Below are 72089 nucleotides of genomic sequence, written 5' to 3' on the forward strand. Positions count from 1 at the left end.
TGAATCCGTACGTTCTGGCTCTTTGTCTCCACACTCTTTCTTTTCGTATAAGCCATAGTTGCAGCAGACTATTGACAGCCTTCAGTCTGGCCCTCTCCATGTCATTGAGGGCTCTGTCATCGCTTAATTAACCTTTCGAGACCATGTATAACTGATTCTAGGTCAGCTATTTTATTATCCATGAGATCAAAATTTTTCGTTCTCCAGGTTTTGAGGGGGCCTTAAGGATCTTCAACTTGTTGTGCAGAGATTCATTGGGGATATTTCGCCATTCGTTGATGAGAAAACCTTTAAATTTCGGATTAGGAACCAAGCATTATAGCATCGAAATGGTTTAGGACCCTAATTGTTGTCAGCATCCAACTTCCGGAGTAAGGGATTGTGATCGGAGAAACTTCTTTACCCACCATATTCAAATTCGGGAATCTCCTCAGCCAAGCCTGACAGCATAGGCCTCTATCTAACTTACTTTTCAATTTATTCCTTCTCCACGTAAACTTCACACCATGTAAAGGTATATCGATCTAACCCAATTCTACTATCCATTCCGAGAATTCTCTCATGCTCCGATCGCATCTAAAGGTGCCGATTCTTTCCCCAGAGTGTAATATAACATTGAAGTCACCCAACATAAGAGTTGGTTTATTAATATGTACCACCATTTGTTTAAGCTCCTCAAATAAAGCATATCTTTCAACTCTATCGTTGTATCATATATATATATATATATATATATATATATATATATATATATATATATATATATATATATATATATATATATATATATATATATATATATATATATATATGTATATATATATATATATATATATACACACACACACACACACACACACACATAGACATATATACATATATACATATATACATATATACATATATATATATATATATATACATATATATATATATATATATATATATATATATATATATATATATATATATATATATATATATATATATATATATATATATATATATATATATATATATATATATATATACATATAACAAAAAAGACGAAGGAGTATTATAATTGGTTAAGTTATATATGTATATATATATATATATATATATATATATATATATATATATATATATATATATATATATATATATATATATATATATATATATATATATATATATATATATATATATATATATATATATATATATATATATATATATATATATATATATATATATATATATATATATATATATATATATACACACACACACAATAACGTATATATAGAGAGATATTGAAACTCTAAAATTACTTTGAAAATTGTGTATAAAATAATTGAGAATAACAAAAAAGTCGAAGGAGTATTATAATTGGTTAAGTTATATGTTGGTTGTAGACTTGTAGTGGTTGGTTGGGTTAACGATCTTTGAAATATAGGCAAAAACTTTTATTTTTGTGTTGTTTTGTATATAATTGTTAGATGAAGTTGTTGGATGATCGGACATATATTAAGGGAATGATGGGTAGGACGGAACAAACTATAATTCGAATATCCGATTCGAATTTTAATATTGGATAGGATTCATATATCAATTTTGTGATTAGAATATCCAACTGTCTGACAGTTTTGAATAGTTGAATATCCGACATTATTTCGAATATCGGATATCCGCATATTATAAGTAATTCGGATATCCGATAATCATGAGAAAAGAGTTATATTTTAATAAAATCATTTTGATTATATTCGATATCGGCTATTTTGGATATCCGATTTTTTCAATTAATCCTAATTGACATCGAATATCGGATATTCCAGATATCCGTTTTGAATATCTAATTTGGATATTCGAATCGAAACGGATTAGATATGAAATATCAAATACAACATTTTATGATATCGGATTTACGATCCAACGACATGTTTCGGATCAGATATTTGATTATGCTCGCCCCTAATAATGGAGACATAAAATTTTTATAGAAGATATTACAAAAGAAAAATTGTGTAAATGAAAAATTAAAAACATGGTAAAGATATTTTCATAAAAAGAAATATCATAAAGTGAAACGATGGGTAAAAATAAAAAGTGTTGGTAAAAATAAAAACATGGTAGAGATATTTCCATATACTTCTATATTTGATGATTTAAATTTTTAATTTTAAAATTTGGTTTATTTGTTAGTAGAAAATTAGGATAAAATGAGTAATATATACTATAGACATATTTGGATTAAAAAGAAAAGTCAGTCCATTTGTGGACAAGATTAGAAAAGATAACATAAGGTCATTGGTAAAAAGAATTGTAGTAAAATCGTTAGAATTAAATTATAAGTTGAGCATAATAAAAAAAATAACTATAATATTTGTAATCTTCAATAAAACTCAATAAGATTAGCAAAGAGAATGTAAACTCTTTAATAAATTTGTAAATATATCAAAGTTAGACATCAAAAATATAATTGAAAGTCACTTCAATAAAAATTATATATAAAATTTCATATATATATATATATATTAATTTGAATAGTACGCTTATTATTATTTTTTTTCCTTTAAATACGCATTTCTCTCCAAACACGTTTAAAGACTCAAATGAAATACAAGAAAATCTACATTGTGATCCTACATGCTCCTATAAGATGTGGAAAATTGGGAAAACAAATAATTCATTCGCTAAGTAATTTATAAATATATTTATTTTTTGTGAGTTTTATCCTACTACTTATTCCCTTTTTTTTCTTTTTATTTATTTTTACAAGGTATATAAAGTAATTTTAAGCCTTAATATCTTTAATTGTGCATCATAAAAAATTGTAAAAAAATATATGACGATAAAGTATATTTAAGACAAATTTAATGAGATCTCATATGGATATATTATACTCCCTTCTATCCACTTTAAGTGTCGTCTACTTTTGGGATACTATTCATATGTCACTTTTAAATTGTATTTTATTGTTATTCTATAAGTTAAAACTTTAGTCATATGAGATCTTATTTGATTCGTCTTAATGTAAAGTTTATTAATATTAACTGTTTATAATTTTTAATTATACATAATTAGATATATTAATGATTGAATAAATGCATAAATAGAGTGCATAAAAAAGTACATGAGACACTTTAGAAGAATAGGAGGAAGTATATTCTATAGACCTCTAAAAAAATCTAGTCAAATTTCTCTCTTCTTAAAGTGAAATATTATAAATAAGAAAAACATTAGAGAATAAAGTAAAATTTTTCAATATTTATAATATCGGGTAGTTTACTCGATGGATAAACATAAAAACCCGAAAAACAGGTGTAAAAGTTGCCGTGAGATTTTAAGTTTTGACCATTATAAAATATTCCATTAAAAAAAAAAAAAGGTGAACCAGTCTTGGGAGTAATTATATTTTATTTTCTTGTTCCATTTCAATAATTCCATAATTCCATAATTCCATTCCATTCAGTATAAAGACTACAAAAAGTGTACTTTTCTATTTGTGGTTAACAAAAACAAATCTCTCGATTGTTACAACTCGTTTTCCTCTCCTTACTGCTTCTCCCTCACATCCCTAACCCCATCATCCTTATCAATCTAGTTCTACTTCTACTCAATTATTATTCTTTATCACCTCATTTTTTTAATTTTTTTTTCTGGTTTATCGTTAAATTTCATAATAAAGGTGTATAGTTTATCGTCTAGGATCTGTTCAATTTTAATCTCTTTTTTCTGTGTGTCTTCCTTGAATAATTCATTGGGTTTCTATAATTTTTTCAAAGTTTTTGAAGTTAAAGAGTAAGGGGGAAGAAACTCAAGAAAAAAGAAAGATGGGTTTTGGTGAAGGAGGGAATTTGGGAGGAGTAGATGCTGGTAATTATGTCGATTTTAGAAGCTTTGTGAGGAGAAAACGGGTGGATTCTGAACATACCACTTCCTCAACTGGTCATCAATTAGCAAAAGCCTTAACTGTTCCTCATCTAGTTGCTATTGGTAATTTTATTTATTTTTTAATTTTTTTTTGGTATCTCAATTTATTTTTAATGAATTTTCCGTGAAATATTTTTGGATTATATATTCTGACTGTATCTTATAATTGGCTATGAGTTGTACACAGAATGATTGTTGATGGCATACTTTTCAAGTGATTTTTGTGGATTGCTTGCATAAAGTTATCATAATTTATAATCATGTAATCAGCCTGAGATTCTTGCTTTTGATACTACTATTTTATTTTGATTTGACCTTTATCTATTAGAAGATCTTCCTTGAGCTCAATTATTGGATACAACATTTTTTCGATTCGTTTAAAAACAGTATGTATTGTTTCTGTTGCTAAAACAGTTGAATTTCCTTAAGTAGGATTTATTGTAATCTCTTGTGAAATGTCTGATTGAGCCTACTTTCTGAGTGATGGGAACTGTTCTTCAAAAGGAACAGATGTGACTTGGTTTGGTGTTTAAGTCAGATGTGTAAAGAGAGAAAGTAATGGTTATTTGATTGCTGTTAGAGAGGGAATACTTAATGATTTAAAGTAAATTTTTTGGATATTGGATAGGCGGGAGAATCCGTGAAGGGGGAAGTGAACGAATTAATTTTTCATGTAGGTGGTGTGAATTGATCAATTGAACCCCTATTATGACTTAAGTTAATACTCGATCAATACTTAGAAAGGGATTTTTTTATAGTGGTTTTGTACCTGATGTCACCATGTATATTATACCATATTAGGACAGATGTAGTATCCTATTGTATTGAGAGGTGAACTCCATTATTTCGTCTAGATTTGCTACATTTGTAAAAAGCTGTTTTAATAGGGAACGTGCAATGATATGTATGGGTCCATGGTTAAGTTTGGGCTTCAGATGTTTTAGCTAGTCTTTATAATGTCTGGTATGGATAATTGAGGTTGTGTGAGTCTCAGTGGATTTTGAAGACTTGAAGTTGGTTCACTTGAGAAGAGCACAGAAAAAACAGGCCAAGGCTCCGCGTGAAGGTTTAAGATTTGCGTTTTGTGGTGGTAGCCGGTATGTGAGTGGAGAACGAGAGTAGGTACTTATCAAATTATTTATTGTTCTCAAATATAGATGATCATGTATTAAAATTGTAGACCAAATACGATAGGATGTTTAATGATATTGAGTCGTTCACATCCAAGATGAGGTTGAAGATTAGTATATCTTAGAGGAGCTTGAGAGCTTGTCACTAACGACATGGTAGAACTTATGGAAGATGTACTGGACAAGTGTGTTTTGATTTCAGATCAACAAATGTAGTTAAAAACATATAGCATGTTACAAATAAATCTATAGTAAGATTTTCAAAGTTCATACCTATTTTTCTACTCGTTGACAATGAGGTTAGTGTTGAAACTACTATGTTAGAGTCTTAGAGAGGTCTAAGAGCAATGTTGAAGGTTTAGAAATTTCTGCAGATGTTACAAGAATTGAGGTGATTGATCATGCCATAGAGAAAAGGTTTGTCTAATGACTTAATTGGTTAGGGTTTTTCTTAACAAAATTCGAGGTCAAACTTTTTCTAAAGGGGTATACGTCGATATAAATGGGTGTAGATTATAGGTTAGAGTTGGATGATTTAGGCGGTCTAGTGTCTAGGTATACAACTGACGAAAGTGGTTACACATGGGTTTTGTACAAGTGCACGGGTTTTACTTGTGCATGAATTGTACTTTGCACAGGAAGAGTTGACATTAATGAGAACAACAACGACACAAGGGCTACGTGTCTTAGCGCCTATGCTAGAGAATCCTGATGATTTTGTAATTTGGACAAATGCAGTCGAAATTAGTTTAGGAGTCTCAGTATTGCAATGAAAGTATTCCTAAATGGGTTTTTCCTTCCTTTGTGATAGCTCAAGCTTATCTAGATTTAGTGTTGCTATTCAATAGGTGGATTAGTTAATATACTAAAATATGGAATTTCATCAAAATCATGGGTACAACATATTATTAAAAAGTACAATAAATAAATACCATGTGCGACGCTGAAAACTGTAACTCTATGCATCTCAATCTTTGAGTTCACATTCAAATGTACTGAGACTGAATTATTGGTCCCTTATGCTAGGTGTTGGTTCTACTATTGGAGCTGGTGTTTATATACTTATTGGCACAGTAGCAAGAGAGCACTCTGGACCATCACTTGCTATTTCATTCCTTATAGCTGGAATAGCAGCTGGCCTTTCGGCCTTCTGTTATGCAGAGCTTGCAAGCCGATGTCCTTCAGCTGGAAGTGCATATCATTATTCATACATTTGTCTTGGAGAAAGGTGATGATTTGAAATTTCTCCTGGTTCAAAGTCTGTTATTTCAGTTTTCTATACTGCTGACATGATACTGCAAGTGCTTCTCGTAAGAGTTGCAAAAAAACTTAATATGCTAATCTTTTTTTTTTTCACGATTCAGTGTTGCTTGGCTAATTGGTTGGGCAGTGATTTTGGAATATACTGTTGGCGGTTCTGCTGTTGCTCGGGGTATATCGCCAAATCTGGTGTGTTTCATTCTGTTTTTCTGTGGCTTGTTAGCTAGTACTACTTTGATTTACTGTACAATACTTTGATTTGATGTATCTATTCTAGAGCTGTACTATGACTTTTTAATCTTCTGCATCATACTATCTATGAATTAAGTCTTGAGATGCAACTCCTGTCAGATCTACATTGTTCATTCTCTTTTCCTTTCCCTTCTGTAGATTTCTTGATGTTCTAAAATCTAAACTACATCATTTTGGGTTATCAATGGCATTGTCTGACGGTCACTTATTAGCAGCTGTTAGATATATTATATGTGATAGTGTGTTGGTGGAACTTTGTGGAGCTAACCCCAATTTTAAATTTTATTCTGATTCGCTAGGTGTTGCTCTTTGGTGATGAGAGTAGCTTGCCCTTTTTCCTTGCCCGTCAATATATTCCTTTTCTTGACATCACAGTGGACCCTTGTGCCGCAATACTTGTTTTAGTGGTCACTGGGCTTTTATGTGTTGGCATCAAGGAGGTATAGTGTTCTACGCTTCAGTTATATGCTTTCTACTTTTAAACTTAATCACTGTGCAGCTGTAAAAGCTAATACCTTCCAACCTTGCAGAGTACATTTGCACAAGGCATTATTACATCTGCAAATGTATGCGCCATGATTTTCGTTATAATTGCTGGTGGGTATCTTGGGTTCCAAAATGGATGGCCTGGATATGAACAATCTTCTGGGTAGGTATCTGAGCTATATATTGTAGACCAGTAGTCTTTGGTTATAAATGATTATAACTTTCCTATACATTTTCCCTCTTCTTTTAGATACTTCCCATATGGAGTGGATGGGATGCTTGCTGGCTCTGCTACAGTGTTTTTTGCATTCATTGGCTTTGATTCAGTGGCAAGCACTGCTGAGGAGGTAGTAAATCTTATTGGTACTATTGCGTACAAATGAATGGTGGCAAAAAAGCTTCCTTGCTCAAGAGCGCAGAAAACCTAACATTTATGACTTAATTTCCTTGTTAGGTGAAAAATCCACAAAGGGATTTGCCACTAGGAATAGCTACTGCACTTTCTATATGCTGTGCATTGTACATGCTTGTTTCCATTGTTGTTGTTGGTCTGGTACCCTATTATGCTTTGGATCCTGATACTCCTATATCCTCTGCATTCACGAGTCATGGGTTATACTGGGCAGCGTAAGTTTTTATTAGATGTGCGTTTAACATATTCATATGTGATGCCTGATTAGTTATAAGAATTTTTGCTCGTTGCAGATATATCATTACTGTTGGAGCAGTTACAGCCCTCTGCTCGACATTGATGGGCTCACTTCTTCCCCAGGCAAGTCTCTGTCTTTTGTGTTTTTTCTACATGAAGCCTGAATGATAGCAGTAGTTTCACAAGTTGAATGTTAGATATTATAAATCATTGAAACTGATTATATATGTTACTAATAGAGTATGTTTTGTTCAGCCACGAATTCTTATGGCGATGGCTAGAGATGGTTTGCTGCCATCCTTCTTCTCTGATGTCAGCAAAAAATCTCAGGTTCCTGTGAACAGCACTGTGACAACTGGAATTGTTGCTGCACTGATGGCGTTCTTTTTGGATGTTTCACAATTGGCAGGAATGGTTAGTGTTTTGTAATGCTTATAAAGATGAATGATCTGTAAAGATTTTTTGTGGACGATGGTCTTTTAAAGCTTTTGAAGTGGTTAGAAATAGGATGCATTACTGAGCCTGACTTATATTCTTTCTCTTTTGTTCTTTTTAAAGGGGAGGGAGGACATAAGTAACTTGATTAGCATTTTTTGTCCAATGATGTTAATATACAGAAGACTAGTGTTGGGTCACATTTTTACTTTGAATTATCATATATGTAAGGAAGACACGTACTGTTGATTGCTCTTTGACCTTGGTAATTTATTCAAGTACGATTAGTTTTGCAATTTTGAATTTTTTATCATCTGTGGTGGTGAATTTTGAATTAAAGATCTCTACTTGTTTTGTCTGTATAGTTGCTGAATCAATATATAGTATCTTAGGTTAGTGAGGTCGTCTTACTCCATTCGTTTTTTCTCTACTGTATGCTTCCTAAGTCCTAACCAATGTGTAAGAGTTATTGTACCCCTGACATCCTGCTTTTTTTTCTGGAGTACAAATGGAGGATTTTTAATTCCCTTTCTTTTTTCTGTATTATAAAGGGAATAATAATGGAAATGTTAATGTTTCTCAGCTCCAACTTTTTCTTTGTAATCAGTATCCCACACACCCTGTATTGGTAATGTTTGTGATAAAATTATGAAGGAATGTTATGGGAGTGAATTTGCATTGCCTAGTACCAATTACCTTTCACAGTGATATGGGAAATCTAATAGAAATTGGCATTGTTATTACTGTCATTAATTAGTATTTACCAAATGTGGCTGTAATAGTCATAGTGTAAAAAGTTAGATGGGTTTTGTCATATCCTAGAGATGTATCGTAATAGCTTAGTTTTTTGGTACAGGTCAGTGTTGGTACACTACTGGCATTTACTACGGTGGCAATCTCACTCCTAATAATAAGATATGTTCCGCCAACCGAGGTGCCACTTCCATCGTCAATTCAGGATTCTATAGATGCTGTTACTTTGCGCTACAGTGGATTTACAGAGGATGTTGGCACTTCTAAGGATATTGCTGAACCTCTACTGGACAAAGTAACTATTAAAGATTTTCCTGTGCTTTTGAAGCAAGTAGCTGATGGAAGTTGTAAGTTTATTTATTCAACATTGCACTCTCATCTATTCAGTAAATTGAGACTTCGATCACATACCTTGCCAATTTGGAGGTTTCTCTTACCTGTATGGCCTTGTTAAGGGAATAGGATCGTGAGCTAAGTTGTTAAGAAGCTCGATATTTGTCAGGTAGTGTTTAAAATATGTTATTAGAGCCTTGCTCTTTCTAATAAAAACAATGAAGTTCTCTAAATGAACTGGATAAAACGAAATAACTTTTGTCAAGTTGTGACTTTATCATGAGTGGCACCCCAAAAGAGTTGGGTCTTCTATTAGACAGTTTCAGGAACGTCTTTGAATCGTTTTGTTCCTTTGACAGACACACTAAGCGATGAAAAGAGAAGGAAAATTGCTGGTTGGACTATCATGCTTACTCTTGTTGGAGTGCTGCTCCTTACCTCTGCTGCTTCCTATGTTGGTCTTCCCAGGTATGTAATCAGATGACAGCTTCCTACAATTAATACGAGAAAATATGTATAAACACAACTTATTCTGCCTACCAAATTCTGTTGGATACATGCAGGTTATCTTATTACTTAGATTCTTTTACTTTACCCGTGTTATCTAGAGTCACCTCAAGTATATGATGTTCTTTTGAAAAAGTTATTGTTAACACTTGTATCAGTCTTCATATTGATGAATGTTAGACTTACTGAAGTTAGAGCTAGAAAACAGATGAGAGTAATGTCTGTTTGTAATGGGTTAAAGGTCTTCTACTGGAACCTAACCCATTTGTTTTATGGGTTAAGAGTTCAATTGTACCTCAACTCATATTAAACTGGTTACACTACAGTGTCGTGTAATCTGTTTGTTTACTATAATTGTCCATCGTTGACAAGTTTTTTTTGAACTAGCAACCCATATCTCTCATCATTTATTAATGGGTCATATGTTGCTCAAGGGTGCATTGTCTACTTCCTATATAAACAAGTCAAATCGTTAATATTAACATGAACGATAGCAAATCTATGCAAGAGATTGTCGCTAAGAAAGTGTACAATTTATTCAGCCCTTATCTTTAATACAAATCTATGATTGATTTTCAATTGTCCATATATATATATATATATATATATATATATATATATATATATATATATATATATATATATATAGGTTTTGGATTATGTGAAAACCAATTAAAGTGGTGAAAACTGAAAACAGGTATACATAAAAAGTTAAATGGTGTACATATTTTTAGTGGCAATATTGTAGATAAGTGGAAATTTCTTAAAAGGTGTACATATTCAGATGGTATTTCTATAAATAATATGAACTTTTTTCCTTCACAAAAATATGTATACCTTATAAGATAGTATGTACACCTTTTGCCACATTATGTAGATCTCAGTCCGGTTTTCAGTTTTCACCACTTTAGTGGTTTTCATCTGATCCTGCCCCGAATATCCGGGTATTCGATATCCGGTGTCCGATATGGGATAAACCGGAAATTCCGGATATCCGGGTTAATCGGATTAGAACCAGATCATGATTTTTAGTATCCGGAAAATTGGATTTCTTGGTTGCGGATTTATTCAGTATTCGGTTTTGAGTACCCCTGGTTAAAATATATCTTGTGCAATTAATAATCCTAATACCTTTAACCACAAAGGTCATGAGGTTTCTGATTTTAAAATTTGGAACTACTATTAGCTATATCACGGTTTACATGAAAAAATACTGTCAGAAATATGCATCGGATGTGTTAATATTTAGATGTTTTAAATATCTATAGTATTCTAACTTGTTTTTTGACTCAGTTTGCTCCGATACGCTTTGTGTGGAGTGGGTGGTGGTCTTCTTCTATCTGGTCTAACGGTGCTCACTTGCATTGATCAAGATGATGCAAGGCACAGCTTTGGACACACAGGAGGTACGTTGTTCTTCAATGGTGTTTAAAAAATATGTACAGATATATTCACCTTAACATTACCACAGGCCACTAAATTTTTTCCTTATATTCATTGAATAGCTGTAGCTGGGACATTAATATTGTTTTTTTTCAGGTTTCCTCTGTCCATTGGTTCCTTTACTGCCAATTGTTTGCATTCTGATCAACGTTTACTTGTTAATAAATTTGGGGTGAGTTTATTTTACGTTGTACTCATTCTAGCTACATTCCTACTTACGAACTTTGAATAGTCCGAATCATAAACCCAAGCATGATTGTATGTTTGTATTCGATGGTTCAGATCCTCTACATGGATGCTGGTCTCAGCGTGGCTGGCAATAGGAGTTTTTGTGTACTTGTTTTACGGACGAAGACACAGTTCCCTGAAGGATGTAGTCTATGTGCCAACCATTCATGCTGATGAAATCTGCCGCAGCACGCAGGACATTTTGGCATAGGTACTAGAGTCCACAGACATCAGAATTTCGAATGGTCACTCATTTGCAAAAGTAATAGTTACTTGTAGTTCCAACTTCTAAAATGTTGCTTGCTTGTATAGTGCCAGCTCATACATGTATGTATTTGCTATAATAGCTACTTCAAAATGTAAATATTGTGCTATCCTTTCATTATTAGAAATCCTTCATCCTTGCTTTGTGTTTCTTCATCTTTACAATTGAAGGATATTGGGTATGAGGACTATGGATCAGGTATTCTAGATTTATGCCTTTTAGGCTATTATTATAGTTTATCATCAACTCCAACATATTGACGCTATTATTTTTCCGTCCCTTGAGTTTGTCCCTTTTGACCATTTTATGTGAGAGTTTTTTGAATTAAATAGAGCAAACTCCAAAGAATAGAGAGTAATTTTCAGGGAATACTTGGCAACTTGTTCTGGGGCATCTTAAAGATCTTGGACTAAAATTGAAACATAAACTCTTGACTCTTGAGAAATGAATGTTTCATACTCCCTCTACCTTGATCCAATTGTATCATCGATTGTTCTTAATATGTATTTTATTTCTCAACAGCTTATGAATCATGGAGATGGCAACAAGAAATGGAAGTAATGAGGTCAAAGTCAAACTTTGCCGTGATCATGTGTTCATTTTACATGGCTGGCCATACAGAATACAGATCCCCTCTTTTTTAGGCAATTTTGGAAAGCTTTGTATTCACTATTTATTGTAAAAACCTTTGTTTTTCTACATTCTAGCATCCTGAAAGTGATGGGTAAACTAAGTTGGCTAATAGATGTTTAGAGACATATTTGAGGTATATGTGTGAAAATGAACTTGGCATAGCATACCAGTCACTCAGCTACTCAACTCGCTCCATTTATGAGGTTGTTTATAATCAACCCCCACCTATCCATTTGCCTAAGTGACAGTCTCTTTGAGAGACCATCTCAAATTGAGTCGGTCCATTATATATTTTTTAAAATATTGTACGTAGACATTAAGAATGGTGTAAGTAGACATTTAAAATATTAAAAATAGACATTAGGATACACTAAGTAAACATAAAGGATAATACAAGTAAGCATTAAGAATTCGGTAAGCAGGTATTAATCTTTAATAAGCTGGACTTGAGATACGTCTCTCAAAGAGACGTTTCTCAAGAGACTAGTTGTTTGCCTTACCATCTAGGAGATTCATCTAACCATGCAGTAGATAGGAAACAAATGTTGAACACTCTTAAACAACAGTTGGTAAAGGCTCAAAGTAGAATGAAACAACTGACCGATAAACACAAGACTGATATTAAGGTTCAGTTGTACGATTGGGTTTGGTTAAAATTGCAACCATATAGACGATAGTCAGTACAATACATTTTAGTGAAGTACAGAATTAATCAAAATCTTGCACAATTTTTGATTTTTTTTGGCCCTTTTCAGATCATTGCTCTAGTAGGCAGTATAGCTTATCTACTGGATCTTCCTGATACAGTTAAAATACATCCGGTATTTCACTGTGTCCCAATTAACACCTTTTCATGGCTCCCTTTCTCAAGCTGTCCAAGTGCCTCCTTGGCTCCAGGGTCTTAATCCTCAATCTGTCCCAATTACAGTAACTGGAGTGCCCTTAGCTGGGTTAGACACCATCACAATGAACCCCTTTGAAATCGAAAACATGGTTCATTGATCATGGAGCCAGAATTACATAGAAAGACTACCAAAAAGGAAAACAAAGGAAAACAGAAACTGAATATGCCAACTGTGGCGTTTATTTAGGAAAGAAGTAACTACTACTTAGAATAGAAAGGATCATTTTTTCTATACAGCCGTAGATCAAGTATTATGTGGATGAGTTGATGAACAAAATTAGCCTTGGTAGATTCTCAAGGGCTAATGTAAAAATTCCCATCAGCAAAAACATGAATAGGAAAACGAAAACTATCTTCGAAATGTACATAAAATTGATTGTCGGCTCTGGAGTTTGCTTCTTTGCTCCTGCTTTTGGTTCCTGCAAAGGTTGAGAAAGCAGAACGGTCAAGTCATAGCAGTTGCGACAGATGAAAGTTGATCCCATTGCATGACTAAAATAAATCCTCCTCAGAGCATCCCATCATAACATGTATCCTAAGGAAATACACCTTTCAGTTAGCAAGACTAGAAGTGTCGCTAAAAAACAAAAACAACCTTAGGGCTTGCTAGGACAAAACAACCTTAAAGCTTTGCTAGGATTGAGTGTAAATATTTAAGGGGTAAAAAAAGTCAAACTAGTGAAATAAAGGTAAGTGGAGGTGCAAATGAAGTAATTAAAATACTTGTGAAAGAGGTAGAAAGAGAGTAAACTAAAAAAGATGAATAAAAAAGGAGGATGATTTCCCTCATTTGGAGGAAAGTATTCCCCCACCCTCTTCAGAGCATCCCGTTTGCATGAGCCATGGCACATTTAACCTTGTCCACATAACACTGTTACATGATAGCCCATTTGTCTGATTCAGTTGTAGTCCTCTTTTTGATGAAAGATAAGTGATGCAATGTTTAGAGATTGGATTGATCCCAATTGACACGTGTTTTAAAGTTCATGAATCAGCTTTCACGCTTGTAAGTACGCAAATCATTGATTCATCTGTATTAAAAAATAAAAATGCTAACATGACAAGGACCCCAATCAACTAGCATCCGCAATCATAATTCATCTTCATATTAGTGTCTGGTGTGGTCTCATAGATGAGTGTCTGAAAATCTACCAACTCTTTACTACAAGCTACTGTTTGACATAGAAAGGAAATTCCACAGAAAAGAAACTAAAGGACACTATTTATTTGAAACAAAAACCAGCAAGAACAATGTCATCAAACTAATTTTTGAAGACTGCAAGCTTTTTTTTACAAAAAGACAATTCCTGATTTTAGAGTGGGGGAAGTATGGCACTCAAACAACAATGATTGATACGCACTTGGAATTTCTGAAGAAGTGTTCTTGCATTATTAAAACATACATGATTTGCAAGAAGCAAGTCACTAGTCAGTAAGGATAGAAGACATACACCAACAATCAGTGTAAGTCACTACTTGTCAGCAAAGCATCAATGAGTGAACATTACTTGTAAAACAATACATTAAAGCATACATATATTGCTTTCATTGCCAATCCCAATCCCGGGTAAGGGAGGAGGGTAAAATATCGTCACATCTTTAGCCATGAGTAAGGCTATAAGAATTTCTTGTCAACAGCCTATTCACGAAAACAAACACCAGACCTTATGTATGACAGTCTATAATATGTGCATTTCTAACACTTTCTTCATCCAGGAAAATGTTCTAGCTAGCTAAGAGGCATAAAATAAACGGAAAGAAAGAATTGTATTTGATTCTGCAAATGGAATAACATTGACCCATGCTCGGCAAAGAAACCTCACATCAATCCATCAGCAGCAACTAGTAGGCAGACAGAAGTATAATTTATACCAGTGGCCTTGTTGGTTTAATTTACTCACTTCGACACTAGAGAATAATCTAGAAACTTCAACCTTCATTCTAGGAAAAACCACTAATAACTAGACGCAATCATACAACATCCAACATTAATAATTCAGCATTCACAAATTTCACCCTAACCCTGTTCATTAAAAGAAGATACTCAACACACTCTACAAGACATCGGGACCGTAAAAAATATTCATAATTTGGCTTAATTCAATTTTGGCAAAGAATGATTTGTCTCAAAGTAACAATGAAAGCAAAACGAAGCCCTAGCATTACGTAATAGGCTAATTCGCTAATTTCCTTTCAAATTGGGAAACAAAACACAGAAAATTTGGCCATTTTGGGCTAATACAACAGAACTAATACTCGGTAGCAAATTTTAAATTCATACATTGATTCAGGTAACAAAAACAATGAGCAGTCCATGCCAATATACAGTGAATAGATCAGGCTGATGTAATGTGTTATATTGACCATAAATAGTAGAACATAGTGAAAGAAGTTGAGTTCATTGGCATTACCTGCAAACCCTCCTGCTTCTTGGTACCTGAAACACAAATAGGCAACAGAAGTTAGTGAAGACATAACAGCTATGCAAATTACTTTGCCTTTCCTTTTAAAGTTTAAATCTGCTACTCTCAAGTCTCAACAATTTTACATTTATATTACATTGTAGATAGTAGATTTTACACGAACAACTAGAAGTCTATAGAGTAAAAATGAGGTAACAGTTGCAATTGTGGTAACGAAACGGTGATGCGGTAACTGTGGTGCATTTATCTTAACACCTAATATCGGGCAAAATCAAAAGATATCTCTTCATAAGGCCTAAAACCTGGTTTTTTACACCTTTACTACACGAAAAGTATCGGTTTGTTATCTTTAAAAACCATTACAACGTGGCCGACGCGGCTAGAACCCTCATTCTTGATAGCAGTTTTATACACAGAACCGCTCAAAATCACAATCTAACATTAGAATTTAGTTAGCAAGTGTTGTATTTTGGGAATTTATTCATGTAATTATTGCATAATAACATAATGAAGAGTATGATAAAAAGAATAACCTTGTTGTGAATCTAAAACGGTCTGTAACTTCCAACCATTACCATAATCCACAAGAATGGAACTTGGTCCAAAACTAATGGGTTCTTCTCCAAATTTAGCAGCCTCAATATACAAAGCAAGAGGAGAACCAACATCCAACTTATTATTGATTAAAGATATGGCAAAACCTGCCTTAGTTCCTGGTGCAAACCGTCTCACAATCCCTGAACTTTTGCAAGTTACTTCCAGAAACTGCAATTAAAAAATTGAATTCAGTCATTAAAGAACATGAATGAATGCATTTGACTTTGTAAAACAAGACTTACATTCGAAGGAACGAGATCTGAAGTCCCTGACGGGTCCTTTACTTCAGCCATTGAAGACTGAAGCTTTCTATCTGCTTTGACTTTAATACAACAAATGTTTACCCTTCCACAACGGGCAGTTTGGGTTGATCAATAATTCAATACTCTAACGACTGAAATCTACTAGCTGTTAGCCTAAAATCAAGACCGATCAAATGGGAAATTGATATCCAGTCACAGCCACAGGACGAAAGAGCAGCGCTGAATGATATATTTGCGGGCGTGCGGAAATTACTCGCCGTCGTCTGATTAATCTTCCCTTCCGCTTATTTCATCGAACCGGAGTATCTACTCATGTTATGTATTCCAAAATTTGTGTTAGACCGGAGTTTTTTTACCACTCATTTTGCATCTTTGGGGAATAAACTCTTGCAAATACAACCTAATTCAAAATAATACAAAATTTAGTCATTCAATAAATAAATAAATGATCGTATGTCGTATATATTTTATTTATTTATTTATTATTGTGTCGCTATTTTTTTCATAAACTTTTAATTTTACCTTTTTTTCCAAAATTCTCTAAACTCATTTAACTATCTAAATGTCACAAACAAACACTGACTTATTTAACGTAAACCCAACATATAAATTTTCATTTTTATTAATTTTGTTCTATATATTAGCTTTGTCAACAATGCCCTTATGTTGATTTAAGTGAAAGTAGTTTTTTTTATTTCATTCAAAATTAATTCGATCGACATTTCAGATTTGTGTCTATCTTGCACTAAACTTAATTATAACAAAGTTAGTATATTTTATTTTTTATTTAAGTTATTTAAAAGAAATAATCGATGAATAAGTGTTTGTTTGTGAGACATAGAGAGATATATAATTGAGTTTAGATAATTTTAAAGAGGGAGGGGTAAAAAATTGGAAATTCATAAAAAAAGGTGGCAACGCAAAAAACAAAGGTGGCAATAAATAGTAATGTCCTTTATTTATTTAAATATTTGCACATTTTTTTGTCGTCATCTTCATCATAACCAATGTATCTAACTTGTAGAATGATATGATAAGGGTCTAGGGAAGGTTGGAATACGAAAAACTATATTCTTTAAGGCATATACAGTTTAAGAATCTCTGGACATGAAAAAACTCGCAAAAGAAAGTAAAGCAAGACAAGACAAGACAAAAACATAACAAGGTAATGCAAGATAATAAAATAAAGCTAATAATATAACCAAAGAAAAATAAAATCAATCACAAAGGCCGAAACAATAAATAATACGTATGTGACATAGATGTAGGCGTAGGTGACTATACAAGGTCTACGAGACTAGGACACAAATAAGACACTTTCAACTAATTTCATCCCTACTTAAGTCCTGAGAAAGGTGTAACTTGCACATGTGATTCCTAATTTGCTCCTCCCATGTAGGTCTACCACGACTTTTCTTTCCAGCAATCATGATGCTTTCCATACTCCTCATAGGCATGTTAATGGGCTTTTTTTCGGCACATATCCAAACTATATCAATCTCCTTTTCACACATCTTTGCAGTAACAACCCCCAGCCTATCTCTTAAAATTTGATTTCTAATTTTAACGTCCACCTTGACATTCACAACTATACTACATCAATTTTGTACTCATATATCTAAGATTAACAGTACAACAAATACAATCATGTCAAATTTAAGGAAATGACGAAACTGTCAAAATTCAGGAGAGTTAGGGAGTGTTTGGTATAATGAGTAAAATGGAAATTGAATGAAATATGAAAGAACGGAGTAAGGGAAACAATAATGATTACCTTCTTAACTTGTTTGCTTTAGATAGGTAAGGAAATTCGCTATAGAGCATGTATGAGTGCTTCTTTAAACATTCACCTATTGATTTTTTCTCTCCTGTCAGTACCACCACCATTGCCACCTCTTTTCTCTAACATTATCCTTAATCTCTATTTATTCTCTCGCTCTAAAAGAATTATCGTATTTAGTTACCTAAAAAAATTTATTTATTCTGTTTCAACTGCTGAAAAATTTATACAATTAAGTGGACCAATCGAAGGATTTTATTATAAAAAATTAATTTAAAATGCAAGATATTTTTTATTGTGAGATGAAAGTAAAACATAAAATCATAGATTAAAATTTGAAAATGATAAGATTTGGATTGTCATTCTTAAATTCCCAACTTCAACTTTTTTTGATAATTGTAAAATTAACTTAAGTCCAAATACTCGAGCAAAATTTACGTTTTCAAATAAAATTATGGTTTTCAAATATAATATAAAGTAGTTTTTTAAACAGATAAGATTTTTTTTGAGAGAAGGCTCAAGAATGCCAAATAGTGATGAACAAAACAAAATAAGAAATTTTCAACGTTGGTGACCACCACTATTGATAACTTAGGGCATGAAGTAAACAATGGTCATCATACATCAATTGCTAATGACAAATTGCAATATACAAAACACATGAAAACCTTTCAAGTCACACTAATAACGTTGATTAAAAGAAATCCAAAATTTTAATGAAAAATGTTGGGAAAAATTGAAGATTATAAGTAAGATAGAGTGATAAACGTAAAATTTAAAACAACTACATTTATTAATTAGAAAAATAGCCTATTGATAGACATATAAAGTCATAAAAACCTTCCTTAATTATAGAAAAATAACTCTAGAAAACGGGTCAATATAATCCCACTAACTTTCATATTTTTAGCAATTAATTTAAGGAAAAATTGATATTAATAATCCAACCTTTTACTCATCCGCTGTGAATAATCCAACCTTTAGATTATTTTCTAATAATCTAACATTATTAGTTTACTAGCAACATATCTTATTATTACCTATTATTAGTAATATAGGCAAATTTATCACAAAGGTTGGATAATTAGAAAATAATCCAAATGTAAGATTATTCACAGTGGATAAGTAAAAGGTTGGATTATCAATGTCAATTTTTTCTTAATTTAATAAGTCAATATGTTTCCACTAACTCTTAAACTTACTAAAATAACTACTAACTCCTAAATAATACTCCATCCGAACCAATTTAGTTGTCACATTTCCTTATTTGGCAAAACCATATCAATTGTCACATTTCTATTTTTGTCAATCTTTTTTTACCTAAATACCCTTAGTTCACACACGTAATTACGTATATACCCTCATATACCCTACTTACCCAAACTAATTAATTAAATAACCCTTCACTACTTACCCAACTATCACCTTTTTAATGGACCCCACACCACCCTTAATAACCGTGCCCAAGCAAATGGGACAATTAAAATGGTTCGGAGGGAATAGCTATTTTAATTTTGAATCAAATTTCAACACTACCCCTTGATTCAAAATGTTCTTCATCATTTTCGTGGAACATTTATCTTCATGATTTGTGAAGCACTTTTCTACATACCACGACGCACTTCTCGTCATCCTCATAATTATGTTGATGCACATTATTACCAACTATAGATATTTTAGAACACTTCTCTCTACGATGCATATTATCACCCAAACTTCTATAACAAATTTTCTTCTATGACTACTTGTGGTATTGTTTCTTTCTCATCATTCTTAAACCAGCAATTCCTAGCTATATGCTCAAATCTTTTACAATTGTAACATTGTGGCTTTCTTTTATGCGAACAATCTTTTTCCGCGTGACCATTTTTGTGACAATAGTTATTTTCCAAGCTTTCCTTTCTTCTTTTGATATCAAGACTTAGTTAGCAATTAATGCATTTTCAAAATTTTCGCCACCCCTATCTCGCATTTTCAAAATGTCAACTTTGATAGATCTTTAGTATTTTTCAAGTGAGGATTGAGAAAATTTTTGATTTATACCTTTCAGGAAGAGTAACTAAAAACTTGTCTACCTCTCTTTGGCTTGTAAATCTACACCAAGTAGCTTGATTTGATTAATGATGAAGATTAATTTATTATTGTACTCTTTGACTCCTTTATTGCTTTTCATCCCCATTTTTTCAAAACTCTCTTTTAAGATTTAAAATGTGCATCAATTTAGTTTGAGCATCACCCTCGAAATCCCCTAGAAATTTTTCCATGCCTTTTTTAGAGACTCACAATCCATAATAGTTGCAAAAATTTCTTCCGACACATCTGAATGTAAACATGTAAATACTTTAGGCCTTTTTGTCATTTGTTCATCATAATTTTTTATTTGGGCAATAGTTGGATTATGTGGAAGGGTAGAATTTTCATTCTTTTTTGATAACATCATTAAACTCATGGCTCTTAAGTATGCTTTCATCTTAATAGCCCAAGAATGATAATTTTTTCCAATAAATTCAGGAATGGAGATTGAAAATAGTTGGATGCCTTAAGAAAAAAAATGTAGAAGGAGATAGGTTTACAAGGAACCTAGCTCTTGATACCATTATGTTGGGAAATTGAAGAAAATAAGTATACTAGAGTGATAAACGTAAAACTTAAAATTACTACATTCATTATTAAAAATACCTTAATTATGAAAAATAACACTAGAATATGAGTTAATATAATCCCACTAACTCCCATAATTTAATCACTAATTTTGTAGGTCAACATGATCCCACTAACTCACATATTTTAAGTAACTTATTAAAGCAACTACTAACTCCTAAATGCTATTTTGATTTTGATTTTGAATCAAATTCAACAAAAAATATATCATAACTATTGATTCATCAATTGCTCTATTATGAGAATTTTTAAAAATTAAAGCCAATCTTAATAAAATGAAAAGTATCATAACTATTGAGTCATTAAGTGCTCTGTTATGATACTTTTAATTTTTTTAACATTGTAGAAATTAATATTTTTTGAAAAAAATAGTTGACCAACATGAGTGGGTTGTATTTATACGCAATGGAGAGGTGGGGTGGTGACATAAACATTTACTCTATTAAGTCTCTTATTTTGCACAAATTATCCGCTCACTCTTATATAACACCATTTCACAATGAGACAAGTCAATATAATTAGTTTAAGACTTAATTACTTACTTTTAAATTGTACTCCTTCCGTTCTTTTTTGATCTTCCACTTTGGGTTTTTCTACACATATTAAGGAAGATAGTTACTTTGAGTTGTAGTGGGTATTATTTTAATTAAATAGTAGTGTAAAGTAATGATTGTATTGGAAGTATGAAGTTGTAGTGGATATTATTTTAATTAAATAGTAATGTGAAGTAATGATTGTATTGGAAGTATGAGAGAGAAAATAATTATAAATAAAAGAAAATGAGTACATTAAAAGAAATGGGGGGTTTTAAGGGGTAAAGGTGGGATAAAAACTTTTTAAAAATAGAAAGTATTCTAAAGTGGAAGAATTTTTGAAACTACCCGTTATAGTAATGTGGAAGATCAAAAAAGAACGGAGCGAGTATGTGATTACTTTAACAGACTAAATGTAATAAAGTTTATGTTTGGAAATAAGATTAAAAAAAATAGAATGAGACCATTGCTATAATTATTATCATACTCGATACATCCTGCTTATAAAAACTATAATCAGAATTTAAAAAAATAATAAATTGTAAATAAAAATAAAAATAAAAAATTATGCAAAATGAAAAAAAGGAATCCTAGAACAATTATATGGGAGTAAGTGAAAATTGGCCTAAAAAATCGGTTAAATATTTACCCAAAGTTTACGTATGCTAATTACTACCATTAATAAACCATTAAATCATCAATCATTAACATAAACAAAAACGCGCAACTTCGACACTTGTAAGCATCATATTTTCCGTGAACGCCGGGGCCCCGCTTTGGCACTTTCTTTTATAGGACACTGTTTTTGGTTTTAATTTTTGACGAATCAATAAGCGTCGCTTTCCATTTTCCATTTCTTCCTCCGTTACAACAACTTCATTCACAATCTTTGACATTTGTTTACCTTCTTTATTTATTTCTCATTTAAGGATATATCGTAATTTTCCTTCTTCAATTTCTCCATTTCTGGAGTGCACTCAATTGATTTCCTACTTCCCTATTTATTCCAACCATTTTTGTGTCCGCCATTGATGTGTATGATATGCTTTTCCCTTTTCTTCCTTTTTATTTTCGAATATGATTATTTGATGAATTACCCAGTTTGTTTTTGTCCCCAAAAGCTTTTTTTTTTTATATTAAATTAAACTTTGTTAGTTAGGTCAGGTAAGCTAAACGGTTGTTTTTTGTATTTAAATTCAAATTTGATGACTTTTAGAGCTGGAATTATTCTGGTGCGGTGAGTCTATTTTGGTTTATAGTGCATGCATGTGGTGGGTTTGATTTTTATTTTTTATTTAATTTATCTTTTTAATTTATAATTTTCTAAAAATCTTGTTGCCACTTTCCACATTTTGGGATCTTACGGAATTTTGTACTTTTTTTTGCTTTGATAATTACTGGGTTGTAAACATTGTTTTGATTTTTCAAATTCATTCTTGTTTACCCTTTCTTTGCCTTTGTCAATGTCATTGTTCTTCAACATTGGCGTGCTTCCTATTTTGTGTTTTTCTGGGTGAGATTTTTTTACTTGTGAAGCATGACGGTCTGAATTTTTTTAAAAAAAATTGATTATGTTTGGACATGATTTTGCAACAATGATTATTTTCTTTATTAGCGATCATTGGATATTAAAAAATAAAATAAAAATTCTGATGATGATTGATTGTGTGAATCGTGCAGATGAATAAATTTGTTTGATTGTTGATAATTGATTGAAGCTGTTCTCCAAATGCTTGGGTTTAGCAGGGCGAGAACTCAATCTAGAAACGGTAGATCTTTGCCTCTTGCAGGTTTGTTTTCTTTTGTTGATTTTTCATCCTTTTTCATTGCATCAATGTATTTATTTTAGTAGTTGCCCATTAATTTCGCTTGAATTTGTTTCCTCTGCTGTGTATGTTTCCCGTTGGTGTTTGTCGGCATGCAGTGAATACTGTTGAATCATGCTTATTTTCCTTTTTACACCACCCTTTTGTTTTACCTAAACCCACTGTGCTTGTTAGACTAATGATTTTGGTGTTATTTTTCTCACCATTATTTAATTGCCTTGATGACATTAAGTGGCTCCCATGTAGGCGTTAGGGGCGAATCTAGGCAGGACCTGTCTAGGCCATGTTGTGGTCGTTTGATTAAAAATGACCCCATTAATATAAGTTGCTTATAGCTGACTTGATTCAACACACATTTATATTTATAGGTGAGTGTTCCAATGGTCTTGAGATCAAGTTAGACATCCAACAACGTTTTGTTATTTTGTTATTTTTTGCTTATTTATGTTGGCCCACTCTATACCATTATTCCGAATTTGCCATTGTCCACTGGTGGACGGGCTTTGGGAGTCGGATGTACACTACCATACCCTTTTGAGGTTGTTTCCAATTGATAATTTGTAGAAAGCATCACTTGCAACTTTTCATAAGTAAGAGGTGTACTTGATTTAATGGGATTATTTTTCTTGGACGTCTTTAAATACATGGATAACATGTTTTGTGTTTGAGGGTGGTATCTTATTCTCTTTCATTTGGGTTTGTAGGCATGGATTACGCTGATCCAAAGCGGAAGGGCAATGTTGTGGGTAAAATTATTGTTGCTGCTGGGTTGATTGCGTTTTGCCTTATTATGATTAAACAGTCTCCAACTTTCAGCACCCCAAGTCAAGTAAGTATAAACATACACTTGTGCCATTTGGAATGTTTTAGACTCCTAGCATTCGTACTTAGTATGTTGAGATGGATGATGTTTTCTGCTTGGATGTGTTAAAATGCTTTTAGTTTCATGCCTGATGAACATGGCTTTGATGTATTTTTTGATTCAATTTTTTGTTCGTGATCATTAATAAGGTTCCAGATTTATCATCAAGAACACTGGGAGTATTTGTTTGTGAGAATTGGAATTTGTACCCTGGGTGAAAACTTGAGACTGAACTCCTTTTTAGTTAAATAGTTTCTGGTGTCGGTGAGATTTGGATTTTGTTTAGGGGGCTTCTGGATGTATGATCTTACATTCAAATTTATGGGCTTCTCCAACTCAACAGTTAATTGTGTTTTTACTGCTGCTAATCTTCTTTTTAGATCGTATTCCTCCACTATTGATTGCTTTACATGTTTGGTTTACTTTTCCTTCCTACTATCATTTGCATAGCTTGTTGTGATGTGGTCTATAGAAGATGCATTGACATTGGTATCGTGATTTTAAATTGTTGTGTCTTCTTTCGGCCAACAATAGTGCTCCACTTACTCCCAAGACCCAAAATTCTTACATACACCGACAAAACATTCATGTTAACAAACTACAAACACTTGATACATGGGAACTTTATATGCTTCGTAATTCACATGTTTAGATTGAGAATGATTTTAGCAATGAATTTTTGCTAACAAGGAGGAATAGGATAAAAGGGAGACTAGTCATTTGCCTTTGTTGATTAGGAAACTTTGAAGAAACATCTTGGTACATTGCGAAAGGGAATGTTGAGCATGGCAGCACATAATGAAAAAGACTGGAGTAATTGGAGATGTGATTGTAACGTTCTGAATGAACATGTATGCTTGATGGAACAATAAGCTGTCTGCAAGGCAGCAAATTTCTTGTGAAGGAATATTTAAGCTTGATGGCAGTATACTACCTCCAGTGTAAGCCTGAGTAGAGGAACATTATATATTTAAATCTTTGTTTGAGTTCCCTCTGAGTCCTAAGACAATAATTTTTTCCTCAAACATTTTCTTACTATGTAAGCTGTATCACTTGATCGAAGTACTTCACCAGGAGGTACTTTCTTGTTGAGTTGCTTAGAAATCGAAAACATACTTTGGCATTAATGGTGCTTTCCTCCTACCCTCAAACAGAAAGGACTACAGTTTACAGCTTATTTTGCATTTTTGTTCCTTTGATATTTAAGTAAATTACTTATGTTTTATTTGCTATTTCTGAGTTTTCCCCTTGCATCCTTTCAGTTTTCCCGCCATGAAGAGGGTGTCACTCATGTCTTGGTGACTGGTGGTGCTGGCTACATTGGGTCCCATGCAGCATTAAGGCTTCTAAAAGACTCGTATCGTGTGACTATTGTGGTATCCTCTCTTTCATGACATCGCTTTTCTTTACTATTCTTGTAATTCTTGAGCTTTACAAAGAAAATCTCTTGATTTTGAAGGACAATCTTTCTCGTGGGAACCTGGCTGCTGTTAAGATTTTACAACATATGTTTCCAGAACCAGGAAGACTTCAATTCGTTTACGCTGATTTGGGAGATGCTAGTGCTGTATCCTTTTTATTTCATTTTATTGTTTTTTTTGGCTTTTTATATCAAACACTTTTTTCATAAGTATTCAAACCTCAATGTAGGAGTAGTAAGAGACCTCGTCCTTTACTTTCCTTAATGTATATGTCAGGTAAACAAACTTTTCTCAGAAAATGCCTTTGATGCTGTGATGCATTTTGCTGCTGTTGCTTATGTAGGAGAGAGCACTCTTGACCCTCTTAGGTAGTCATAATTTATTGTTGTATTTGAATGGGTTTTGAGAAATTTTGCTCTCTACCATTATTGTATGTTATTGGATCATCTCATAGAAATAAGAAACGGTTTAGGAACCTCAAATATCGAGGAGAAGATGAAAGAGAAATGCTTAAGATGGTATGAGCATGTTCAATGACGGGGTATTGGCGAACCGGTAACAAAAGACAATTGGATATAAAGGATTTTGATTTACAGTTTGAGATGGTAGAGAAATCAAGTGGACGACCACCTAAATTGATTTATTGGTTCATATAGCCGACTTCAATCTTTTGGGTTGATCTGTTTTGAAATTGTTATTCATAGAAATGTTGATTCCTAAGTATGTCGAATCTGTATGCTCAATCATACCTAATCTGTATCGTTAGCTCTGAAGGTTTTAATGCGGATATGAAATTGACATAAACCACTCTTGGAACTAGTTTATATAGGCCTCACATTGCCACTTGAACACTCTTATAGAGTTTGAATTGTTAGGAGATAATGTTTTCTAATAGACACAAAGAGCTTTTTTTTATAAAAAATTTTGCTATTCTATTGTTGAGATTTATATAGAAGTATTTATTATTGTATATTTGAGGACAATCAACTCTGATTTGTACAGATATTACCACAATATTACATCAAACAGCTTGGTAGTATTGAAGGCAATGATAAAGCATGGAGTACAGACTTTGATATATTCAAGTACATGTGCAACATATGGTGAGCCTGAGAAGATGCCCATAACAGAAGAAACTCCTCAGGTTCGAAGCCTTTCGAATTTCTGGTGCATTTTCAGTTTAACAATTTCACTTGCTATGTTTTTTCTTTTATTTTATATCTTTTTTTTTTGGGGTGTGTGTGTGTGTGAGAATTCAAATCATTGCAAATGAAAACTATTGTTGTGTTCTCAATTCTATTTTGTTGTTGCAGATTCCTATCAATCCATATGGTAAAGCTAAGAAGATGTCAGAAGATATAATTCTGGATCTGGCTAAGCAAAACACAGACATGTCAATTATGATATTAAGGTTTGTCCTTCTGTGAACCACAGAAAAGAAGCCTAATTAGCCTTCAGTTCTCTAGCATTCCCATTAGGTTGTCTGTAACTTGAAAATAATCTAATCAGAAACCTTTTTTTTTTTATATTGATTTAGTTTGGAAACTCTGCAGAACTACTTTGTTAAATGCCTACTTGTGTAAATTACGATCTAATAATTTGTATTGCAGTTGGGTAACCCTTCTCTGAACACATAGCAACCCTTTTATGAACTTAGTCGAATTTATTTATCCTGAACTAAGTGAGACGAGCTAAAACTTTCTGTTCTGTTGACCCCATTCATTCGCATCCGTCCTTTTCCTCCTTTCTTACTTTAGTCCATGTAATATATTGGAAAGAGATAATATTCCCACCTACTTGGTATTATTATCAAGGGTCTGAGCTCTCACAATTGACATGATTTGGTGTAGAAGATCAGAAATTTGAAGTAAAAGGTTCCTGTACTTTTTCATTTTCTTCTGTGTTCTGTTATGTGTGGATTGTCGTGTTCTTTTCTTTGTCTGGTTTACAGGTTAGTTTTGTATTTGTTTGAGAATTTCTATATATGGGATATGTATAAAAGGTAAAGGCATAAGGTATTTCAAATTTAGATGCGCCCGTTCTATGACAAAATTTTATGCTTAATAAGCCATTGGCACTTTTACTAGTTCAATATTCTTAGTTTTTTTCTTCTTTTTATTAAAAGAATATTTTGATTTTGTATGATTGATCCTTTTTATTAAAAATATTGTTGCATTCTTGTGAAGTGTTCTTTATCTCATAAGATCACCTATACCTGGATTTCTTGTACTCCTTTTTAGAACTTTCTTCACATCAGATTTAGCATCGAATAAACTGGGACAAGGGTAAGTAAAGTTTTATTTTATTTTATTTTATTTATTTATCTTTTTGGTGGAGAGGTGCAGTGATGGTGAGGAAATGGGGAGATTGTATGAAAAAACAATTTAAAGTAAAAATGGGAAGAACTTGATGGATGCATAAATGGGTAGGACATTATGGAGAACAAGGGTTATGGAGTAGTAAATAGTATTCTTTTGCTGTCCAATGCACAAATACTACATTCTTTTCTATTTGGTTGCAACACTTCTCATTCTAGGAAATGCCATATTAGTTGAACATTTTAATTTGGGTAGGTAGCCCATTTACTTCTTTTTTATTTTTTATTTTTTATTTCTATTCCTCCCTTTTGCTCTCACATCTTTTCTCTCTTCCAACATTCTCCCAAACTCTAGTTAGCAGGCTTTGCTTTTCATAATATTTTTCTGTGTATTGCTTACTTCGTCAGGTTTTTTTATGATAGAAGTCATAAACTACACAAATGTTGTGTACTTTTGAATGTTTGCTCTAGTTTCAAGCTATGATGTCCTTTAGAAGTCTTGACCTTGCTAAATTTGACATTGTTTCTGTTTGTTAGATACTTTAATGTTATTGGGTCTGATCCTGATGGAAGATTGGGGGAGGCTCCTAGACCAGAGTTGCGAGAGCATGGACGGATTTCAGGTGCTTGTTTTGATGCTGCTCGTGGAATTATACCTGGATTGAAGGTATGCCGATTTTCATTCATCTGATCAGTGATTAGTATATTCAAGTAATTCTCTGATCTTGCATAGTATATTCTTTTCGGAGTTCTGCATTCATAGAAACTCAAGTTGTGCTTTTTCTTCTGTTTTACATTCTTGAATCTGTCTGTATATGGGTGTGAATTTGCTGGAAAATCATGTAAAACTTATTTGGAATATATTTTTCTGTTTATTTTTTCATTCAAATATATAATTGCTCCTAGTGCATGTGATGCTTTGGTTTTGGTGTTCTGTAAAAGCTTTTAATAAAGATAGTTTGGGGGCTTCACTCTGATTTCCTCCCTCAGAAAATAATGTTGCACTAGAGGGAGGGAGGGGAAAATGCCATTTGTAACACGTAATCTCAAAGTCGCAAGGGCCAAGTTCCAAGACAAGCTTGGTGCTTCTCTAACCCGATTGGGTCGTGAACTTTAACTATTTTTTGTTTCCATGTGACCATTCTGTATAAAACTTATTAACAATTATCAAATTGATATTATCTTTGTTAATGAGCTCTCAATCCCAGCTTCCTGCAACAACTGATTACTTAATTCGTAGGGCAGAAAAATGCTCCTTAGTTCTATCAAGTTCCAATGAACCATTCCTAGTAGTGACACCATATGTTAATTTCGGATATTCATTGTTTCCGCAGGTAAGAGGAACGGATTACAAGACTCCAGATGGCACCTGCATACGAGATTACATTGATGTGACCGATCTAGTTGATGCTCATGTAAAAGCTCTTGAAAAAGCAAAGCCTGGCAAGGTTGGAATTTACAATGTCGGCACAGGAAAAGGTGACGTACCAAATATTCATATTCATCCTTAATCGTTTCCCTGCCTGAGTTTTTCCCGGATCTATTGTTAGGCGTAGACGTCAAATTATATTTACTCTTGAATGTGCTTATTAAATCTTTGCATTTTATCTTGTTTTAACAGGTAGATCTGTGAAAGAATTTGTGGAGGCTTGCAAGAAGGCAACAGGGGTAGACATCAAGGTCGATTATTTAGCACGTCGCCCAGGAGATTACGCTGAAGTTTACAGTGACCCTACAAAGATCAAGGAGGAGCTTAACTGGACTGCTAAGCATACAGATCTTGAGGAGAGTTTGCAGATAGCATGGAGATGGCAGAAGGCGCATCGGAACGGCTATGGGCCCGCATTATTAGCAAGAGCAACAGCCATGTAGATGGGTGTTCTGTTGTTTAGGATTTCAAAAGGCTAATGTTAAAATTAGCAGGCAGTTCACATAGGAGAAGAGGGCAGGTTATATAGCCTTGGTATTTATTCTTTATATTGTTAAATTATACTTTGATTAATGGTGTAGGATAGAGTGGTAGGGACTAGTGAGCAATAATCTATTTGTTGCTGCCTAATATTAGTTGTATAATTCCAGTGAGAGCCTTTTTCTGTTTATGAATTTTGAAGATCTTAATTCTCTCATTTATATAGTATATATCTTTTTAACATTTTTTGATTTATTTATTTATTTTTTTATCGGAGCATTGACTCACTAAATGATGTTTGGTTGGTTTGACCAGAACTATTTTCTTATCCCAATTTTTTGCGAAATATTATTTTTAAATGGTAAATGCAAATGAATTTACAAGGTATGTGTTATGCAAAAGGGTTTTGGTCTTGGTTTATTTTTTTTTTCTTTAAAAAAAGTTACAAGTGTTAAAACTTAGAGAGATAAGGAGGAGATAGAATCAGTAAAAGTTAGAAGATGAAAATGTTTTTACTCATTGGTGTGTTTTTTTTTACATTGGTGAACTTTCATATTTATAGGCAAGTTCTTCTTACAATTACATTAAATGCCTTCATATTAGGGTAAATTTATTAATTATCTTTCACACTATATTCATTAATTACCTTTCACATTATATTTCAACACTCCCCTTTGAATGCATTCTAATTATATAAAAAGAGTAAAATATTATTACAATATTTCTATTTAATACTACCTCACTAAAAACCTTGTCAGGAAAAACCCAATGGGATAAAAAACCTAAACAAAGGGAAAAAGAGTGTTTTGAGTATGATTCTCCCCCTGAGTTTAACAAATATCTCGTAGATGACACATTTCAATCTTATGTACAAGTTGTTCGAACCTCTTTGATAGAAGGGACAATGTGAACAAATCTGCAAGATTTTTGCTTGATTGAATTTGTCAGACTTTTATTATTTTATACTTCTGAAGGTCATGTGCGAAGAAAAGTTTTTGTGCTAAGTGTTTGGTTCTATCCCCTTTTTTGAAGCCTTCGCTAACTTGTTCAATACAACCGGTATTATCTTCAAAAATTATAGTTGGAGAATTTATTATCGAATTTATCCCACAATCTTCTTGAATATGACCGATTACTGACCTTAACCAAACGTATTCTCTACTTGTTTCATAAAGGGCGATCAATTCTGCATGGTTTGATGATATAGCTGTCAGTGTCTGTTTTGTGGATCTCCAAGATATTGCGATACCTCCATATGTGAATACATATCCATTTTGTGATTTAACCTTATAGGGATATGATAAGTATCCAACATCTGCATATCCAACAAGAGTAGCATCTTGCTTTGATCGATAAAATAATACAAGATCTTTAGTTCTTCGAAGGTAGCGCAACAAATGTTTTATCCCACTCCAATGTCTCTTTGTTGGTGAATTGCTATACCTAGCTAATAAATTAACAGCGAAAGCAATATCAGGTTTTGTATTATTAGCTAGATACATCAAAGCTCCAATTGCGCTTAAATATGGCACTTCAGGGCCAAGAATCTCCTCATCTTCTTCACAAGGTCGAAATGGATCATCTTTTGGTTTTAATGATCGTACTATAATTGGAGAGCTCAATGGATGAGCTTTGTCCATATGAAATCTTTTTAGAACCTTTTCTATATAGTTGGATTGGTGCACAAAGATTCCACCCCTTAAGTGCTCTATTTGTAATCCAAGGCAAAATTTTATTTTCCCAAGATCTTTCATTTCAAATTCTTTCATTAGGTATTTTGCAGTTTAAAGGCAAAATTTTATTTTCCCAAGATCTTTCATTTCAAATTCTTTCATAAGGTACTTTGCAGTTTGTTTAAGCTCTTTGGGAGTTCCAATGATATTAAATCATCAATATAAACTGCAATTATAGAAAATCCTGATTGAGACCGTCTAATAAATACACAAGGACAGATTTGATCATTTTTAAATCCTTCTTTCAGGAGATATTCACTAAGACTGTTGTACCACATTCTTCCAGATTGTTTTAGTCCATAAAGTGACCTTTTTAGCTTTATGGAAAAAATTTCTCGTAATTTGTGGCTTTCTAGTAATTTAAGTCCTTCGGAGACTTTCATATAATTGTCTGTATCAAGTGATCCATATAAATATGCGGTCACAACATCCATAAATGGCATTTGCAACCTGTTTGAGATAGTTAGACTTATCAAGAATCTTAGTGTAACTACATCTACTACTGGAGAATACGTTTCCTCATAATCAATCCTCATAACCTTTTAGTTGAAATATAACTAATCGAAATTTCATTGTTATCTTTTATATCATTATTTTCTTCTTCTCTGAGATTTTCATCCTCATCTCCAAAACTTGTTTCTTTACAATTTATTGAAGAAGTAATATTGATAACATTTGCCATTTCATTCAACCTTTTGGAACCAAGTGGTCTTCCACGCTTCCGGCGTGCAATAAATTCATTTTTAGTGGCTTTGTTATCAATGGGAATTTCAATTCGTGCTGGAACATTTGCCGCAAGAATATATGATTTTGTCACTTGCTTTGTTTCACAAATGCATCAGGTAATCTGTTTGCAATATATTGATTATGGACAATTTTTCTAACTTCTTGTTCAGAAGCATTTGTTTTTGGATCATATATTTTCAAATGCATTGCATTCCATGTGAGATCTATTTCCTTCTTATTTGAGTCCATTTTTACTCCCCTAAGGATGGGAATATTGTCTCATTAAAATGAAAATTTGCAAATCTAGCATTAAATAAATCACCAGTCATTGGTTTTAAATATTTGATAATTAATGGGCATTCAAATATAACATAAATTCTCATCCTTCTTTGTGGACCCATTTTTGTACGTTAGGGTGGTGCAATAGGGACATATACTGCACATCCAAATATTTTCAAGTGTGATATATTTGGTTATTGACCATGCACTAATTGTTGTGGTGAATATTTATGATAACCACTTGGTCTCAATCTTATCAATGATGATGCATGTATTATTGCATGGCCCCACACAGATGATAGCAATTTCGACCTCATTAATAATGGTCTTGCTATTAATTGGAGTCTTTTAATCAATGATTCAGCCAGACCATTTTGAGTATGGACATGAGCTACTGGATGTTCTACGTCAATTCAATACAACAATTATTAAAAGTTTGAGATGTAAATTCTCTGGCTTTGTCAAGCCTCATTCGCTTAATTGTATAATCTGGAAATTGATTTCTCAATCGAATGATTTGAGCAAGTAATTTCGCAAATGCCACATTTCTACTTTGTAGGAGACTTACATGTGACCATCGTGTTGAGGCATCAATCAATACCATAAAATATCTAAATGGCCTAGAAGCAAGATTAATTGGCCCACATATATCTCCATGAATTCTTCTAGAAATTTAGGAGTTTCATTAGCAGTTTTATTTAAAGATGGTCTAATTATCAATTTGCCTTGTGAGCATGCAGAACATGATAATTCATTTGGTTGGGGAATTCTCATTTTCTTCCTTGGATGCCCAATTGAGTTTTCAATAATTTTTCGCATTATTCCCAAACCAGGATGACCCAATCGGTCATGCCATAAATTCATCATTTCTTTATTATCTAACGTTTGGTTAGACACCATGTTTATCTCAACTGGTTTTATATCAATACGATATAATCCTGATGAGTATGCTGGTAATTTTTCATGAATGCTTTTCTTACCGCATTTTTCAGATGTGATTCATAAAGATTCAGTATGATTTTCGGTCATTGTTTCTAAATGATAACCATTTTGGCGTACATCTTTGAAACATATGAGATTTCGTCGAGATTTACTGGAATATAAAGCATCATTAATTACTAGTTTTGTCCCATTTGGAAGTATTATTTGAGCTTTTCCATATCCTTCTATTAGTTTGGTAGTTCCAGAGATTGTGGTGACATCTGCTTTCATCATCTTCAACTCAGAAAAGTATTCTTTGTGCTTTAGGATAGTATGAGTTGTTCCACTATCTAGGAGGCATTGATATTTGAACCCATTTTCAAACTGATCCATATCTTCATATTAAATAAATAGATAGTTAAAATAAAATTTCATTAACCTTAGATGAGATCAATACATAAAAAGGAGATTGCATATAAAAAGAAAATACAACTAAATAAGCATCACAACATTGTTAAGAAAAATTCAAATATCTTCGTCATATTCTTTATCATTTTCATCGTCATTCAAATAGAAGTCTGAAAAGTCAAGATTAGGCATTGGCGTGCTTGCTTTATTATAAAAATCAACATTAGGCATTGAGGTGCTTGCTTCATTAAAGTTTGCTTCCACACCTTTTCCCTTTTTCTTTTGGGAAGCTAGATACAACTCCACCAAATGTTTGGCAATACGACATGTAGGTGCCCAATGCCCTGTCATACCACATTTGTAACAAATACTTTCTTTTCCTTCTTGATGGCTATTTTTATGGTGATATCCAACTTGTTTTCCCCTTCGAGAATTATTATTGTAATAACCATGGCCTCTACCGAATCCTTGGAACTTTCTACCATGTCCATTAAAATTTCCATGACCTTGTCCTCGTCCTCTTCCTCTTCCTCTTCCTCGAAAATTTCCGCATCCTCTACCACGGTTATTATAATTTCCACGACCTTTATTTTCAACAGCATGTGCTTTAGGCACATGTGTTTTAGTAAAGTGTGTCTCACGGATAGTTTGAGATCCAATAGGTCTCATATTATGATTTTTCCAGACAAGATCATTATGTTGTTTAGCTAGTGAGAGTACTACACTTAGATCTGAATATCTTTTCAAATTTATTTCCCTATATTGTTGTTGCAAAATAATATTTGATGGATGAAAAGTAGATAATGTGAGTTCAGTCATTTCTGCATCAGTCACCGGGTGCTCACAGTATTTCAACATTGGTGCAATTCGGTATAATGTTGAATTGTACTCACTAAGAGTCTTAAAATCAGAAAATCTAAAATTCTTCCACTCATGGCTAGCTTGTGGAAGAAGCACCCTTTTGTGTGATCAAATCTTTCAACAAGGGAGTCCCAAATTGTTTTGGTATCTTTTATAAATAAATATTTAAATTTAAGGCTATCATGAATATGATGCCTCAAGAGGACTAAGGCTTTTGGCCTTTTCTTGATTTGTAGCTACCTTTATTTTGGTAGCTTGAGTTCCATCTATTGGATCCTTTTTTTTTTACTTCCAATACAGTATGTTCAAGTCCTTGAGCTTCTAAGTTTATGATGACATCTTCTTTCCATTCTAAGAATTTTTGTCCAGTTAAGTCTAATATGTTGAATAATCTTTTGGTAATCTCTGCTATACTTGCTACATAATATATAATTGTTTTATAAGTATATGAAAATGCAATAGTTCTTATATTTTCATAATAATAAACCATAAGAAAAATTATGATGTTTCAATTTCATGATCTTCTCCACCTTGATTTATTATGAATTTGTTGTAAATAATAACGTTAGGAATAAATCAAGAACAAGAGAAATAATAATAATAATAATAATAATAATAATAATAATAAGGAGAAGAACGAGAAAAAAAAATTAAAGATAATAAATGCTAAAAAGGTTAAAAAAAAACATATACACAATATATTAGTATAATTTATCATAAAAAATGCATTAACAAACAAAAGAAAATATGACAAAGAAAATCATGTGCATTTTGTTTCTTGTTCTTCAAAATAAATTACTTCTTCGTAATTATTATAATTCCTAATGCTACAAGAAGGGCCACTAAACCCATAATTAAGGAGATATATGATTTGACTTTGGCAAAATTTTCTTCAAATCTAAAAGTATGGGAAGAGGGAGAAGATGGGTTGTTTTTGTTATGGGAGTACATTGTAGGTGAAGGAGGGTTTTTGATGTAAAGAGTAAAGTTGAAAGGATAAGGGGTATGTGGTAAAAAAAATTGGGGTAATTCGTTTTTATAGAGGGTTTTTCCAAATTGTACAATATACCGTATTATTTATATATACTTAAAAAAAATATGTAAAGTAAAAGGTAAATGAAAAAAAATGCACATAGACATAAATGCAAATACAGCAAATAAAAATGCACATATAAAATACGAGAATGAAAAATAATACTAACCGTCCATTTAGGCGGTAAAACAAAAACAATTAGCCAGCCATATAGGCGGTTTAAAGAATAAAAGAAATAAATAATACTAACCGTCCATTTAGCCGGTAAAAAAAAGTTAACTAGCCATATAGGCGGTATAAAATAATACAAAAGCAATAAAGTGTTCTTGTCATCCGTAAAGGTGACGTATTGTCCAATAAATTATTTTATGGGTTATTTATCTTGCAACGTTTTGTACTTGTTTCTCCTTCATCATTTTTAGTTCTTTTATTACTTGGTGATGGTTTATTTTCAGTTGATGTTGTTGGAGCACTATTAGTTGTTTGTGATGATGAATTATTTGTTGGTCGTACTAGTGGAATATTAGTCGGTGGGATTAGTGGATTATTAATTGGTCGCATATGTGAATTACGAGTGGGTGGTACTGGTGTACCATTAGTATTATTGGGATTATTATGTCGGAGTTGATTTAAATTAGTCATTGCTGGGTTTGTAGTGAAGGGTATGGAATTATGCTCAATTATAAAATATAAAAATGTGTTAGAAACACCTTGGATGACGATGTTGATACCATTTGATTGTTGGTCCATTTGTAGGTACCGATGAAAAAAATGCTTAATTAGGTTTTAAAAATATTACGTTCTTGATTATTAAGGGTAGAGCTCGTGTTGATAACGTGTTAAAACTTAGAGAGATAAGGAGGAGATAGAATGAGTAAAAGTTAGAAAATTGAAATGTTTTTATTCATTGGTGTGTTTTTTTACATCGATAAACTTCTATATTTATAAGCAAGTTTTTCTTACAATTACATTGTATGTATTCACATTAGATTAAATTTATTAATTACCTTTCACACTATATTTCAACAACAAGATAGTAGTCTTGAATATTGTAATGTCCTCAATGCAGGAAAGGAATACTACCTATGTGAACAGAAATTAATATTTTCTTTATCTATGTTTGGTATATTCTTATTGATACCACAATCCACAAATAGTGTACTGCTCAGTATCATGGTGGTTATTATATACTATACTACCTTATTATCCTTAAATTCTAAAGTCAAAAATATTATACTCTTTATGTCCGCTTTGATTTATATTAAAGAGAAATTAAGTTATTTTTAAGAGAGTAGTAATAAATGATGATAGAGAATTAATTAGGTGAATGAAATTAAAAGATAGTTAAAATGTATAAATGAGATTAAAAAAATTGATGGACCACAATCTCATAAAAATATGCAAATTAAATAGAACGAACCAAAATGAAAAATATTGTAATTTTCAATGGAAGGGGGAATATATCATGCTTGCGAGCTCGTCTTATATTACTATTTATTCCATTTGCAAGTTGCTACTCATGTTTGTTAGTTCAATCTTTTCATTTTGTTTATAATCAAAAAAATATAAAATTTCAAATTAATTGTTACGTTTTACTTCCCCATCCTCGTAATTTTATCACACTTTTCCTTCTAATTTGTTCCTTTTATTTTAGTATTTGTTTTATGAAAATGAATCATTAACTTTCTTTTATTCTCATCCAAACAATTCAATTTCATTTACTATCATCCACATAATTTAAATGCAATCATTGTTTCTTAACTTTAGTAAAAAGTTCCTTTATGCATTCTAAAAATATTTCAAGAAAAAAAAAAGTTATATGATGATTAAATTTTTATTTCTAATTAAAATTTTTCTATAAATAATTTTTTCCAAATACAAAATCAATGATGTGTGGAATTTACAATAAAGTTGTGGGGTTAAGATGTCCTATTATGGCTTAACAAAGTTTGGTCTAAACTGTAAATTAAACCGGACCAAACTAAATTTTAGTATATGGTCAAGTCTATGTTCTAAATGGTCTGGTCTGGTTTTTTTTCAATATAAATTACGGTTTACGGTCTGATTTTGGTTTTTTATTTTTCAGACCAGATCAAACCGCAAATCGTACTATAGATGAAAATCATAATTTAAAAAAAAAAAAAATTAAGTTGCTACCTAGATATTTCAAGATGTAGTTATTTTTTTATACTAATATATACTTGAATGATGTTGATGTTATCAACTAATTATAAATTATTATGTTTAGTGATTGTAGATGCGAAATAGTTGCATAAACACATGTATTAATTTGGACAAAAATATAAAAATAAAAAATCGTAAACCAGAACAGACCATTATAAAAAGATTTGATCCGATCTGATCTGAAAATTTTCCAAACCGAAATCTTTTGATTTCGTCTGATTTTAATATCTGACGTACATTACAAATGTGGATTTATCATTATCATTGATTAACATAACATGACTTTGCATTGTCCAAGGAATTTATCATGTGTCTAAACGAGAGCGGTGCTAATGGTTTTTTTAAGTTACTCTTCAATTTCTTTTTCTTAATCTTTGTTAAAAGACTACTTTTAATTTAGTAGTACTCCCTTTTGCTATAGAAATTCATTTATTTTTAATTTCTTACACTAAATTTATTCTATTTTTACTTTTATTTTCATAACTCCTTTTGTTTTTTCTTTAATTTTGATTGATCCACGCATTTAGCTTATTCTTTAATCTAATCTACATATTTATCTCATTTTTCGTAAAATACTACTCATTTTTCTTTAATCAGTTTACCAATTTTCATTCAATCAGTAGGAATAATAGAGTACTTAGGTGCCGCAAAAGTGTTCATTTCGGGTCGTGTGTTAACAATTATACTACTAATTAAGATTTAACATAGTATTAGTGTCACTTATTTGTTATATTTTTTTTCAAATATAGTTTGTCGATAATAAGATTGTTAACCTCAAAATATGTAGTGTTTAACATTACTATTATACTTAATCCTATCTATTAGACTTGCAACTAATAGTAATATTTTTCCTTATAATATGTCACAACCAGTTACAAGTATTTTAGAATTGAGGTAATACATAAAAATTCAGGTAAATTTTAGAATAATTTATTTTATAACATAAATATTTTTAGTTTTTATAAATATGATTAGTTATAATTGTCATTCATCCTTCACCATGACCTATCCTTTCAAAGTGCCATCCTTGATCCTCCTTTATTTCTCGGTTACTTGCATAATATAGTTTTAGAAGAAGAAACACGAGTTTCCGCTGCTGTCAAACTTACTCAAATTTTTCATTAACCACATGTAACATCCCGACCTCTCGAACTACTGGTGATTACTCATGGAAACTGTAGACTGGCCTCATAGACCAACACAAGTCTTTTCAGCGCACTTTAACCTCACTCGTGCGCACCCAGAAGAACTTTCCAGGAGGTCACCCATCCTAAGACTACTCCCTACCAAGCACGCTTAACTGTGGAGTTCTTAGCAAATGGGCTCCCATGAAAAAAAAATGCACCTTGTTGATATGAGTAGTCTATCAATCTTTTTTCAAGCTAAATCTAAGGTATCACATTCACCCCTACTTAGGAATACAAAGTCCTCGTTGGATCGTAGTTTCAGGATCTTTTCCCCTACTAGATGCACTGAACACACAATCAGCCATGATCGCAGGGTTTCTCTGATACTATTTGTAACACCCCGGCCTCTCGGACTGCTGGTCATTACTCATGGAGACTGTAGACTGGCCCCACAGACCAACACAAGTCTTTTCAGCGCACTTTGACCTTACTCGCACTCGGAAGAACTTTCTAGAACGTCACTCATCTTAAGATTACTCCCCACCAAGCATGCTTAACCGTGGAGTTCTTAGCTAAATCTGGGGATCACACCACAAATACAAATCTCTCCAAGTGTTGTTACAGTTTTGTAGAAAAATAGTGAAAAACTAGGAAAAGTGAATTATTTGTTAGAGTATATAACATATCTTGAGGCCTCAACCATTAACTTAAGCTTTTGGTTGAATTGGTTTAATTTCTTGATATGGTATCAGAACTAAACTTAACCAATAAATATAATAGACAAACGAAGAGAAACAGAGGAGGCAGTGAGACAATATCATCCATATAAAGCAGAAAGTAGGAAATATCAGAACCATAATAATACACAAATAGAAAATTATCAGAAATCTTGTTTTGGAAGTCGATAGTAGTTACAAAGACACAAACCGCTAATACCAAGTATGAGGTGCATGCTTAAGATCGTACAAAGATTTGTGTACAAACAAACATAATCAGGATGAGCAAAGTGATGAAATCCCATAGGCAGATGCATATAAACAGTCTAATTTAAACAACCATGAATAAAAGCATTATTAACATCTAACTGATGAATGGGCCAAGATTTAGCAAGAGCAATATGAAGAACAATTTGGTGAGAAGTAGGTTTAGCAACCAGACTAAAGGTCTCATCACAATCAACACCATCAACCTGTGATTTTCATCACCCACTAAACGAGCCTTGTATCACTCAAAAGAGCCATTAGACCTAGTCTTATGCCAAAAAAATCCATAAAGAATGGATAATATTGGCATTGGCATGCCAAGGTACAAGTTTCCACGTATTATTTTCAATTAAAGCATCATATTCATCTTTTATGGAACGTTTTCAATTTGGGTCATGTAAGGCAGTGACAGAATCTTTAGGAATAGGAGAAATGGATTGGGTAACGTATGCGTGCGAGGAATATTTTGGGTTGGGTTATCGTTTTGACTAGAGTAGTAAGACAGGGTGGAGGAACGAAGAAAGTGCGCTGGCAAGCAGTAGGTGGTAGATTGGGAGTCGAACTGCACTGTAAAGGGATAGTTGAATGTGGCCTTGGAAGAGATAAGACGCTAATATACAAATTGGAGGACAAAGAACCGGACAGGAGTGGGATATTTTGTGGGCTTAGGCTGCCAGGGGAGTCCAACGAGAGTTGAAGAGGGAGTTTGAGGTACGAGATCTGGACTGAGAAAGATGCACATGATTGGGCTAGCCCAAATGATTGAATAAGAATGTGAGTAATTAGTTTGAATTTCAAATTCTTTATTTAAACCTACCATTAAAATAGTTTTCTAATATGAATTTAGTTATACATGTTAGGAAACAAATTTCAACCAATAATACATTAGGTATATTTTGATATATAGGATCTTTATATTATGAAATAAATTTCAACCAATGTATTTTAGCCATTTGTCATAGTTTCTTAGAGTGTGACATTTGGCATTTACAACTCTTTTCATAGAATTTATTTTAAAATTCTCTTTTTTAATACAAAAGTAGAAAAAATACATTAGGTTTATTTTAATATATAGGATCTTCACATTAAAAAACAAATTTCTACCAATGTATTTTAGCCATTTGTTATAGTTTCTTAGAGTGTGACATTTGGCATTTCACAATTCTTTTAATAGAATTTATGATTTATGATAAAATAAATTGCAACAATTATGCAATGCATATTTGTTAAGAAAAAAGACACATCCCTTAAAATTGTGTGAATAAAAATAAAAATTTTTAAAAAATAAAAAATAACTTAAAGAAAGTGATAATACACTAATTAGTATTAAAATATTATAATTAAAGATATGAACAAAAAATAAAAGTTGCATATGCAAAGTACTATAAGCGACATGCTACATTTAAAGTAGTACTACAAATTAATACTCTCACTGTTCTGAAATACTTGTTACATTACGACTTTTAGTACTATTCATCATTCAAACTTATTTTATATATTGCGGTTATAATGTGTAAGAAAAAATATAATCAAGTGAGATCTTATTTTAATTGTCTAATCAAATACTTTCATAATATTAACTTTTATAATTTTTAATTATACATAATTCAATATATAAATTATAAAAATAATATATTAAATTGTGTAAAAAGTTAAATATAGCAAATATAATTAAACGAGAAAGTATGAAATAACTATTCAAGTCATCCCCTTCTCAATAAATCTAGGAACTTGGACTTATGTAGAAGTACTTACTTAAGTATCTGATTTATACAACTTTCTCAACAAAATAAAAATTTTAAAGGAAACTTGGTGTTCAAGGAGCAAGCTCTTTGGTATTTGATTAAATATATTACTAAAATAATAGAACTACATATTAATGTCATTTAAGAAACAAAAGAATTAAATAATATAGATAATCACCAACTTTATTTATTCAATTTTTTAAAATAATAGTAATATATTCTAAGCTTTCCAAAAAAAAAAAAAAAAGAAGAATACTCGTTTAAGTATGATTAATTAACTAGAATATCTATATGTTTCAATTCCATTTATATATCTATATGTCATTTAAGTATGATTAAGTATTTTTTTAATTTTTATGCAACACACTTTTTTTTCATTCCATTTATATGTTTCAATTCTCGTTTTTGATATAAAATCTTTTCAAAATATTATTAACTAGAATATCTTTAGTGATAATTTTCTACTATTAGACATTGATATTTTCTATAATAATTGATATTTATTATAAAAGAAGAATACTTGAATATGACTAATATAATAATATTATAATCATAAAAAGTAAAGTATGATTAATTGGACACATAAATTTTAAGCACAATCTATAATAATACGTTTAAAAATATTTGACACATTAATAAATACTCGTTAATCAGGCAATGATCCATCAATATATCTAGTGGTTAAGAGTTACTCCTTCTGTCTTCAAATGTTCTTCTTATTTATTTTTATCGTGGATCCCAATGTAAATTTTAAAATCAAATAATTTTAATTATGGGTTTTCAAAAACCCAAAAAAAGTTAATATTTAGAAAGTATATATTGAGATATATCTAACAAAATGTCATATTATATGTTTTTCTTATAGATCGATCAGAAATTTTAATTAAAGTTTGACACTAAAATTCGAAAGGATTATAAGAATATAGAAGTAAGTCTTAATGAATTCAAGTTGGTATTATTCCCCTTTTCATTATTTCATAATAAATGTCGTAATAAAATATTATTATATAATGTATGTAATTTAATTAAGCAAAACTTATTTATTTTGCTCTGAAAATTACTCCTACCATTTTCCTTCAAAGATTTAAATAATCACATATATTTTTACATAAAACTAGTCTAATTAAAATAACTTAAAGAAAAAAATAAGAATGCAATAGAAATATATTTAAAATAGGCAAAGATGATTTTAAAGGAAAACTACTTCATTAAAATAAACTGTCATCAGGTATTCTGGAATAAAATCAGCAGAAAAGTGGCATTTTATTTCAATTTTTTTTAAATAAATAAAACTTGCTATAGCAAATAATTCAATTACCACTCTAGGCAAATACCCCTGACAGTTGACACTACAAAAAACTATTGAATTGGCGACACACCTTTTCGTCGCCATTTCATAGCTAAACGGTCAAAAAGTGACCTTGGCGACGGGGGGCGACGGGCTTCGTGGTGGTCGCCTTTTCGTTCGTCGCTAACATCAAATTGGACGCCATTTGCTCGCCATTTTTTTTGGAGAAACTGGCGAACACGGAGCGACGAGATGTCCATCGCCAAACACGTGTGTATCATGGCGACAAGGAGCTCCTCGCCAATGCTATCGCCAGAGCTGGCGACCAATTAGCGACCACCTTGTCGTCGCCAACTTGGCGACCAACCACTGATAGCATTTTCTTCGCCTACTGCTTTTATGCTTTTTGTAGCCATATATATTTTCTATTAGTTATAATATTAAAATAAAAATATATACACATAAAACAAATAAATTAAAATAAAAGAGCTGAAAATATTATATATAAAACTGAAGTTTATTTACAAAGTCACAAAAATTACAAATATTTTAATCATTCATTGAGGAGGTGGAGGAGGGGGTTGATTCAAATTGAAATGCGATTCAAGGAATTTCATAAATTGTTCTCGTTCTATTGCTATTTGTTCAGTCATCCTTTGATGATAGTCATAGGCTGTCTGAGCATTTTCTCTTCGTATCGCTTCCCATAATTGATAATTAAACTCCATTTGCCGGGCTTCTAAATCCGCAAACCTTTGTTGTATAATGGCATCATAATCAGGTTGTGCAGGCTGAGAAGCCGGAATATCCGTTGGCTCAGGAGGATAAATAATTTGAGTGGCGGAACCAACCCTAAATACCTCTTTGGATTTTTTGTTTATTTTGTTTAAACCGCTTTCTACGTTTTTTATAGCATCCAACCAAATTTGACTTGGGTCGCGAGTTGGATGCTCCTCCATCAAAGAATGATATTCATCCTTCAATAAAACAAAGAAATCAATTACCAATAAACAAACTATTAATTGATACCAAAAATAAATAAATAAACAAGTTTAAAAGATTATTACGTTAACTTTTTGTGACTTGCTATTCGTCCATTGGGAACAATCTCCTGTTTCATTGTCAAAGACCCCATGCGTTCGTGTAAATATTTCATAGGCCGTGGGTCTTTGACCTTTTGATTGTTCCTGAAATATTTTAAAAAAAAACGACTTAAAACTAAACAAAAGATAATAAAAAAATTCAATATAATACTACTTAATTGACAAAATACTCACCAAATCTCGCATTGTTCTGATGTGCGGGATTGAGCCACCTGTATGGGTGGCTTCGACTTTGTCTCTTCCTCCACGTCTATTGGAGGAATTCCTAGCCGAAACGGCTTTATTATCTGGGCGTTCCCAATTCACCTTCCATCGCGCCCAGGTCTCATTATCGATGGAAGGAGGTTTAAATTCAGGCTTGCTTTTCAACGTCCTACGCCATTTGAAAAGCATATCCGCATAGCGCTTTGCGGCTTTTTGCTCCCACGACCTTCGAACGAAATGTTCGAGACGAGGGTCCCATTTGTATTGTTTCTAAATACATAAATGTTTCATCAAATAAAATACTTAAAATAATTTATATATAACAAAGTCTAAAAATAAACAACAAAATAATAATTTTACCTTAAATTCATTAAAATAAAAATCTTTGGTGTGTTTTGTCACACCCTTCCAACTACTACCTTCGACATCATGCCTATAATTGAAGGTAGCCCTTATTTTGGATGCAATGGTGTTTCCGGATATGGGATTAAATCTTACAATAATTAACAAAATTAGTTTATATTGAAATTTTAATATTGAAAAAATATTAATGATAATAAGATGATTAAAATATTTACTTGTTTATTGTTGGTAGCCATGGAAGATTCGGACGAGGATCGTCTCCATCGTCCTCTTCCATATTTTGCACGGAATCACTTGGAGTATTTTCACTACTCCCATGAACTCGGTTACTGTTGTCTTCGTCGTTATTGTCGTCGTGTCTACTCGACAAATTATTCAGGAAATAGTTGCTAGCCCAATCATTAGGGTCGCTGCTCATTTTGCCTATAATATTTATTTCAAATCCTAATACTATTTTCAACTAAAATCAATCTTATCTATACCATAAAATGTCCCAATTTTATCTACGTAATGAATTTTTTCATGTCAAACTAAACATTACTACGTATACTATTAAAGGCTAAAGCAATTTGAAAATTATATTAAAAAATTACATTAGACATGCTCAAAAATTCAAAAATATTAAACAAAAAAAAAAAAATTCGAAACTAGATAATAACAACATATTAAAAATAAATTACTCTATAATTCCAAAGTTACATATTAAATAAAAAAATCTAGAAAAAAATATAACATAAAACATGCTCAAAGTATACCATAATTCATAATTCGAAAATATAAATTACTCCGAAATTCAAAAATGCATAAAAATAACATTAAACATGCTCAAGTTATACCATAATTCGAAAATGTTAAAAACATACAAAAAATGACGAAACAATATAATAACAGTAAACATGCTTAAAATATACCATAATCCGAAATTAAAAAAAAAACATACATAATTCAACATAAACATCATGAAATAACTAGAAAAACATGTTGAAGATGACAATGTACTCCATAGCTCGAAATCAAACATAAAAAAAAACATTCAATCATAATTTATCATCATAATCATCAAGAACATTGAAATAATTTAAAAAATAAACAGTAAACACTAACCTTTTAATAAGAAGATTAGTTTTTCAGAGTTGAAGATGAGTAGAAATCACAAAATGATGACCAAAAGATTAAAAGAGAAAAGAAAATTAATAGAAAATAAGATGAAGGGAGGAAAAGAAAACTCAAAGGTGAAGTATAAGGAAAATAAAGAAGTCTGGAAATGAGGATACTTGTGTAGGAAATGAGGAATTAGGGCTTCATATGACATTTTTCTTCTGAAATGGGCGACCAGCATGGCGGTAGCTGATTCATCGCCAACTACAATGAAAAGACCTAGCAGATTGCACTTTTCAGAATAGCGACGGGATGGCGACCAGCAGGCCGGTAGCTGACTCGTCGCAAGAACCTCGGTAATCAGTACTTTTGCGTGCTGCAGTGGGCAAATTATTTGGCGCATTTTTTGACGTGGTATGGCGACGGGGATGTTGGTAGCTGGTTCGTCGCTGCCTGCATTGACAAGATTAGTCAGTTTGACTTTTCAGGTTGGCGACCAGTTTCCGGTCGCTAGTGCCTCGATAATGAAAACCTTTGCGTGCTGCAGTGGTGAAAAATACGGCTGTGCAGTATTATTGTACTTATTATTACCGTTGTTATTATTATTATTATTATTATTATTATTATTATTATTATTAATTTTTTATTATTATTATTATTATTATTATTATTATTATTAATTTTATTATTATTATTATAATTATTAATTTTACTATTATTATTATTATTATTATTATTATTATTTATTATTTATTATTTTTTATTTATTATTTTTTTTATTACAACTGTTATTGTTATTAATATTATTATTGTTGTTAAAATCAATATTATTATTATTATTATTATTATTATTATTACTATTTTTATTTATTATTAGTATTGTTATTATGATTATTGTTGATATATATTTATTATTTTGTTGTTGTTGTTATTATTATTATTACTACAAAATATTAATAATTCGAAGGATTATAATTAAATTGTATTAAATATTACAAAATATTAAATAATTACATATAAAAAATTAAATTAATCTTCATCACTAAAATAGTCGCCGTTCTCAACATCTTCATCTTTGGATTGTTCGTCTTCTGAGAGTACAAGATCTACATCTTCTTCAGTATCTTCATCATTATCATGCACCTGTTGAACAATTTCGCCAGATGGATCAAGAAGCGGTGTTTGGGAAACATCTTCTTCAATTTCAATACGGTCCCTATTTTCTTCTTGGAAAGCAGCATCTTTGGATTCCTGTTCTACTTCTTTGTCAAATTTATTCTGTTTGACTTTGCAAACCGCTCTCCAATCTTTTAAATTTTGTCTTGTACTCGGATATGGAAGATAATACACTTGACATGCTTGACTTGCCAACACAAACGGATCATATAAACAATACGAGCGACCTTGATGTATGTCAACTAACTTATATCGTTTATGAATATTTGTTCCGCGGCTATTTCCAGTAGTAGTTGGGTCATACCAATGACATTTGAACAACGTTACTCTTTTGATAGGTATCCCCGGGTATTCAACCTCTACGATTTCAAGCAATTGCCCGTAAAAATCTTCTTCATCACGACTGTTGTCAGCAGCTTTGACGCACACTCCACTATTGTCTGCTAATTTATTTGATGCATGACGTACTGTATGGAATCTATATCTGTATGTGTAACAGACATTGTAACTCCGAGCATGTTTTAGTGGTCCTTCAAATGGATACATCCATCTGTATTGGACCGGTCCTGCAATTCTAGCCTCATATGCCAAATGGATAGGAAGGTGTTCCATGCTATCAAAGAATGTGGGCGGAAAGATAGTCACTAGTTTGCAGATGATAACCGAAATATCTGCTTCCATTTTCCTCAAATCCTCCACAAATAACTTTGTGGTTCTCAAACTTCTAAAATATAAGCTCAACTCTGTAAGAGCTTCCCAAACCTTCACCGGTAGCAATTCTCTGAATGCAATTGGATTTAAGCGTTGGATGAAAACATGACAGTCGTGATAGGTGGGTCTCTTTTCTCAACAATGCCTGCTCTGAAATTTGTTCTATTTCTCCTATAGGGATGACTTTTATCTAAAAATCTTCTATGACAGTCAAACCAACACACCTTCTTGCTATGCGTAAGGTAGAAAGCTTGGGAATCATCCATTCAATAAGGGCAAGCATATCGGCCCGCAGTACTCCACCCGGACAACATCGAATAAGCCGGAAAGTCATTTATCGTCCACATTAAAGCTGCTCGTAGTTGGAAATTCTCCTTTCTTGACACATCAAATGTACAAATACCCTCCTCCCACAACATATTCAACTCTTGTATTAGTGGTTGAAGATATAAGTCAATGTTGTGCTTTGGATTACTCGGCCCAGGGACAATCACGGTCAAGAACATATACGGCTTCTTCATGCACATCCATGGCGGAAGATTGTACGGTGTTAAAATGACAGGCCATGATGAATACTGTTGACCCGAACTTCTAAATGGGTTAAACCCATCTGTACACAGACCAAGCCGCACGTTTCGAGTTTCCAATGCAAAGTCTGGATGAATGTCGTTAAATTTCAACCACGCTTCAGCATCGGACGGATGTATCATCTCTCCATCCTTAGTGCGGTGCTCTGCATGCCACCTCATATGCCTAGCTGTTGCCTCTGAAGCATACAATCTTTGTAATCCGGGGCCTAGGGGAAAATAATGAAATTGTTTCCGTGAAACCTTATCACCCTTACTGTTTCTTCTCCATCTAGAAGTTTCACAAATGTAACAGAAAGTTGCATTCGCATTATTCCCCCAATATATCAAACATCCGTTAGGACAACAATCTATCTTCTCAACAGGTAATCCAAGAGCAGCTATTTGTTTTTTCGTTTCGTAGAAGTTGTTTACCATCGTATTCTCTTCTGGTAACACTTCGTTCACAATACCACAAATATCGTCGTAACACCACTCAGTGAGACGATGGTCTGTCTTCAGGTTTGTAAGTCGACCAATAATAGACATCTTGGTGTGATTTTTACAACCTTCATATAAAGGACTATTTACAGATTTTAACATTTCAAAAAACTGTTGACACTGTGGGTTTGGATATTCGTCAACGTGTACCGGTGGTTCATTATACTGTGAGGGAAGAAAGTGATGGTAATTGTCTGGAAACACATTAGCTACTGCATCATGTACCTTCTGTGAGTATGGATTTGGATTGTTTGACGATTGCTCTCCGACTTCCGCTACAACATCAGATGTTGTTCCTATATCTGTGTTCTGATGATATTCCCACTCATAGTAATTTTCAACAAACCCCCTTCTCATTAGATGTTCTCTTATTTCATCTGGTTCCTTATAACAACAATTTTTACACTTTTTACAAGGACATCTAATCTCAGAACTCATGCTTTATGTACGAGCAAATTCTAAAAACTCTTCCAACCCTCTCATAAATCTTAAATTAAACTTTCCTTTTTTTCGTCGGTTGTACATCCGACTTCTTTCTTACCTATGACTCATTTAAAACACCTAAATATAATATAATAACATATTTATTTAACTGATCAATAAAGTAAGTTAATGACAATAACAATATATGATAATAATAATATAATTATTCTAATAAAAATTATTAAAGCAAACTAATGTCGATAAAAATAAAATATAAAATAAAAAAAATATAAAAACTCAAGTAAATAACAATAGAAATTAAATAATAAAATTAAATCAAGTAAATATACAACTCAAGTAAATAACAAAGAAAATAAAATATGTACAATTAAATTAAATTAATGACAATAGAAACTAAATATAAATAATAAAAATAAATAAAAATAACTCATATAAAGAGAAAAACCAAAAAACTTACTAACCTCTTCTAATTCTTTAGCTTCCAAAATATACGATCCACAACAATTCGCAGCTTATTTATAGAACAAAATGGCGACAAGACGGCGATCACAAACCTATCGCCACTTTTAAATTCAAATTCAAAAACATGGCGACCAAAGGGCAACCAAAGGCTCTGTCGCCCATTTTTAAAAAAAATAAAACCAAAAATAAAACCAAACATGGCGACTAAGTGGCGATAAACAGACCCGTCGCCACGCATCAAATTAAAAAATAAAAAAATACCGTGCGTCATCCTCGGCGACGAAATGCCGACAAGAGATCCCGTCGCCATGTAGTAAAATAAAAAAAAAAGAAAAATGGCAGTTGGCAACCACTGGGCGACGATAGGTCCGTCGCCAAATAACTTTCTGCTTTCGCAACCAACCTCTCTCTCGCCTTGCCATCGCCATGGGCGACGAACACTTCCCCTCGCTATTTTTCCATCGCTAAATCAGTTGTTTTTTGTAGTTGAAATTATTCATGGTTAATCAATAGGTGGAATTATTGTAGGAAAATTAAGAAAATGTTGGATTATTTTATAATTTTTCATACATCGAAATACTATTAATTAGATTAAGCATCGACTTGTTCACCTCACATTTCCTAAATACCTCAAAAGTTCTTCATTCTCCTTGCTAAATTATATCAAAGCTTCAGGAAATGGAGGCGGTTCTGAAATTTCTGGTCTAAAAAGCGAACTACGTTTTATTGCATAGGCACTATGCAATTTGGGAAGGAACAAGGGTGAATGCATGGCTCTTCAGTGTTGTTAGCTTATACCATTCAACTTATGTATCAAAGCATATATCTATGTGACAACATTATTTCGAATTCGCAACACTGCCAAACGGTCTCTCAAGGATGGTAATGGGTCGGAATCAGCTCGGATTATACATACTCCGACTTTGCTTTGGATAATAGTCGGAGTTTCTTTTTCAGTCCACCTCCACTCGGAGTCAGATTATGCGTACTCCAAGTTTGCCCTGACTCGGACTCTCGGACTTTCGGACTTCCAACGGAGTCGGATTATCATCAAACTTTATCGTTTTGATAAAGTACTAACGATTTTAAAGCATACAAAATTAACAAAATATTTTTTTCAATACAATTTAACAAAGAAATATGTATTTTGAATTCAAGTTTAATTAGAGAAATAGTCCTATTATCAAAATTTAACTAATTTTTCTTGCATTTTGATTTGTCGTATTTTTCTCTTGATCTGATTTGTTGATACCGACGGAGTTGAAGTGGCCTTCCTTTTGGAGCTAGAACCTCCTAATGATTTTGCCACTTTATTAACCTTTTTAGAGACGTTTTTCAAAAAAGAAGACATGATTGATAATATTGAAATAATAATATAAGTAAGAAATAAATAAATAATTAATAGACTAATTATGTAATTAACTAAATTAAGAAATAATTAAAAGACTAATTATGTAATAAACAAAATTAAGAAATAATTAAAAGACTAATTATGTAATTAAGAGAATAATTGCGTAATTAAGTAATTAAGTAGAGAGAGTAAGTTGAAAGAGTAGGAGAAGAGATGACTTGTGAATGAAAATAATTGAAAGTGATGGGTATTTATAGAAAAATCCCAAACGGCTATAAACGGCTAGTTCAACGGCTAGATTCAAGGTTCCGGTTCCATGGAACCGCTGGGACGGTTCACCCTGACCGGTTCCGGTTCCATGGAACCGTTGGGCTGGTTTAGCCGGACTGGTTCCGGTTCCATGGAATCGTTGGACCGGTTCATGTTCCAACCCGTGGTACTTAGGTCCGGTTTATGCAGTTTTTTTCCGGCGGTTTCACGGTTTTGCGGTTCGGGCCGGTTCGGAACCTGTCCCAAACGGTTCCGGTTCCGGTTTCGGAGCCAAGCGGTTCGGAACCGGTTCGGTTCCGGTTAACCCGCTCCGTGGCCATCCCTAGCTGGTAGATAGGGAGTCGAACTGCACTGTGAAGGGATAGTTGAATGTGGCCTTGGAAGAGATACGACGCTAATATACAAATTGGAGGACAAAGAACCGGACAGGAGTGGGATATTTTGTGGGCTTAGGCTGCCAGGGGAGTCCAACGAGAGTTGAAGAGGGAGTTTTGAGGTACGAGATCTGGACTGAGAAAGATGCACATGATTGGGCTAGCCCAAATGATTGAATAAGAATGTGAGTAATTAGTTTGAATTTCAAATTCTTTATTTAAACTACCATTAAAATAATTTTCTAATATGAATTTTGTTATACATGTTAGGAAACAAATTTCAACCAATAATACATTAGGTATATTTTGATATATAGGATCTTTATATTATGAAATAAATTTCAACCAATGTATTTTAGCCATTTGTCATAGTTTCTTAGAGTGTGACATGTAGCATTTTTACGATTCTTTTCATAGAATTTATTTTAAAATTCTCTTTTTTAATACAAAAGTAGAAAAAAATACATTAGGTTTATTTTAATATATAGGATCTTCATATTAAGAAACAAATTTCAACCAATGTATTTTAGCTATTTGTTATAGTTTCTTAGAGTGTGACATTTGTCATTTCACAATTCTTTTAATAGAATTTATGATTTATGATAAGATTAATTGCAACAATTATGCAATGCATATTTGTTACGAAAAAAGACACATCCCTTAAAATAGTGTGAATAAAATTAAAAAATTTTAAAAAATAAAAAATAACTTAAAAAAAGTGATAAATACACAAATTAATATTAAAATATTATAATTAAAGATATGAACAAAAAATAAAAGTTGCATATGCAAAGTACTATAAGCGACATGCTACATTTAAAGTAGTACTACAAATTAATACTCTCACTGTTTTGAAATATTTGTTACATTACGACTTTTAGTACTATTCATCATTCAAATTAATTTTATATATTGCGGTTATAATGTGTAAGAAAAAAATATAATCAAGTGAGATCTTATTTTAATTGTCTAATCACATACTTTCATAATATTAAATTTTATAATTTTTAATTATACATAGTTCAATATATAAATTATCAAAATAATATATTAAATTGTGTAAAAAGTTAAATATAGCAAATATAATTAAACGAGAAAGTATTAAATAACTATTCAAGTCATCCCCTTCTCAATAAATCTAGGAACTTGGACTTGTGTAGAAGTACTTACTTAAGTATCTGATTTATACAACTTTCTCAACAAAATAAAAATTTTAAAGGAAACTTGGTGTTCAAGGAGCAAGCTCTTTGGTATTTGATTAAATATATTACTAAAATAATAGGACTACATATTAATGTCATTTAAGAAACAAAAGAATTAAATAATATAGATAATCACCTACTTTATTTATTCAATTTTTTAAAATAATAGTAATATATTCTAAGTTTTCCAAAAAAAAAAAAAAAAGACTACCCTAATTTAAAATAAGCAACATCAATGTTGTAACAATATTCGGGTCGGATACAGATCGCGAATTTTGGAAAACCGGGTACCCGGTATCCGGTTTATTTTTTTTTATTTTTTTTTAAATATAAAAGGACAAAATGGAAAACCCTAAATCAGTTCTTTCTTCTTGCCGTCTTCATTCCGTTTTCTTCCTCCTTCTTTCGTGCTGCGCCTGCACATTCAATCTTCAATCTTCCTCAATTTTTGCCGTCTTCCTCAATTTTTGCACTAAGACGCCATCTTGCTTCTTCAATCTTCAGTTTTTGACGTCGTCATCTTGCTTCTTCTTCACCGTTCACGCCGTCATCTTTAATTGGGTAAGTTTGTTTTAATTTTTTTGCCATCTTCTTCTTCACTTCTTCTTCGATTTCGGCATCTTAGTTCATCACCATTTTCGCAATTTGGATTTTGTCACAGAACATCTTTAGATTTTCATATTTAATTTGTTGGAATTTATCTTTGAATTGGGTCTTAATAAATGGTGAATTTGTTCGTGATATGACTAGGTTATATTTTTTCACTTTCAATTTCATTGTCTACTGAATATATTTGATAAATCTAGCAATTAGGAGAGTTGATTTTTTGGATTTTTGATGAACCTAACAATTGGTCTTAATAAAATTGTGAATCTGAATAGTAGATTTTTTGGATTTTTTGAATTCGGTCTTAAATTCTTAGTAAATGGTGAATTTGTTTGTCATTTGATTTTTTTTTTCAATTTAGATTTATTGGAATTTGGTACCTGTGCAGAAGATTTGAGTTTCTGGATTTGAATATTACTTGTTCTTACATGTAGATCTATTTTGTACCTGTAGTTCTATTTGAATTATTTGAATTTGGTACTTGGATTTTAGTTTCTGGATTTGAAGATTTGAATATGCTTGAAGTTTCTGGTACCTGTAGCAATTGAAGCTCAATGACTAACTATGATTTTCATTTGCAGATGACGGAAGAGTATAAAGCCATCAATGGAGCTTGAAGTTTCAACTTATAAATTTTAATCGCTTCCTTTTAGTTTATAGAATTATGGTTGTATTTCAATTAACTAATGATTGTATTTTAATAGTTCACGACTAATTAACTTAAGTATTTTAATATTATTTGAATTATATATTAAAAAAATGTTAAAAAGAAATAAGGAAAAAAAAAAAACAAAGTTACAAAACCGGGTATGCGGTTTCCGACCCGGTTTAAACCGGGTCGGATCCGGAATGGAATTTTAACTATCTGGAAAACCGGGTACCCGGTTTTTCGGAACCGGGTCGACCCGGTATCCGGTTTTGAACACCCCTACAAAAAATAAAAGTTGCATATGCAAAGTACTATAAGCGACATGCTACATTCAAAGTAGTACTACAAATTAATACTCTCACTGTTCTGAAATACTTGTTACATTACGACTTTTAGTACTATTCATCATTCAAACTTATTTTATATATTGCGGTTATAATGTGTAAGAAAAAATATAATCAAGTGAAATCTTATTTTAATTGTCTAATCACATACTTTCATAATATTAACTTTTATAATTTTTAATTATACATAGTTCAATATATAAATTATAAAAATAATATATTAAATTGTGTAAAAAGTTAAATATAGCAAATATAATTAAACGAGAAAGTATGAAATAACTATTCAAGTCATCCCCTTCTCAATAAATCTAGGAACTTGGACTTATGTAGAAGTACTTACTTAAGTATCTGATTTATACAACTTTCTCAACAAAATAAAAATTTTAAAGGAAACTTGGTGTTCAAGGAGCAAGGTCTTTGGTATTTGATTAAATATATTACTAAAATAATAGGACTACATATTAATGTCATTTAAGAAACAAAAGAATTAAATAATATAGATAATCACCTACTTTATTTATTCAATTTTTTAAAATAATAGTAATATATTCTAAGTTTTCCCAAAAAAAAAAAAAAAAGACTACCCTAATTTAAAATAAGCAACATCAATGTTGTAACAATATTCAGAATTATTAGGAAACAATATGATGTATATATTATTATTATTATTAAGAGAATAAACTTTCAAACTTCTAAATTAAAAAATCTATATCTATGCGTCAAAATTATATACAAATTCTAGTCCTCCATATTGGTAAGCTTTTAAAAAAGTATATTAACAAAATAAATAATATTTTAATAAGTTAAGATAATCGAAAAAATCCAATTAAAAATTCTGAATTAATTTAAAAAAAAAAAAAGAAATTCTAAATTGTAGTTTAGACTAAGTATTTGATCGGAAATTCCTAAAAATAGCATTCCTAAAACTGTCCTAAAAAAATGGATCGGAAAACCCAACATAATTTTCCAAATCTTTATAAATAAGAAACCTACGTAACATTCACAATTCCATAAAAAATAATTAAAAAAAAAAAAAAAAACTACACCCCTAATTCTTTTTTACATCAAAAAACACTCGTACTCCTGTTACTCTCCAACAATTTGTTAATACTTTTCTCCATTCAAACTATGGCTAGCAATATGTGTTTATACCATCAAATGTTCGAAATATTTTCATGGCTACCTGTAAAACTTTTATACAAGTTATCAGTTTTAAAAGAGATACGAAGTTTCCTCTCCGAAGACTCTTTTGTGGAGAAACAATGTTATAATTCAAGTACAAAAACTGCAGAATCTTTGATTATACAAAATGATTCTTGTTTAAGAATAAAAGACACGCTACATATTTGTTTTTTATTCAAAGATCACACTAATAATGGTGTTCCTATCGATTCCCTCAAATTTATTACTGAGAAAGGGCGTGTTTTAGCATCTAGTAATGGTCTGATTTTGTGTAGAACAATTAATTCACAGGAGCCAACAAAATTATTTTTGTGTAATCCTGTCAGTAAAACTTGGTTGCCTATTACATTGCCGAATAATGAATTAGCTGAAGCATGCAAGAACGATACAGATGTTAATATAGTTTTTATTTGTGGTTCTATTAATTTTTCAACCAAAAAAAATAAGTTTCCATTAGATTATACCCTTTTAGTCTTTGAAGTTGTAGTAAATGATTTGGAATATTGTTGGAATAATAAGTATAATGTGTACATGTTAGAGGAAGGTGATTGGGTACTCAAAACAAAAAAATTAATAACTGGGGGAAGACAGTTGGATTTTGATAATTACGTATGCTTCAACGATGGTCTATATTTCATGTCAATATCCAATTCTTGTTATAGAGCTGAATCTCTGTATTATTACCCTTACATAGTTTATTATAACATGAAGAATGAAGCTTCAAGTATGATTTCATTGCCTCATGAAGCAAGAGAAAATTTTAATTTCAGCGATTGTTATTTTCGCATATTTGGATGGGAGCGTCTTAGTGGAAATTCGTGGTTTTTTTCGTTATGTTTGGTAAAGTACTTAAACATGGAAATCAACATATGGGTTATGGATGAAGGCGATGCTACAGATGGTGAGAAATTATGTTCATGGAGGTGGCTATTAAAACTAAATATTAAAGAAGACTTGGGGCTCAAGGATGCCTTACGTTGGACAAATAGCTTTACTGTTGTGGATAAACAATTTATATTTAGTGATTCTAACGGCTATATTTATCAGTATCAATTGGAGGGCATAAATCTTGGAAAGTTGAAAAAGATTAATAAGTATAAAAATAGTTGTTACAAACTTCGATTCAATTCTTATTCCACAACTCTTCGGCCTTGCTCCAAGAATCTCATAGAGTCCTCTCTAAAAATAGAGTAATTTCAATGTATTGTTTCTAAACAGTTTTTGTAGTCAAACATTATTATTTTAATTTTTATGCAACACACTTTTTTTTCATTCCATTTATATGTTTCAATTCTCGTTTCTGATATAAAATCTTTTTTTTTCATTATTATTATAAAAGAATACTTGAATATGACTAATATAATAATATTATCATCATAAAAAGTAAAGTATGATTAATTGGACACATAAATTTTAAGCACAATCTATAAGATTTTAATAAGCTAGGATACGTTTAAAAATATTTGACATGTCAAATATTAGAGCCACTAAAAATAAATTGTTGATGGGGGATATGACACATTAATAAATACTCGTTAATCAGGCAATGATCCATCAATATATCTAGTGGTTAAGAGTTACTCCTTCTGCCCTTCTTATTTATTTTTTTCATGGATTCCAATGTAAATTTTAAAATCAAATAATATTAATTATGAGTTTTCAAAAACCCAAAAAAAGTTAATATTTAGAAAGTATATATTGAGATAAATCTAACAAAATATCATATTATATGTTTTTCTTATAGATCGATCAGAAATTTTAATTAAAGTTTGACATTAAAATTCGAAGAGATTATAAGAATATAGAAGTAAGTCTTAATTAATTCAAGTTGGTATTATTCCCCTTTTAATTATTTCATAATAAATGTCGTAATAAAATATTATTATATAATGTATGTAATTTAATTAAGTAAAACTTATTTATTTTGCTCTGAAAATTACTCCTACCATTTTCCTTCAAAGATTTAAATAATCACAAATATTTTTACATAAAACTAATCTAATTAAAATAACTTAAAAGAAAAAAATAAGAATGCAATAGAAATATATTTAAAATAGACAAAGATGATTTTAAAGGAAAACTACTTCATTAAAATAAACTGTCATGAGGTCTTCTGGTTGTTACTTTAGTTTATGTTATGATGATTGTATTCCTAAGAAAAGCTCTTTCCAACAAAATAAAATATTCAAGAATTTCAGCAGAAAAGTGGCATTTTATTTCAACTTTTTTTAAATAAATAAAACTTGCTATAGCAAGTAATTCAATTACCAGGTATACTCTAGGAAAATACTCCTGACAGTTGAGATTATTCATAGTTAATCAATAGGTGTATTGTAGAAAAATTAAGAAAATGTTAGATTATTTTATAATTTTTCATACATAGAAATACTATTAATTAGATCAAACATCCGTTAGGACAACAATCTATCTTCTCAACAGGTAATCCAAGAGCAGCTATTTGTTTTTTCGTTTTGTAGAAGTTGTTTACCATGCTTTGTGTACGAGCAAATTCTAAAAACTCTTCCAACCCTCTCATAAATCTTAAAATAAACTTTCCATTTTTTCGTCGGTTGTACATCCAACTTCTTTCTTGCCTAAAACTCATTTTAAACACCTAAATATAATATAATAACATAATTATTTAACTGATCAATAAAGTAAGTTAATGACAATAACAATATATGATAATAATAATATAATTATTCTAATAAAAATTATTAAAGCAAACTAATATCAATAAAAATATAAAATAAAAAAAATATAAAAACTCAAGTAAATAACAATAGAAATTAAATAATTAAATTAAATCAAGTAAATATAAAACTCAAGTAAATAACAAAGAAAATAAAATATGTACTAATTAAATAATAAAATTAAATCAAATTAATGACAATAGAAACTAAATATAAATAATAAAAATAAATAAAAGTAACTCATATAAAGAGAAAAACCAAAAAACTTACTAACCTCTTCTAATTCTTTAGCTTCTAAAATATACGATCCACAACAATTCGCAGCTTATTTATAGAACAAAATGGCGACAAGATGGCGATCACAAACCCATCGCCACTTTTAAATTCAAATTCAAAAACATGGCGACCAAAGAGTACCAAAGGCTCTGTCGCCCATTTTTAAAAAAAATAAAACCAAAAATAAAACCAAACATGGCGACTAAGTGGCGATAAACAGACCCGTCGCCACGCATCAAATTAAAAAATAAAAAAATACCGTCATCCTTGGCGACGAAATGCCGACAAGAGATCCCGTCGCCGTGTAGTAAAATAAAAAAAAAAAAAAGAAAAATCGCAGTTGGCGACCACTGGGCGACGATAGGTCCCGTCGCCAAATAACTTTCTGCTTTCGCGACCAGCCTCTCTCTCGCCTTGCCATCGCCATGGGCGACGAACACTTCCCCTCGCTATTTTTCCATCGCTAAATCAGTTGTTTTTTGTAGTGTGAGATTATTCATGGTTAATCAATAGGTGGAATTATTGTAGGAAAATTAAGAAACTGTTGGATTATTTTATAATTTTTCATACATAGAAATACTATTAATTAGATTAAGCAACGACTTGTTCGCCTCACATTTCCTAAATACCTCAAAAGTTCTTCATTCTCCTTGCTAAATTATTTCAAAGCTTCAGGAAATGGAGGCGGTTCTGAAATTTCTGGTCTAAAAAGCGAACTACGTTTTATTGCATAGGCACCATGCAATTTGGGAAGGAACAAGGGTGAATGCATGTCTCTTCAGTGTTGTTAGCTTATACCATTCAACTTACGTATCAAAGCATATATCTATGTGACAACATCAGTTCGAATTCGCAACACTGCCAAACGGTCTCTCAAGGATGGTAATGGGTCGGAATCGGCTCGGATTATACATACTCCGACTTTGCTTTGGATAATAGTCAGAGTTTCTTTTTCAGTCCACCTCCACTCGGAGTCAGATTATGCGTACTCCAAGTTTGCCCCGACTCGGACTCTCGGACTTTCGGACTTCCAACGGAGTCGGATTATCATCAAACTTTATCATTTTGATAAAGTACTAACGATTTTAAAGCATACAAAATTAACAAAATATTTTTTTTCAATACAATTTAACAAAGAAATATGTATTTTGAATTCAAGTTTAATAAGAGAAATAGTCCTATTATCACAATTTAACTAATTTTTCTTGCATTTTGATTTGTCGTATTCTATTTCTCTTGATCTGATTTGTCGTATTTTGATTGATTAATCTAAATAAAGATACCAAGTTTATTCTATTTACAATTAGTATTAGAGAAAGCTTGAATAAGTCACATCTAGAGTTTTAAAGTAAACAAAATATTAGAATAAAAGTCAAATTTAAAGTCGGATTTCCTTCTGAGTCAGAGTCGGGTCGGAGTGTCAGATTGTTAATAAGGTCCAACTCCAGTCCGTCTCTAACTCAGACTCGGATCGTAAGGTCGGATACCTTTTCCTCGGAATCTAATCGAATTATTTTCCCTTGAATCGAGTCGAACTAGGATCGAATTCGGACTGAATTTCCATCACTACTCCCAATTGCATGGACATATATCTAGTTGAAAAACACACAAAAATATTGAATCTAGTTTTGGAACTATTATGCAGCCAAAAGAGTGGTTAACATGCAATAGCAAATCACGGCAAAAGACATTATTAGTTCATCTATTATGCATTTTTTTAAGGGGACATCTATTATGACATAGATTATTGCAAACTCCACAAAATTAAAAAAAAACTCAGTTCAATTTACGTAATATAGCAAATTCAAAAAAGAATTCCGTAGTATCAAAAGAGCAGCACATTGTGTAAAAGATAAAAATGTGTTGAGAGAATTAGTCAGATGAAGGGAAGCAAGTAATGAGAAAGGGAATTAGGCAGAGGCTTCAATGTTTGATATTAATTGCAGACCAAAATGTAATACTCCTACATCATTAGTGTTGCAATTTGTTTATCTCTTTCCAATACAAACAAACATTTAGCCAGAGCCAGAGGCCTTAAAAACAGAACACCAAGGATTTGCGACTTGACTCCAGTAGGACTGTAGGAGCATCCGGATTAATCACACAAAACCGGATCAGTATCAACCGAAAGTTGCAATAAGGAAAGCCTTGTAAATGCTCATAAACTTGGCCACAAATGCTGCACATTTTTGAAAAGAACCATCAGTTTAAATACTGTAAACTATGAGACGTCAGAGCTGCAATATCTACCAGAATTTTCAAACTAAGCTATGATGAACTAATACTTTTGATAAAAATACAACCTCCCAGAAATTTATCAAGGGCTAGTAAGGGCCTTGTAACCTTATTTGGTTCACTTCGGGTAGTAGAAATGAGTATATAAATGATACCACAATGTATGAGTAATATCCTTAGTGCAAAAAACAAGGCTGTATTACCATATCGCAACCATACTGTAAAGATTGTTGAGTTTGTTGTGACCAAAATACAGGTCGCATCACCGTATCACAACCATATTGTAAAGGTTGTTGAGTTTACCACAATCGAAATTTATAGTGACAGTATTGTAAAGGTTGTTAGCCTTGTTGCGACAGAAATAGAGGCTGCATAGACCATGAAATCTGTAGCGCAAGCGAGATACAGATCACATCACTGTATAGCAACTGCATTACGGAGGGTTGTTAAGTTTACGGCGACTAAAATACGTGCCACAACACCGTATTGCGATCATATTGTAGAGGTTTGTGAGATTACCGCGACCGAAATATAGGATGCATTGACCATGAAATTCGTTTTGCGACCAACCAAAACTGTATTTTTGCACTAAGGTAATATATTTTCCTGTTACCCAATAGCATTCTTTGGTTTAAATTTATAGGACAACCATTGGGGTAAAACAACAGTTGTATTCTTGATTGCAATGGTGGTGACAAAGACGGTGCTATAGAAAATAAGGTTATAATTTCACCAATGAGATATACGATGATAGCTAAGAAAGTGTCTACTTCTCTATAAATGAGCTACTTCAGTGGATAAAATGTAGAATAAGGTGTACAATTAAGCGAGTACAACGAACACATGGTCTAGAAAAGAGAGGTCAGGACTCAGCCCTGAGCATCGAAAAATAGCAGCCATGATTGGAAAGGGAAACACCAAATAGCATACTTGAGGGAAGACACAGGGCAAATTAGGCAATAATTAATAATTCACTTAAAGAAATATCCCCACTTTATTAAGATCTATGCATAAAATCATGAAGTTTTGTTTTAACGCGTAGTTTTGGAAGAGTTCTAGCCTTCTGCAATTAAGGTTTATATAGAATTTCTGAGTTTATAAAATAGAACATAATGTTCTTTTGAGCAAGTCTTGTATCCAAACATCTTTTCTTACATCATTAAATTTTCACCCATTCACGAATTATCAATAACAGTAATCACCATCTTAATTTCTAAAAATAATCTAACATCTTATTTCTTAAATTTTTAATCCTTCAAACTTTTACATTTCTCTATTATTAATCATCAACCAATTTTTTTTTTCCCTCTTCCTTCTTAACATATTAAGAATGAAAATTTGAATTTTTTAACTTAATTTAAGATATTTAAATAAAATAAATTTTAATGTAGTTAGAATTGTGTTGAGTTTTTATTTAATATTTAGAATCAAAATTTTTATGGGGTTTTTGTTTAGTTTAAAAAAATTTCCCTTTTTAATTGGTGACGGCCCCCAATTTTGAAGATTCATAAAAAAACAAACACGATGTCGGTTATCTTTGCTCCCCCCTGTTTATATGGACTTTTTCGCACTAAAATATTGTGCACTTTTCTTAACATTCCCTTGTTTTCAATATCTTGATGGTAAGGTGGACAATAGTAAGCGTGAACAAGTCTATACAAGACTTTTACATGTTTTATTCCCCTTGATCTAAAGTTTGTTTTCTAGTACATAGCAGAATTCAAGTTGGTGTAAATAGTGGTTAGAGAGAACATAGGCTTCCTCTTTTTGTGGTTTTACTTACAAGTAATCAATATCTAAAAGAGGGTGCTGCACCATAACTTCAACAAGGGCTTAGTTCAATAGTCCAATATTATTACCTATAATTTTCTTTAAAAGAAACTAGAGAGATGGCTAAAAAATAAGATGTTACCTCCCCCCCCCCCCCCCCCCCAAAAAAAAAAATACTGTATAAGTAATGAGTGCTGAAAATTTATCTAAAGTAATAGAAACAGAAAAGACATAAATTCGTTTACATCATATTATACCTTCAAGATGGAATATGGCTTTTTGCCCAAGGCGCATCCGATGTTCCTGCGAAAACAGTAAAACGATCATACGAAGAATTTGAAAAGAATTCAAACATCAGGCTCCTGATCTCTTATAACTTGTCAAGAGACATTCTGCATCCTCGTAGAGGCTGCCCATTGTTGTTTCTTTGTGTTTTCTGATAAATTTTCATTCAAAGGTGTTAAAGACAAGGAGCACAAAAAATATCAGAATGAACGTTAAACCCATTTTTTATCTACCATAGACAACCTTGAATCTTAAGCTCAGAGAGTACTCTACATTACATGCTATAACACTACGGGGGTGTTTGGTTGGCCAAGTTTTGTAGCAAGAAACGAAAACAAATAACTAAGTGTTTTCACTTGTTTGTTAGACCTCGAAAGTAATAGAATTGTTTAACAGAAGAATTCTGATTTCCTTACTTTGATACCACTATTAAACCACCAGAAACAGAAAATTATCCTTTCTTCATGTTTAAGAAGCAAAGAAGCATACTTTCATTTGAATCTGTTGCGCGACTACCATTGGCGACAAAGTCCCATGTGAGATTTTTTGTGTCCTAAGTTTTAATAATTGGTTAGAAATTTTCCCTTCAAGATGATCAATCGTATCTTCGAATTCAATATTTTGTAAGAAGAATTTTCCCTTTCTAAAACAATTCAATTTTGCAGAAAAATTTTACTCATATAACTGATACATACATATTGTGGCAAAATGTATACATATTATCTTATAGGGTGTACATATTTTTGTAAAGGAAAAAATTCATACTATTTACAAAAATACCATCCGAATATGTACACCTTTTTTTAAGCATGTAAGTACATCTTTTAGCAAATGTCTAATTATTTACAAACTTGTCATTGGAATATGTATACCATTAAAGCTTTTATGTACACCTGTTTTCAGATTTCACCATTTTAATTGGTTTTTAAATCTTATATATATATATATATATATATATATATATATATGAGGGGGATCAAGTGAAAACACTTAAAGTGATAAAAACTGAAAACCACACAGAGGTATATAATATATATATTGTAGCAAAAGGGGTACATATTAACTTATAGGGCGTACATATTTTGTGAAGAAAAAAGTTCATGCTATTTACAAGAACGCCATTTAAATATGTATGCCTTTTTTAAAATGTTCAATTATTTACAAAACTGTCACCCAAATATGTGCACCATATAGGGCGTACATAGATATATATATATATATATATATATATATATATATATATATATATATATATATATATATATATGCACAGGCTGAAAACTATTATTGTAAATGTAACTATCTACATGGAACACCTGATTTGATCAATAACAAAACATACATCTAGCATTTTAATAGACCCACCCCAATTGTTTACAATGATCAATTAGAACAAAAGTTACCCATTGTGTTTAGGAAAAAGGGGACAGCTTAGCTTTTCCAAGACCAGATCATGATTCGAACACACAGAGAGGAATTATCATTTAGCATTACTGGAATGAGAGGGCACTCATTGTTGTCATTGTTAGAATCAGAACCAAGAACATTCTTAACTACATTTTACAAAACAGTTTGCCCGGATTTCATTCATGTTTTGACAAATGCAAAACTGTAAGAGAACCATGACATCCCAAAGCAGTAGAAGCCTTTTTTATGATGTATTGTTTCCCACCAATCATCTAGCTATCCTCAAACATTTATATTATTCAACTATGCAAACCTAATTTGTTCAGGTCATAAACCACCAACAAAAAAGAAGAAAAAGACTAGTTAAACTAGTGACTCATAAGAGTAGTTCGACAGTACATAAACTGATTGATGTTGAATATTCAAACCCATCTTGCAGATCGATGTTATCAGCATTATAGAGTGCACATAAAAGGAATGTCAGAAACTAGGACAAAACTTTGAGAGAATACTTCCTTTGCTTAATCATTTTATGAATTGAGGAGTATATCTGAATAAATTTAAATCTTCTCTCGGTTTACCTAATCCCCTTAAAAGGAAAAGAAAATAGAAACGGAAATCCAAGCTAATCGTTTTGTCAATAACCATATGGCACACTGTTTAAATAGAACATTTTGAAGACTTTTTAAATTTTTGAAAAGGCATCATGTATAATAGAGAATTTACCATACACAAGCTTACTTAAATTGAGTTCATATATACCACATTAAGGAGAAAGAACAAATTCACAGATGGAGTAACTCAATGACAGTGCAAATCACATGAAAGACATCCAACAAACAATAACATTTAAAAACGCAAATCATCAAAGTAATCACCGGAAGACTTACATAATAGGCAGCCCAATGGCAAACTTCATGCTTCAGTTCCGCGTCTAGTTTCTTCAATAACTCAGAAAGAAGTCTCTGAATTAATTGAAAGATGGAAGGATGTCAGTAAATGGGAGGAAGGGTGATAGAGTAAATGATTCTCAGTTACCAACCTTAAGAATAATTTCTGGAGGTATAATATTAACTAACAGCTCATAGAACTTTCCTCGAACCTCAAAGAGCCTGTCAGAGCGACAAAAATAGTATCAGATTCATAAAGTGTTATAAAAAAAAAAACACAATATTTATGCTGTTATGTTAACTAAGCAGCTACACTAAAAAACGTACAGACAGAACACCAAGACGAAAACAAATCGATCAATTCATAAAAGAATAAAACTAAATTGATATTTTCAAGCTCCAGGAAAAGGACTTGAACATATTTGGTAAAAGATTCAACCTTTCTGCCAACTCCTGCTATTTTAAAATCCCAGATAGAGCGATACCATAAGTGTCATTCTTATAAAGCCAAAAGATTTATTTAAAAATACTATTTTTATCAAAACGAAATCTCACGTGATAGGACAAGATCCTAATGATATCAACTAAAATTACAGATCATAAGAGAACTACACTTTCAGTCACAGTTTGGCACCATGTAAAAGCAAATTGTATTAGCATTAGCAAGGTAAAAACAATAACTTTGGTACAAGGAAAATTACTTCTAGGTCTTTGAACAAATTAATGAATTCGAGATAGCCAAAAAACAAATGCAATCGAAAGATACAGGAAACCACTGGCTAGGAGACTACCATGCCAATTAAAATGGTAGGAGATCAGCAACAAAAAATTTCTGACTTCTTTCCATCCCAAGCAATTTAACTCCGTCAGTGAGTGCTTGTCGCTTATTGTCGGTCTCAAGCCCGGATAAAGGAGGGTGAATGGTAGGTTTGTGACAACCAGCTCAGTGAAACTTAGTCATATCTTATGATCATGAACCAAGAATAAAAACTTGTGGGGGCTCTCCTACTCGGCGACATGTTGTATTTATTAGGCCTGGGTATAGTGAAAAGCATGCAAAGATTGCTAGGTTTCCGGCTAGAAGTAACGCGCCACATTGCCTAAGGCCTAAGGTGGTGTCAAATAAGCAAGTGCAAGTTACTTAACTAGGACGTCGTCCAGAATCAATCCGCCACATAGGGTTTAAGCTTAGAAGGACAAAGGTTAAGAAAGACCAAGGGTCTTTAGTTAAAAATGGGATCTTGGAATATTTGTAGCTTGATTGGTGGATATTTAGAGTTGGTGGATATCATGAAAATAAGGAAAGTTAACATTTTATGTCTACAAGAGACAAAATGAGTTAGAGATAGGGCCAAAACAATAGTAGGTGAAAGTAGGAATATAAATGGTGCTCAAGACAATAAAGAAATTGAAATGAAATTGGTGTTATTATGCATGAATGAGCATCTAAAGAAGTAATAGAAGCATGCATGAAGAACGATAGGATTATAGGAGTGAAAATTTTATATGGTAAAGAGATTTTGAATCTCATAAGTGTCTGTGCACCACAAACGAAGATGGAGGAATGAATCAAAAGAAAATCTGGGAGGATCTTGATGATTTGGTGCATAATATACCAATAAATGAAAAGCTCTATATCGAAGGTGATTTGAATGGACACGCAAGGGTATGTCGCAATGGCTAAGAAAATATTCATGGAGGTTTTGGCTATAGAACAAAATATGGAGAAGGAGAGTCCATTTTGAATTTTGCACTCTCAAACGATTTGTTGGTTCCTAACATAAGTTTAAGAAGAGAGATAGCCACATGACTTTTAGAACTAAAGAAAACGCCACTTAAATTAGCTACTTTTTGACAAGAATGATATAGATAGTTGCCTAAACTATAAACTTATCATAGGAGAACGTGTAGCCATCCAACACAAACTCCTTAGCCTAGATATTCGCCTTCAAGCAAGACTAAAGATAAAGAAAGCCAAAGAAGAACGCAAGATTAAATGGTGGAGATTAAAAGAGGTTGATGCTAAAGTTTTCGCCGAGAAAGTCACTGAAAAGGCAAGCAAAACTAATTACATAGGTGTAGTGAAGTATAGTAAGGATAAGGATAAGAATATTTTAGTTCAGGAAGAGAACATCAAGGATCGATGAAGGGAGTATTTTGATAAGCTATTTAATGGACAACAAGGAAGTGTTGTATGGGACACAATAATTACACCCTTAGATGAAAAGGCAGAATTTATATGAAGAATACAAAAATTAAAGGTGGATGGGACTTTCAAGTAAATGGAGCTAAAGAAAGGGGCAAGGGCTGATGATAATATCTATTAAGGTATGGAGGTGCCTAGGGATGATTGGGGTGACTTGGCCAGCTTATTCAACAAGAATTAGAGGCCAAAATAGATGCTGAATGACTAAAGGAGAAGTACTCTAGTCTCTATATACAAGAACAAAAGAGATGTCCAAGATTTCTCTAACTATTTAGAAATAAAACTCAAAAGTCATACTATGAAGTTATGGGAAAGAGTGATAGATATGTATGGGAAGATGTACCTCCATATTAGAGAATCAATTTGATTTATGCCTGAGAGATCTACAACGAAAGCACTTCATCTTATGAGACAAATGACGGAATACTATATGGCTAAAAAAGAGACTTGCACATGGTTTTTATTGATAACAAATACATAAATATAGTGCAAGATATATATCAAGAAGTAAAGACGAATGTTAGAACATGTGGAGGGGCAACTAAAGATTTCCAATCACAATTGACCTTCATCAAGGCTTGGTCTTAAGTCCCTTTCTTTTCGCAGCGTTCCTTGATGAGATGACTTCATCAATATAAGGAAACGTGCCTTGGTGCATGTTGTTTGCTGATGACATTGTTTTTGGTAGATGAGACCTCGAGGGGTAAGACAAGAGTTGGAGTAACGAGGCTTCAAATTAAGCCGGTGCAAGACAAAGTACATATAGTATCATTTTAGTACAAACGAGAGGCATTAAAGCTCGAATAGAAAGAAATCGCTTCAATTGGAAGCTTCAAATACATTGGGTCCATATTTTACAGAAGTAAGGACATCCAATAAGTGTGACCCATAGAATTAAATGGGAGCAGCAAAAATATTATGTGATCGAGGAGGTTGGGTTTACCTTCGGCAAAGAACTAGGGAGTTAAACAATAACAATAATTTCCTCGATGCCACTATGTGGGTTCACTTAAAAGAGGAGGTCAAATATGGATAGCCTACAGTAATAACTAAGATATTGTTTCAATCAGGATTAAAGTAAGCTACAAGATTTACAACTATAGTCAAGGTTCATTGCGAGATACAATCATTCTGCATAATATGGGCTACATCACCATAATGCAAGCACATTACAAAGGTTGATGAGGCAACCAAAGATCGCAATGTATGCCACGATCAAGACAAATCCATCCGCATTGAACTTGAAAGTGGTTTCACGGCCATTACCTTAAGCGTGATGACAACATCCAAGATTTTGCACTATGAATAGTTGTTTTCTTACATGCACTTTAATTGATGCTTCAATGCCTTAAAAGATCAAATGTAATTCCCAATCCATATTCTATTTCTCCATTTATAATTGTGGTTGTGCAGATGTGTGTAAATAATAATACGAGAAATCATTGCTTTTTCATCTATTTCATTTTACAAGTGTTAAATTCAAAGTGAATCACATGGTTATATGAGGGAATCATAACAGGCTACACAAGCCATTCCAACAAGACTCCTATAAGTACATACAACTAATTATACACATCACATTCTGAATCAAGCTAACCTTTTAATAAAAAAGTTGTAAAACCAAAGTAAATTCACCATTCCAGTGTAGAAAATTAATATAACAGAACCAAGACAAGCTTACAGGTAATCATACAATATTGAACAAATAAAAGTATTTGAATGAAAAACCTTTTAGGGCTCTGCTCCTTCATAATATCTGATGCTATCTCAGAGATATATTCTTCCCAATCCATAGGGGGTATTGGCTGATTACTCGTAAAAGGATATCTATGACCATGATATAAATAATTAATATGTGCTAGGAAAAAACGACGGAAGTGTATTGTATCAGTAATTTATATAATAAAAAGGTTTTGAAAAAAGTGTTCATGTACGTAACTGTTGGACACGACAAGTCTCGAACAACAGTATTGCTCTTCTTAGACTCCGATTAGATTTGGCAGCAACACGAGCAGCGAATCCTGGCGGAAGTTCCAAGCTTTCTTTCTTCCCTATAAATTCCAGTACCTTGACTATCTGCACCAAAACAAGACGTGTTCATCAAAAATCAAATGAATTAAATAATATTGAATGCTTTCTAAGCCAAAGCTTTACATTGTTTTCATTTCAGATTACAGTGTACTAGTGGTAAATGTTTTATTTCAGACGAACGTTCTCGAATCGCAAAACGTGGCTACGTTCCACGTTCTATGTAACTATGTATGCAAGCCTAATTTATGTGAGCTCTTGATGGCGTTTGGAGTCAAGGGTCAATTAAAAACATCTTTTTTATTAAAAATATAAGGTTATGTATATCCAACCCCTATTTCCTATCAAGCTTGAGCCCAATGTTGCATGGAACGAAAATCAATACGATGCGACAAACGAAAACGGAAACGAGAAACGATAAATTATAAGTTTTGGAAACGCAGGAAACAAAATGCGATTCTATGATACACAATTAATAATAAGAATAATAATAATGATAATATAATTATTATAATTATATATTTATAATTATAATTATAATTATTATAATAATTTTTAAATGTGAATAATACTTTTATCAACTAGCTGAAATATACTTAATTTCCCACAAGATAAATAAAATAAACAAAAAAAAATCTATCTGAATTCTCATAAACAAATTACATACTTTTATTAACTTGTAATCATTAGTGTATTTGATGTCCCAAGACAAATTATTAAAGTCCTAAGACTAGTGCTTATTCATATTAAAGTCCCAAGACAAGTTTACTCAAACAAAAAAGTCCCAAGACAAGTACACTAAATGCAATTAAAAACTCAACTTTACTTTTTCACTTTCTCTCTCATTTCATTTTCCCTTTCTCCCTCTTCAATTTTTACTTATTCTGTAAAAACCCTAACTTTGAAAGGGTATTTCAAAAACTAGGTATGCTTCTTCCTTTGTTTATGCCCTCGACTTTGGACACATCTGGTAAGTTTTCTTTGCTCTTTTACATCGATCATTTCTTCCTCTTTTCTTGTCTGAGTCGCCATCATCGGAACCCGAGTCACCATCATGGGCGATCTGAGTGAAAGTGTGTATTCATCAAATAAATCAATTTAGGACAAGGGGGCTCAAATCTAATTTTGCCAAGATATTTTGTCTTATACTTTAATGTTTGAAAGTACCAAGCTAGATTCACCTCCTAGCCCTAACTCACAAATCGACATTTTATATTTTAAACCAAAATAAAGTCTAAGTAAGCACAAAAAGCATATAACACCAAAACCTACTGGCTCGATAGCTTGTAACTTGCAAGTGTTAACCACTATAAGCTAAGTTAGGCACCAAAAGCAAATTCAAGTTCCTAGAATTCGCCCAACAAACTTCTGCTTAACTTCACAAGCATGTAACTGGCTCATGATTCTTAATCCTAATTCCTACCCCCTCTAAAGGCACAAGACTTTTAAATCACTCAGTTGCCATTGATTAACATGAGAAAACTTTTACATATCACCTCATTCAAAGAATAAACTCCTATAGTACATAAACATTTGGTAACAATAACACATAATTTATAAATCTTAGTCTCTGATACCGACAAAAGTCTAATCCGGCTGAGCATACCCCTCTTGAGAGAAAGGTACGTTTAAGAAGGTGTAATGATTAAGGATAGTTAGTTTTCTAATCAGGTGCTCTTTTCAAATTTTCATATGTTCATTGATGGATAATAAAACCTAAAATGAAAAAGACCAAAATACAAACCTCTTCATTCTTTGGAGCATTGACGCGCACATTTAGACAACGAGAACGAACTGCTTCAGTAACCTTAGATGAGCTATTGCAGCAAAGAATAAGCCTACATGATGAACTATACTTCTCCATAGTTCTTCGTAATGAATGTTGAGCTTCTTTGGACAATTTATCAACTTCATTAAGAACCAACACTGTTACAAACATTAGAAGTGCTTTATAAAACACAAATTACTTGAAAAGTATACAATTTTGTACCAATTAATCCTCGTTATGTTTTATAATCTTTTGAAGACATGCTACCACTACAATAAAATCAAACAAGACTAGAGCCCAAAGTACGAAATCAACCACCAATAAATCAAAATCAAGAAACACGATTCCTTTATTTTGAGGTAAATTAATGAAGGGAATTGATTAGAAGCCATGTGATATAATGTGACAGAACTGTGTCCCTATGTTGTTTTCCTCTTCCATCACATACACCAAGAAAAGTTCACATATATGGCAATATTAGACTTATTATAATGCTCTATTAGTAATGAATAAGTCAATATCTTCTAGAAATTACACATGTATATTGTATACCGCATTTTGAAAAAGGCATTACTTTAATATAACCTCCAACACTTGAAAACCCCTACTTGGCAAAGACATACACAACATCATACTTATTAATTCTCATTAAATGGTTTGATGCCACTTGTTTGACTTTATTAACAAAATTTGGATATTAATAAAAACAAGACACTTATCTCTTCAAATACATATCCTATCCAAAATCGGTGTCCAAACAAAGGAAATTACATCCTTCTAATTATCTCTCATTTCTTTCCATACAATTCCCCCATTTCAAGCAAAGTGTTACTGTTTTGTATAAAATTA

At 32.0% G+C, this 72089-nt stretch overlaps 5 protein-coding genes across 11 annotated transcripts in view; 3 read left to right on the forward strand and 2 right to left on the reverse strand.

Moving 5' to 3' along the window:
* The first annotated feature begins 3386 nt into the window (after positions 1 to 3386).
* LOC130818720 (cationic amino acid transporter 2, vacuolar-like) lies at positions 3387 to 11865 on the forward strand. The gene is made up of 14 exons (XM_057684899.1): positions 3387 to 3981; positions 6075 to 6276; positions 6413 to 6497; positions 6860 to 7000; positions 7091 to 7209; positions 7297 to 7393; positions 7501 to 7673; positions 7752 to 7818; positions 7951 to 8109; positions 8987 to 9230; positions 9576 to 9684; positions 11017 to 11129; positions 11263 to 11338; positions 11449 to 11865. Exons 1-14 carry the CDS (start codon positions 3819 to 3821, stop codon positions 11603 to 11605), a joined length of 1905 nt encoding a protein of 634 aa, XP_057540882.1. The 5' UTR covers positions 3387 to 3818; the 3' UTR covers positions 11606 to 11865.
* An 828-nt stretch (positions 11866 to 12693) lies between these two features.
* On the reverse strand, positions 12694 to 18429 carry LOC130818721 (uncharacterized). Its single transcript, XM_057684900.1, has 5 exons — positions 18254 to 18429; positions 16459 to 16879; positions 16153 to 16384; positions 15608 to 15633; positions 12694 to 13615 (listed from the first exon to the last, which is right to left on the reverse strand). The coding sequence occupies exons 2-5, from the start codon at positions 16507 to 16509 to the stop codon at positions 13448 to 13450; spliced, it is 477 nt and encodes a 158-aa protein (XP_057540883.1). The 5' UTR covers positions 16510 to 16879; positions 18254 to 18429; the 3' UTR covers positions 12694 to 13447.
* A 3843-nt stretch (positions 18430 to 22272) lies between these two features.
* LOC130818722 (UDP-arabinose 4-epimerase 1-like) lies at positions 22273 to 30031 on the forward strand. 7 transcript variants are annotated; one of them, XM_057684901.1, is made up of 11 exons: positions 22273 to 22488; positions 23134 to 23243; positions 23984 to 24108; positions 25404 to 25517; positions 25601 to 25708; positions 25839 to 25930; positions 26565 to 26706; positions 26876 to 26973; positions 28417 to 28546; positions 29214 to 29358; positions 29501 to 30031. In XM_057684901.1, the coding sequence occupies exons 2-11, from the start codon at positions 23183 to 23185 to the stop codon at positions 29749 to 29751; spliced, it is 1266 nt and encodes a 421-aa protein (XP_057540884.1). In that variant the 5' UTR covers positions 22273 to 22488; positions 23134 to 23182; the 3' UTR covers positions 29752 to 30031. The 7 variants fall into 7 exon arrangements, with proteins under 7 accessions (XP_057540884.1, XP_057540888.1, XP_057540887.1 ...); XM_057684905.1 differs by having other exon boundaries at positions 23134 to 23222; XM_057684904.1 differs by having other exon boundaries at positions 22487 to 22690.
* Positions 30032 to 55628: 25597 nt separating this feature from the next.
* On the forward strand, positions 55629 to 56876 carry LOC130818486 (uncharacterized). Its single transcript, XM_057684658.1, has one exon. It carries the CDS (start codon positions 55629 to 55631, stop codon positions 56874 to 56876), a length of 1248 nt encoding a protein of 415 aa, XP_057540641.1.
* A 3673-nt stretch (positions 56877 to 60549) lies between these two features.
* LOC130818724 (replication factor C subunit 3) overlaps positions 60550 to 72089 on the reverse strand; it is a 14888-nt gene continuing 3348 nt past the window's right edge. The window contains exons 5-11 of the mRNA XM_057684908.1: positions 71217 to 71398; positions 69384 to 69520; positions 69173 to 69271; positions 65391 to 65460; positions 65239 to 65313; positions 62914 to 62959; positions 60550 to 60830 (exon numbers count right to left, since the gene is read on the reverse strand). Coding sequence (XP_057540891.1) covers positions 60772 to 60830; positions 62914 to 62959; positions 65239 to 65313; positions 65391 to 65460; positions 69173 to 69271; positions 69384 to 69520; positions 71217 to 71398 — 668 coding nt within the window. The 3' untranslated portion in view covers positions 60550 to 60771. The remainder of the gene's footprint in view (positions 60831 to 62913; positions 62960 to 65238; positions 65314 to 65390; positions 65461 to 69172; positions 69272 to 69383; positions 69521 to 71216; positions 71399 to 72089) is intronic.

The sequence above is a fragment of the Amaranthus tricolor genome, chromosome 7 (assembly GCF_026212465.1).
Source record: "Amaranthus tricolor cultivar Red isolate AtriRed21 chromosome 7, ASM2621246v1, whole genome shotgun sequence".
NCBI classification, from domain to species: Eukaryota; Viridiplantae; Streptophyta; class Magnoliopsida; order Caryophyllales; family Amaranthaceae; genus Amaranthus; species Amaranthus tricolor.

Excerpts from the sequence above, each read along its gene's own strand:
- LOC130818720 (XM_057684899.1), top strand. The coding sequence starts at position 3,819 with ATGGGTTTTGGTGAAGGAGGGAATTTGGGAGGAGTAGATGCTGGTAAT. Across the intron at positions 6,277-6,412 it reads TACATTTGTCTTGGAGAAAG|TGTTGCTTGGCTAATTGGTT; the intron begins GTGATGATTTGA and ends TTCACGATTCAG. Across the intron at positions 7,819-7,950 it reads TGGGCTCACTTCTTCCCCAG|CCACGAATTCTTATGGCGAT; the intron begins GCAAGTCTCTGT and ends TGTTTTGTTCAG.
- LOC130818721 (XM_057684900.1), bottom strand. The coding sequence starts at position 16,509 with ATGGCTGAAGTAAAGGACCCGTCAGGGACTTCAGATCTCGTTCCTTCG. Across the intron at positions 15,634-16,152 it reads CGTTTTAGATTCACAACAAG|GTACCAAGAAGCAGGAGGGT; the intron begins GTTATTCTTTTT and ends TTTGTGTTTCAG. Across the intron at positions 13,616-15,607 it reads AGAAGCAGGAGGGTTTGCAG|GAACCAAAAGCAGGAGCAAA; the intron begins GTAATGCCAATG and ends CAACCTTTGCAG.
- LOC130818722 (XM_057684901.1), top strand. The coding sequence starts at position 23,183 with ATGCTTGGGTTTAGCAGGGCGAGAACTCAATCTAGAAACGGTAGATCT. Across the intron at positions 25,931-26,564 it reads AGCACTCTTGACCCTCTTAG|ATATTACCACAATATTACAT; the intron begins GTAGTCATAATT and ends TGATTTGTACAG. Across the intron at positions 28,547-29,213 it reads GAATTATACCTGGATTGAAG|GTAAGAGGAACGGATTACAA; the intron begins GTATGCCGATTT and ends TTGTTTCCGCAG.
- LOC130818486 (XM_057684658.1), top strand. The coding sequence starts at position 55,629 with ATGGCTAGCAATATGTGTTTATACCATCAAATGTTCGAAATATTTTCA.